At 46.9% G+C, this 64823-nt stretch overlaps 3 protein-coding genes across 4 annotated transcripts in view; 1 reads left to right on the top strand and 2 right to left on the bottom strand.

Moving 5' to 3' along the window:
• The window catches only part of LOC150062447 (regulatory solute carrier protein family 1 member 1-like), a 37404-nt gene extending 30489 nt beyond the window's left edge, over nt 1–6915 (bottom strand). The window contains exon 1 of the mRNA XM_090335759.1: nt 6627–6915. Coding sequence (XP_090191885.1) covers nt 6627–6764 — 138 coding nt within the window. The 5' untranslated portion in view covers nt 6765–6915. The remainder of the gene's footprint in view (nt 1–6626) is intronic.
• Nucleotides 6916–20229: 13314 nt separating this feature from the next.
• Nucleotides 20230–28227, top strand: Agmat (agmatinase (putative)). The gene is made up of 7 exons (XM_090335761.1): nt 20230–20516; nt 21973–22175; nt 22554–22602; nt 24331–24526; nt 25460–25639; nt 26548–26632; nt 27868–28227. Exons 1-7 carry the CDS (start codon nt 20245–20247, stop codon nt 27939–27941), a joined length of 1059 nt encoding a protein of 352 aa, XP_090191887.1. The 5' UTR covers nt 20230–20244; the 3' UTR covers nt 27942–28227.
• A 5016-nt stretch (nt 28228–33243) lies between these two features.
• On the bottom strand, nt 33244–60724 carry Dnajc16 (DnaJ heat shock protein family (Hsp40) member C16). Of its 2 annotated transcripts, none has more exons than XM_090335763.1 (15): nt 60611–60724; nt 59022–59206; nt 53756–53822; nt 52486–52822; nt 51686–51870; nt 50353–50457; nt 49134–49292; nt 44230–44360; nt 42894–43077; nt 40790–40972; nt 40591–40667; nt 37073–37153; nt 35989–36087; nt 35107–35277; nt 33244–34639 (listed from the first exon to the last, which is right to left on the bottom strand). In XM_090335763.1, exons 2-15 carry the CDS (start codon nt 59186–59188, stop codon nt 34243–34245), a joined length of 2343 nt encoding a protein of 780 aa, XP_090191889.1. In that variant the 5' UTR covers nt 59189–59206; nt 60611–60724; the 3' UTR covers nt 33244–34242. The 2 variants fall into 2 exon arrangements, with proteins under 2 accessions (XP_090191889.1, XP_090191888.1); XM_090335762.1 differs by lacking the exon at nt 60611–60724 and adding an exon at nt 59923–59978.
• Between the last annotated feature and the right edge of the window lie 4099 nt (nt 60725–64823).

Raw genomic sequence — 64823 nt, forward strand, 5'->3', positions numbered from 1 at the left:
GAAACTCCAAAACCTTTAATTTAGGGAGGAGGTTTCTGAGAGCCTTTGATTAACAGAACTTTTTGCCAGGGATGAATGCCGGGGATTGAACCCAAGGCTTTACACATGCTAGACAAACACCCTTACCACTGAGTTATATCCCAGCCCCAAAGAAACATTTCTAGCACTAAGGGCCATAAAACTCTTGGAATCCCATTTAAATAAAACTCATAATTAGTTGAGTGCTAACTATATGCCAACTTATCAGCCTATGTAACAGCCTCCTTAACTATGACCCCTCTAGACAATAATATGGCAAGTTACTCAAAGCCTTGTCAGAGACAATATGGGGATTTTCTTGGCCAGTCCTGGGGCTTGAATTCAGGGCCTGGACACTATCCTTCAGCATTCTCAAGGCTAACTTTCTGCCACTTGAGCCACATCATCACTTCCAGCTTTTTCTGTGTATCTGGTATGGAGGAATCAAACCCAGGGCTTCATGTATGCACTCTACCACTAGGCCATATTACCAGTCTAACAATATGCTTTTTACTGGACAATTCTGTAATTCTTAGGATCAGGAGGATCAAGACTTGTGGTTTAAGGCTAACATGATTAAAAAGTATATCAAAAAACTCCATCTCAGCAGACACTGGATATGCCAACATGTACCTGGAGCCCCAGGTCCTTAGGAGGCCTTTGATAGAGTGTTGTGGCCCAGGCCAGCCCAGACAAAAACTGGAGATTATCTTTAAAAAAATAGAAATAGGGGCTGGGAGTTTGGTCTAGTGGTAGAGTACTTGCCTAGCATGCACGAAGACCCAGGTTCAATTCCTCGGTACCACATACGTGGAAAAAAGCCAGAAGTGGTGCTGAGGCTCAAGTGGTAGAGCTCCAGCCTTGAGAAAGTCCAAGGACAGTGCTCAAGCCCAGGATTGGCAAAAAATATATCTATATCTATATATCTATAGATATATCTCCTCAATTAAAAAAGGACTGAAGGGCCAGGTATCATAGCTCACCCTTGTAATCCTAGCTACTCAAGAGGCTGAGATCTGAGGATTGTGGTTCAAAGCCAATCCAGATACTAAAGACACCAAGACACCTATCTCCAATTAATCTCTAGAAAACAGGAAGTGGGGCTGTGGCTTCAGGGGTAGGGCAGTATCCTTCAGCTGAAGAGCTTAGAGAGCGTCCAGCACAGAGTTGAAGCCCCATGACCCACCAAAAAAAAAAAAAAAAAAAAAAAAAGGAATGAAGGTGTGGCTCAAGGGTGCAGCACTTGCCTAGAAAGCACAAAGCCTTGGGTTCAAATCCTAGTGTCAAACACCTATCCTAAGAAATCAATCAGAAGGGGCCGGGAGTTTGGCCTAGTGGTCAAAGTGCTTGCCTAGCATGCATGAAGACCCGGGTTCGATTCCTCGGTACCCCACATACATAGCAAAAAGCCAGAAGTCGTGCTGAGGCTCAAGTGGTAGAGCTCTAGCCTTGAGAAAGTCCAAGGACAGTGCTCAAGCCCTGAGCTCAAGCCCAGGACTGGCAAAAAAAAAAAAAAAAAACAAAAAAAAAACATAAAACTCTACACACTCAGTATGGCAGTGCTAGCACACCAATAATCCCAGTGATGGGGCAGTGGAGACAGGACTGCCTGGGCTACATGGCAAGATGTGTCTCAGATAAAGTGCTGTCATCTCTGGGTTACGAGGTTAACACACAATTGTGTCCTTTATCCCTTTCTATTATTACAAGTTTCTGCAATTTATGGGAAAAACATACATGAAAACCACCTGAGAAAATAAACTTATGCCAGACATGGTGGCTCATGCCGGTAATCCTCGCTACTCAGATTGAGATCTAAGGACCGAGGTTCAAAGCCAGCCCGAGCACTAAAGTTCTTGAGACTCATCTCCAATTAACCACCAGAAAACTGTAAGTGGCCCTTTGGCTCAAGAGGCAGGGCAGTAGACTTGAGCTGAAGAGCTGAGGAACAGCGCCAGGCCCACAGTTCAAGCCCCACAACCAACCAAAAATTAAAAAAAAAGAAAAAAAAAAAAAGAAACTCACTCAAACTAACTACAGCAGTTTCAGTTTTAGCCAGGCCCAGTGGCTCATGTCTGCAATTCTACCTACTCACAAGGCTGAGATCTGAGGACTGAGGTTCAAAACCAGCCCAGGTACTAAAGTCCATGAGACTCATCTCCAATTAACCACCAGAAAACCGTAAGTGGCACTGTGGCTCAAGGGATAGGGAAGTAGCCTTGAGCTGAAGAGCTCAGGGACAGTGCCCAGGCCCAGATTCCAAGCCCCAGGATAAATAATAATTAATAATAATAATAATAAAGCTTCAGTTTCTACTGGTAGTGTTTTACAAACCACCACAGATAAGGACAGCTACTATTTGGCATTTAAATATGCCTTTGAGGGTCCTTCCATTCTGTTTGTACCATCTGATACCTATACAGGTAGCTAATAATAATGCTTCAGGAAGAAAAAAAAAGTTATTTTATTCAGGGGATGGGAGTTTGGCCTAGTGGTAGAGTGATTGCCTAGCATGCACAAAGACTGGGGTTGAATTCCTTAGTACCACATACATAGAAAAAAAAGCCAGAAGTGGTGCTGTGGCTCAAGTGGTAGAGCTCTAGCCCTGAGAAAACCCAAGGACAATGCTCAGGTTCTGAGCCCAAGCCCAGAACTGGGGGAAAAAAAACAAAAACAAAAAACAACGGTGCTTCAGTAGTACCAAGCTGTAGCCAGGCACTGGTGACTCATGCCTGTAAACCTAGCTATTCAGGAAGCTGAGATTTGAGAGTCACAGATGGAGGCCAGCGGGGCAATGAAGTCTAGAGACCATCTCCGAAAAACTACCAAAAAGCTGGAAGCAGAGCTGAGAGCAAAAAAGGCCCGAAGGCAACGCTCAGGCCCTACCACAAGCCCAGGACTACCACAAAAAAAAAGAATGAGAGAGGATGGGGGAGGGAAGGATTACTTGAAAGGAACCTCACCCTAACTTCAAAGTATCACACAGCCATGGCTGCTTCCAAGCCCATACTTGCATTGGGAGATGGATTATGTCTAGCTTAAATCATATGTACAAGTGGAGATGGTTTCTAGTCTAAATCTGTTACCACTGCACTAGAACTACTATAATCAAACAAGAACTCTTAAAAAAAATCTTTGTTGGGTGTAGGGGCTCATGCCTGTAATCCTAGTTACTCAGGAGGCTGAGACCTAAGGACAGCAGTTCAAAGCCAGCCTGGGCACGAAAGACATGAGACTTATATCCAGTTAACCACAAGAAAACTGGAAGTAGGACTGTGGCTCAAGGGATAGGGCCATAGACTTGAGCTGAAGAGCTAGGGGACAGTGCCCAGGCCCATAATCTAAGACACACCACTGGAAAAAGAAAGCCCCCCCCCAAAAAAAAACCTGATATGTTTCCATTTGTCTAAGGTATAAGTGATGCTGACAAGAAAGATGGATTACAAGCCAGTGATCCATCTCCAATGTGGGTACAGGAAAGAAACAATACTAGAACTTTCATTCTCATTTATTTTACCAGTCCTCAGTTTTTTTTTTGTGTACAAAATATATTACTCCATGTGTATAATGTAACTGATACACATAGCATAATATATGCACACTAAACATACACATATAGCACATAAAGGACCACTTATATATGACACAGTAATATATTTATATACACACACATACAGCACACAAAGGACCACTTACATATGACACAGTAATGTATTTATACACAGAGAACACAGAGCATGTCCTGATAAATCTCAGTGACAGGGATATATAAAAGAACATGTCTGGAGACCAGTATGATCTGAACACACAAAGAATATTCAGGAGCTGGGTGCTGATGGCTCACATCTGTAATCCTAGCTACTCAGGAGGCTAACGTCTGTTGATGATAGTTCCAAGCTAGGGGGTGTGGGGTATAAAGTTTGTGTGACTCTTATCTCCAATAAACTACTCAGAAAAAACTGGAAGTAGCACTATGGCTCAAGTGATAAAGCACTAGCCTAGAGCAAAAGAAGCTCAGGAACAGCTTTTAGGCCCTGAGTTCAAGCCCCAGGTCCAGCAGAAAAAAAAAAAAAAGATTATTCAGAAATAAAAATGCATTTGCCAGGCAAGGCTGACTCACACATGTGATCCAGTAACTCAGGAGACTAAGATCTGAGGATCATGGCTCAAAGCCAGACAGAACAGCAGAGTCCACGAGACTCACCTCAAATTAACAAGCAAAAAAGCAAAAGCAAAGCTATGGTTCAAGTAGTACAGTGTTAATCTCAGCAAAGGCCCAGGAACAGTGCCCAGGCCCTGAGTTCAAGCTCTAGGACTAGCATCACCTCTCCTCCACTCCCTCCCCCGAAAAGTACTTGGAGAACTATGTCAGGAATGGGAGGTAAAGCAATGAGAAGGCTGGTGATCCCAGAGTGACATAAACTTACTAGGAGAATGGAAGGGAAGGAGAGGAGAGTCCTGGGAGGTAAATGGGATAAAAACTATAATGTTTACTTTTATGATTTGATGGAAGGAAATGACTCAAGTGTCTGGGTGGATCCTGTTCCTGCCTGATGGACAAGTCAGTGAAAGAAAACCGACCACCAGACATCTTAAAATAGACGCAATGCTGTCAGGTTACAATGGAGCCAACAGAACAAACTTGAAAAACAGGCCGCTGTTTACAGATACCAAATCTGGGCTTAACACTAGTTAGAGCCCAGGTTCGTTTATGCTAATTTGGCTCGGGAAGAAAGTAAATGCCAGAACTTTGACATAATGAACAAAAAACAATCTGAAGCTAGCCTAACTGTTCAAGAAATGTACTCCTACACTTCCAACTGGCAGAGGGCAGAGCCTATCTGGATCCTTCCAATCCAACACTCCCTTTTATCCACTTAAACTTTTTGCTTAATCTGAGTAACCGAGAGGATAGCAGGATGGAGGGGCAGAGTGGTGTGCACCTGAGCAGTACTTTCACAAGGCCTGGGGTTCCACCTCTAGAACTAAAAAAAAAGGTGCAGAAACAACCTCATCTCTGTTCTTTCCCAAGTCCTTAAAAAAAAAAAAATTGCAATTTCTTATTTCTCTGACCAGCTAGTGATTACAATAGGGGTAAAATAGCAGCCAGAGGGAAAAGAACCATTAAGAAGTCACCCTGAAAAGTTTTGAAATGCCTTTTCCTGGTACCCCGGGTAAGTTTAGGGAAAAATTGGTTCCTGAATTTTTTTATGGATTAAAAAAAAAAAAAAAAAGCCTGGGAACATGACCTAGTGGTAGAGTGCTTGTCTAGCATACAAGAAGCCCAGGGTTTTACCCCTCGGTACAACATACATATAAAAAGCCAGAAGTGGTGCTATGGCTCAAGTAGCAGAGGAAACTCAACGACGGTGGTCAAGGTCTGAGTTCAAGCCCCAGGACTGGCCAAAAAAAAAATTTTTTTTTTCCAGAAGATGTTGCGAAAACAAAACCCTTTTACCAATTTCTGTGTAGCTTTTGCCACACTACATAACTGATATGTGTGCCTTTAAATAAGTGAATTCTTTTCCAACTGAGTTTATGCCAAGGTTCTAAAGTTCATATTGTGTACAGGAATCATACTTCTGAAAAAACATTGACACATTTGTTTACCATAAGCCAGGGAAGAACAAGCTGTAGTTGAGCAACAGTTTTGGGAGCTATTTCATAACCTGTAAAAATTTACAGATTTATTTACATTCTGAGTCTTCTTTTTCCAAATGTTTAGACCTTAACAAGTAGAAGGATCACTTTCTCAAGGTAGAATCTTTTAGTGTAAAGGTTACAGATATCTGTTCTATTTCATAATCATAGTGGGAGCCCAAAAGCACTTTTGAGAATTACGTTGATAAATTTAAAAAAAAAAAAAAGCAGGAAAGGGAAATGAAAACCTAGTCCCAGGAAGACCATTTTCTACTTAATATCCTTATATAAAGTACTGAGCTTTGAACTGTGAACTGAATTGTGACCTGAAAAGGAGGGACTTGGCTCGCTATCAGAAAAGGATCCAGAGAAATAAACAGCTTAGGTTAAACGTATTACTTTTTTTTTTTTCCTTCCCAAAAGAACCTCACCCCCAAAGCCAGCGGTGAGGACAAGAAGAGCACTCCCGAAGCCCTCAAAACGAGGCAGACTGCCTCAAAGTTTCCCACCCTCTCCCTAACGCGTCAATGCGCGCGTTTAAAAGGTAAACGGAGTCAGCAGGAACTATGCCCAAGAAGCAGATGGATGTCTCCCGACCAGGATCCAAACTGGTATTTCTGGTTGGAGAAGCAGGAGTTGAGAACTCTGCTGCTTGCAAAACCCATGGCTGTTGACTGGGGCCACGGCGACACCCCAAGCTCTGGATCCAGAGAGTCGGGGATGCGGGAAGGATGGAGCCCCGGGGGCCTCGCTGCAGAGCCGGGCGCCGGCGGCCGGGATCTCCGTCCCTCCCCACAGTCCCTCGCGCGCCCGGGACGTGCGGGGGCAGCCGCCGCCGCGGGCCTCCCCGAGCGGGCTGCGGGGCGTGCGTGAGAGCCGGCACGAGGACGCCTGCTCCCGCCACCCCGCCCAACTCCCCCCGGAGGCCCCGGGCCGGGAGGCCCCGGCTCGCTGCCCGGAGGGCGTACCTGGCTCTCGGCGGCGGGGATGCCGGACTCGAGCTCACACAGCGCGCGGAAGTTGTGCAGCTCGAAGTCGGCGTCGACCTGGAGGGAGAAGGTCACCTCGGAGAGGTCCCTCCGCACACAGTACACGGTGAGCAGCATGGCCCGGCCCGCCCGGCTCGGCCCGGCCTGGGCGCGGGGTGGAGGGGCGGAGAGGCGGGGGGTGGCGGCGGGGCCTGGCGGGTGCTGCGGCGCACGGCGCGGGCTGCTCGCTCCGGCCCTCCCTCACACTCGCTCGGCGGCGGCGCCCTCCCTTCCCTGCCCGTCCTGTCCCTCCCTCCCGCCAGTCGGCCCGCCCGCCCTCACGAGCGAGCGCCGCCGCAGCCGCCACCCGCCTGCGAGCCCGTCTGCCGGCCTGCCTCCCACGGCTGCCGTCAAGCACACCCGCCGCTCCGCCCCGCCCCGCCGCAACGCGGCTGCCGTAAAGCCCGCCCGGCTCAGGTTTTCGCGACAGCCAGTCGGGGGCGGGGCGGGGAAGGGCAGGCGGGAAGCGTGGAGGACCTCGAAGCTCGTGGAGCGGAAGACGGTTGGCCGGTTTAGGGGTAATCCGTCCAACTCGTTTTATTTACTTATTGGTCTGTTTATTTATGCACGCTGAAAGACAGACCTGGGTGCCGCCCCTCAGCTTGTTCCTCTCCCTTGAGCCTGGATTTTTGCTGGTTTTCTTGGAGCCCGGTGTCTCTGGGACCGCCCTGCCCTGGCTGGATTCCAATCGTGATCTTCAGATCGCAGCCTCTGTGCAGCTAGAATTACAGGTGTGAGCCACCCCGCCCCCACAGGCTCAGTTTTCACTGATCAAGCCCTTGCCGTGCATGAGCCAGGCGCTGCTGTGGATACACACGCGACCTTGCCCTTAGCTCTCGACCTAACTGCAGGCCAATAATCTAAGCAGATCCAAAATTTACTTCTTTCTAGGTAGAAATAGAGGCTTAAAGAGATACCGATTCACTTTGTCCTAATGGTGTACCATGAAATCAAAAACCGTGAGCCTGTCTGCAGAAACCAGCTGGCTCTGACCCTTGCCTACCAGCTCAGCCCTGTGTCTAGAACTTGTAGCGACACTGCTGGCTCACTTCCTCTACAGCTCCAACCCCGTACTTTGTAATAGTTTTCTCTCGCTTAGACTGCACCTGTTTCCCGGCCATGGTAGCCCCCAGTATCTCACACAGTGTCTTTACTAGGCACAGACTGCAACCTACTCAGTATTTGCTACTTTAGTGGCCTGTTTAAGACCACATAGAGCCTGGCACTGGGGGAGATCTGAGGATCGCAATTCAAAGCCAGTCCGGGGCACTAAAATCCGTGACACTTTTATCTCCAATTAACCACCAGAAAACCGGACTAGAAGTGGCCCTGTGGCTCAAGTGGTAGCGTGCTAAGCCTTGAGCTGAAGAGCTCAGGGTCAGGGGCCCAGGCCCAGAGTTCAAGCCCCACAACTGACCAAAAAAAAAAAATGTTGAATGGTAGGAACTCAAACAAGAGGATAAGAAAAGCCAAACTGAGACAACAATATAAAAATGGAGGTGAGAACAGCATCTTCTATTGACTCCCACTCCACTCCCCTGGCCCATGGAGCTGGAACCTCTCCTGTATCAGGAGGGAAAGAGGAAGAATGGCTGTGGATACAGGTAAGGAGGTAGGAGGTAGGGTGGGAGAAAAATGAAAATCTCCAACTGAAGATTGTGTGTGTGTATGCCAGTACTAAGGCTAGAATTAGAACTCAGGGCCTGGGCATACGGTCCTTGTGCTTTTTTTTTTTTGCTCAAGGTTGCCACTCTACCAAGTGAGCCATAAATCTACTTCTAGCAGTTTAGTAGTTAATTGGAGATAAGAGTCTTATGGACTTTACTACCCAGGCTGACTTCAAACTGTGATCCTCAGAGCTCAGCCTCTGAAGTATTATAGGATCATAATGAACTATAATATTGGTAATCAGCTTTAGAGCACTTTATCACACCCTAAAAGACTTAAGTCCAATCCTATGGACTATCTCCATTTTACAGGTAAATGGAAATTGAGGCACAGAAAAAGTCTTTTGCCCCAGGATATGAAAATAAGTGGAAACTCCATGATTCAAATCAAGCTATCTGACTGAAGCCGGAGTTTTAATTACTGTTACACTGCTATGGGTAGGACCCCATTTTATTTTATTTTTTATTTTTGTGGGAGTCATGGGACTTGAACTCTGGGCCTGGGAGCTGTCTTTGAGCTCTTCAGCTCAATGAGCCACCGTGCCTGCCTGGCTAGATGAGATTTCTATTTCACCAGATAGGCATAAAGGATCAAGAAAGGGCAAAAAGAAGAGAAGCCAAGAGGCCCTTTCTTTTCCTTTTTCCTTTCTTTTTCTTTTTTTTTTTGTGGGTCATGGGCATTGAACTCTGGCCTGGGTGCTGTCCCTGAGCTCTTCAGCTCAAGGGTACTGCCCTACCCTTGAGCCACTTCCCATTTTCTATAGGTTACCTAGAGATTAGAGTCGCTGGTCCTTTTGTACCCAGGCTGAATTTGAACCTTGATCCTTAGATCTCAGCCTCCTGAGTAGTTAGGATTACAGGCATGAGCCCCTTTCTTGGCTCTGGTGTTCAAAGCCGCCTCTCTCACCACTTCCCTGATTCTAGCATATCAACAACAAGCAGTAGACAGCTACTATATTTTGCTCTTTCTTTTTTTTTTAATTTTTAAAAATTTTTTTTATTGTAATTAGTAAAAGGGTTACATGATATTTGCCAGATAGAAGGTGCATTAATTCGCATACATTGATACCCTTTCACATGTCTTGGTATCCATTTCCCTCCCCCCCCCCCCACACCCCCTTGCTCTTTCTTTTGTGTGTCTGTGCGTGTGTGTGTGTGTGTGTGTGTGTGTGTGTGTGTGTGTGTGCACGCGTGCACGCGCGTGTGTGCCTAAAACCTGGGGCTTAAACTCAGGGCTTGAGTGCTGTCTCTGAGATTTTTTGCTCAAAGCTAGCACTCTACCACTTAAGCTACAGCTCCACTTCCAGCTTTTGGGTGGTTAGCTGGAGAAGAGAGTCTCCCATATTTTCCTATCTAGATTGGCTTTGAACCATGATCCTCAAATCTTAGCCTCCTCAGTAGCTAGGATTAGAGAAGTGAGCCACTGCTCCCTTTACATTTTACTCTTTTCAACACAAAAACTTTCTGTTTTGTTGGTCAGCATCTGGTGCTTTGTGTAATTCAACACCAGCTCCCTTTCTTGCTTATCTTTCTTAAGATCTTGCAACAGCTTAGAAGCTGCTTTTTCTCTGCCTCCATTTGCCATCTGTCTTTTTCACTCTGAACCACTGTTTCCCAAAGTCACCTTACATTCCTGAGTGACAGGACTAAAGGATAAATGTGACAAGAATCTAATCCATCCCGAGGCAACAGTGACTCTTATAGTGATCCCCCACTTCTATTTAAATCTAAAGTTCCTGGCAGAATCAGGAAGATGAGTTGAACTGCTTACTATCCTTTCTGCAGCAAAGTTCGAATAAATCCCCTTTCCCTGCCCTTTACAACTAATTTTTTGACTTTGCACTTTGGGGTGAGTGGGTAGCTCTGAGCCCCCTGGAGTGATCCTCTGGCCTGGATACCAGATTCAGTCCTACAGGCAAGATGGGTTCCTTTATACCATTATACTCTGAGTTAACTCCTTCCTTTCTCTTCTCTCTCTCTCTCTCTCTCTCTCTCTCTCTCTCTCTCTCTCTCTCTCTCTCTCTCTCTCTCTCTCTCTCTCTCATTTTTGGTGGGTCATGGGGCTTGAACCTGTCCTGGGCACTGTCCCTAAGCTCTTCAGCTTAAGGGTAATGCCCTATCCTTGAGCCAAGCCCTACTTCCTGTTTTTCTAGAGGTTAATTGGAGATAAGAGTCTCAGGTCCTGGGTCGGGAGTTTGGCCTAGTGGTTAAAGTGCTTGCCTAGCATGCATGAAGACCTGGGTTCGATTCCTCGGTACCACATACATAGAAAAAAGCCGGAAGTGGTGCTCAGGCTCAAGTGGTAGAGCTCTAGCCTTGAGAAAGTCCAAGGACAGTGCTCAGGCCGTGAGCTCAAGCCCAGGACTGGCAAAAAAAAAAGAGTCTCAGGTCCTATTGCGCCCCAGCTGGCTTTGAACCTTGATCTTCAGATCTCAGCTTCCTGAGTAGCTAAGATTATAGGCGTGAGCCACCATGCCTGGCTGAGTTAACACTTTCTAATGAACTTAAACTCATTGGATATTTAAAACAGGTCAACTTCTGGGTGCTGTTGACTCACACCTGTATTTCAAGTAATTCTGGACTTTGTTCATCTCTGATTTCAGGTGCCATGATTTGCTGACTCACAAATTTGAGGCTAAAGATCAATAAGTATTTTGAATGCTTAGAACCAGCCTGGACAGAAGTGCAAAATAGGACAAAGTTTGTCCTCAGCAAGTTCAATGTTGTGCCTTCCCTCTGCTCCTAGGTTTTCTCTTCACCTGTCTCTCTGAGTTGTCTAGTGCTCCTTTTTAGAACTGCTGTTAGGAAAATGGAGTAGAAAGGAAAACAGGCTGGACTTTATCTTCCACAGGCAAAGACTGTTTATTGAGATATAACAGCAAGAGGCATAGCCTTGCCTCAGGCTTGGAGTTGGTTTTTATGAGGTCTGAATCAGGAGCCAGATGTTAATGAAAAAGCTACTCAGGAGGCCAACATTTGAGGCTGGCAGTTCAGAGTTAGCCCCGGGGACAGGAAAGTCCAATAAACTACTTATCTCCAATAAACTACTCAGGAAAAATAACTAGATGTGGCTCAAGTAGTAGAGTGGTAGCCTTGAGCAAAAAGAAGCTCAAGGACAGTGCCCAAGCCAACTTCAAGCCCCATGACCAGAAAGAAAAGAAAATGAGAAAGAAGACTGTTCCTATATCCTCTTCGGGCTAGACTCTCCCTCCTAGGCCTGGCATGTATCTCTCTAGCCTGAGCTGCATCAGTGGAATGCTCTCTACCCAGCCCTGAACTCCGCCCTGTCTATGGGCTATCTTCAGTGACAAGCTGCACAGTGAAGTACCTCCTGCCTCTAGTCCCCTGACTGTATAAAGATGCCTCTGAACAAAGACAGGAGCCTTTTCTCCCTCCCCCATCAGAAAGGTGGACTTGTCAGCGCTAGCTGACAGTGAATCCCTTTGCTGTACGAGACTGTGCCCTGTGGTCTTCTGGGATGGGATGAGGGATTATCTGTGTGAAAATGAAGCAATGAAGCTGGGTACTGTCGGCTCACATCTGTAATGCTAGCTACTAAGGAAGCTGTGAGCATTCAGGTTTGAGAAGCTAGCTCAGGTAGACAAATCTGAGACTGACTGCAACAAATTGGAACAAAGCAGAAGTGGTATGGTTTAAGCAATAAAACTCAGCAATACCATGAGGCCCTGAATTTAAGCTCCAATAAAGAACACACACACACACATTATTTTTGCCAGTCCTGGAGCTTGAACTCAGGGCCTGGGCACTGTCCTTGGACATTGCTCTAGGCTTCATTCTGCTACTTGAGCCACAGCACCACTACTAGCTTTTTCTGTGGATGTGGTACTGAAGAATCAAACCCAGGGTTTTGTGCATGCTGGACAAGCACTCTCCCACTAGGCTGTGTTCCTGGGCCCACAATTTTTTTTTTTTTTTAAAGAAAAAGTAGAACAATGAAGCTTGTTGAGATTGGTATGGGAAGGGGGAAAAGGATGAGACAATAATGGGGTAAGACTGATTAAGGTACATTATATCCATATATGAACAGGTCAGAATGAACGCCTCTACTATAATTAGTTGATGGTAATAAACAAGTGGAGGAGCCGGGAGCGTGGCCTGCTGGTAGAATGCTTGCCGACCATGCACAAAGCCTTGGGTTTGATTCCTTGTTACCACATACACAGAAAAAGGTGGAAGTGGTGCTGTGGCTCAAGTAGCAGAGTGCTAGCCTGAGCAAAGTGTCCAAGGACAGTGCCCAAGCCCTAAGTTCAAGTCCCAGGACTGGCAAAATAATAACTTTCAAAAAAAAGTGGAGAATGACAAGGGCAACATTTAAGGAACTTACTAAATAATGGACATATAAAACATGTGAGGCAGTAAGTGCTGTGTGTATGTCTGCATGAATGTGTGGCAAGCAATGGGAAGGGAGTGTGGGGTTGTCAGGCCTGGGCTATCAAGAAGTGGGTGCTACTTTGTACACAGTGATCAGGGAAAGGCTTTTTTTGTTTCTGTGGTGCTGAGAAATCAAGCTCAGGCCTTCATGCATGCTAGGCAAGCACTCTACCACTAAGCCACATTCCCAGCCCTATATACTCTATTTGTTGTTTCTTAGGTTCTGGGTTGTTTTTTGCCAGTTGTGGGGCTTGAACTCAGGGCTTGAGCACTATCCCTTGGACTTTTCTCAAGGCTAGAGCTTTACCCTTGAGCCACAGCACCACTTCCAGCTTTTTTTTTTTTTTTTTTTTTTTTTGGCCAGGCCTGGGCTTGAGCTCAGAGCCTGAGTACTGTCCTTGGACTTTCTCAAGGGAAGAGCTCTACCACTTGAGCCTCAGCATTCTGACTTTTTTCTATGTATGTGGTACCAAGGAATCAAACCTGGGAATTTGTGCATTCTAGGTAAGCACTCTACCACTAGGCCAAACTCCCAACCCCGGAAAGGCTCTTTTCTAAGTAGTATTTTTTGGGGGGGTGATCAGTTATGGGTTTGAACTCAAGAGCTTAGATATGGTCTGTGAGCTTTTGTGCTTATGGCTAGTACTTTACCACATTGAACATAGCAGTGTGCCACTCCCAGTTTTCTGGTTAATTGGTGATAAGAGTCTCATTGACTTGTGTGCCTGGGCTTCAAACCATTATCATTAGATTCCAGCCTCCTGAGTAGCTAGAGTTGTAGAAATGAGCCTCTAGAACCTGGCTTGAACTAGCATTTTTGCAGGTAAATGTAGAGTAAATCACGTGGACATTGGTACAGTGAGTGCAAAGATCTAAATGTACTTGAATACTTGTCTGTTTTTAAAAAGTTTGAAGGAAAGCATTCTGAGGGGAAAAAATGAATTGAAATAAGTGTAAGGCTGAGTGTGGTACAGTGGTACTGTTAACACTAGCAGGTAGAACGCTGAGGCAGGAGGAAGAGTGAGCCATTTAGGCTACATAGCAAGTCTCTTGTCTTTAAATAAGCAGTGGATGGAAACCGGGCAATGGTGGCTCAAGCCAGTAATCCTAGCTACTCAGGAGGTTGAGAGCTGGGATCTGCCAGCCAGAGTAGGAAAGTCCATGAGACTCATCAATTAACTACCAGAAGTGGCAATGTTGCTCAAAGTGGTAAAGCATGGACCTTGAACATTTCGAAAGCTCAGGAAAGGGCCCAGGCCCTAAATTCAAGCCCCACCACTGGCCAACAACAATAAACTAAAACAAAAACAACAGTGGATGTCTCTTGTGACCCTGGGATCAGATCAGATGGTATTTATAAGTACTTGGTTCTTTACTAACGGAAATAGGCGGCTACTACCCCTTCTCCCTTCCCTGACCCCCCAGTGTAGAAACAAGCTCAGGACCTTAAGCCACCGAGCTACACCCGCAGCCCATAATGGAGAGTTTAGAGCAGAGACCTGACCAGTGACTATCTAAAAGGTCGTTTTAGGGCTGAAAGTGTGTACCCTTAGGGACTGGAAATGTGGCTTAGTGGTAACAGTGCTCGCCTAGCATGCATGAGGCCCTGGGTACCATTTTTCAGTACCACATAAACACAGTACCACGTAAAACCAGAAGTGGAGCTGTGCCTTAAGTGGTAGAGGGCTAGCCTGAGCAAAAGCAGCTCGAGGAATTTATTAACGTTGATTTTTACATCCTATTTTAAATGACAAGTTTAACAAACAAGTGTTCAAGGAGGGAATCTCTAGTTACAATCACTGGGACTTAGTATTTAGAACTTAATCACAATTAGGCTAAGGGTTTGTATGTTTTTTTTTTTTTCTTGCCAGTCCTGGTCCTTGGGCTTTCTCAAGGCTAGAGCTCTACCGCTTGGGCCTCAGCACCACTTCTGGCTTTTTTCTATGTATGCGGTACCGAGGAATCGAACCCGGGTCTTCGTGCATGCTAGGCAAGCACTTTAACCCCTAGGCCAGACTCGCGGCCGCTGTGCCCCGGTCTTGAATACCGGAAGCGTCTCCTCTTCCATTCGTTACGTCCCAGGATGCTCCTGTGGCCTCCTCAAACTCTTTCGGACTGTGTTGAGTAAACAATGTCCGACGCAACTCGACCTCCTCCAGTTCCCCACTCTCCCAGCCTCAGCTCACAACGGCCACACAGCGTCAGGAAAGGGAAGGAACCGCAGGCGGCAGTCCTCGGGCTACGTCTTCACCAGCGGGTGCCACGACGTTGCGGGAACGCGCATGCGCGCGCGTCACGTGTGCTCAGGCGCGCTCCCGGCGGCCCCCGCGGCACGGGCTCACGTGGTGCGAGCGGCCAAGGCGCGGTTTCCTCGAGCGTGGCTCTGGTTGCTAGGCGACCTCGTCCGCGGCGAGCTTGGACTGCTGGGCAGGCGGCGCGGCGAGCTGACGCCCGGCGCACGTGCCCCGGGGTTTCCGAGCCTTGTAGCGGCTTTTCCGGCCGCCCCTTCTCCTGCACCCCGTCAGCCTCCGGCGCGGCCTGAGCCCTCCGGCGCGTGCGGCGTCCGCCCGGGGGTGAGACGCTAACGGTGGGCCGAGAACCCCGGGCTGGGGCGGGCTGGGGCGGGCTCGGGGCCGGGCCCGGGAGAGGCGCCCCTGGAGCCGGGTGGCGCTCCGGGCTCCCCTCCGGGTCTGCTTGTTAACGGTGTGTTTGTTTTTTCCCTTTCTTTTCCGGTGCTGGGGATCGAACCCTGGACGTCGCACTTGCCCGGCAAGCAAGCGCTTTGCCGCTGAGCTGCCTCCCCGCCCCCGTTCCGCCCCGTCTTCTGCACTGGGAATTGAAGTCGGCCTTGTGCTTACCAGGCACGGTCTCTGTCCCCTTCTACCCCATCCGGAATACTTCCCCACGCCTCACCATTGAGAACGGAAGCGTGTGGGGTGTGTGTGTGTGTGTGTGTGTGTGTCTGTCTGTCTGTCTGTCTGTCCTCCACCCCTGGGCCTGGGCACTGTGCCGAAGGCTACCACCCTACCCTTGAGCCAAGCCCCACTTCCCATTTTCTAGAGGTTAATTGGAGATGAGACTCTCAGGACCTTTTTTGCCCAGGCTGGCTTTGAACCTTGATCCTCAGATCTCAGCCTCCTGAGTAGCCAGGATGACAGGCGTGAGCCACCATTGCCCTGCTCAGGAATCGAAGCTCTTTTAAGTTGGATACTGTTAACCAATTCCTTGCAAGAGAAGGCACCTATTATCCTGCTTTATATCCTTGACAGACTTACCCAAAGCTTGGCACTTAGCTGATGCTAGGAAGCTATGGATGAATAAACACCTGTTGATCAGCATATGATATTCAGTGTTTGCAGTTTTCTTGCCTGTCAGCAATAAATGTAAGCCAAGAAAATAGAGATTTCTGAGTCTTGTTATGTATGGTTGTAATTATAAAAAAAATAATAAAGTAAGGGTGAGGAGTTTGGCCTAGCATGCATGAAGACCTGGGTTCGATTACCCAGTACCATACATAAAAGAGGAGCTTTGACCCAAGTGGTAGAGTGCTTGCCTTGAGCCCTCCCCCCCCCCAAAAAAAGCTGGAAATCGTGCTATGGCTCAAGTGATAGAGCTCTAACCTTAAGAACGCTCAAGGACAGCACCAGGCCCTGAGTTCAAGGCCCAGGATTGGCAAAAAGAAAGAAAAAATGACAACAAGCTGGATCTTTACTAACAATATGTCAGACAATGCCTGATATCCAATATATATACAAGTAGCCCAAGAAACTAACCCCTTCCAAACCTAATAAACCAATCACTTAGATGGGCAAGGGAGTTAAGGAGAAACTTCTTAGAAGAGGTGAGATTGGCAAACATGTGAGGAAATGCTCGGCATTCCTAGCCATAAAGAAAATTCAAATGAAAACAACTCTTAGGGCCAGGAGTTTGGGCTAGTGGTAGCTGGTTTAGCATCCATGAAATCCCAGGTTCAATTCCTTGGTACCACATACATAGAAGGACAATGCTCAGACCCTGATTTCAAGCCCCAGGACTGCCAAAAACAAAAACAACTCTGAGATTCCATCCCACCCCAGAAAGATTGCCCAACATTGTGAATTCAAACAACAAATATTGGCAGGGATGAGGGAAAAAGAAACTACTGCACTGTTGGTGGGATGTAAAGTAGTGTAACCACCTGGGACAGCAGACTGGAGATTCCTCAGAAAACTAAACATAAGCCGGGCGCAGTGGCTCACACCTGTAATCCTAGCTACTCAAAAGGCTGAGATCAAGCATCTCAATTCAAAGCCAGCCTGGGCACTGAAGTCCCTGAGACTCTTATCTCCAATTAACCACAGCAAACTGGAAATGGCTCTCTGGCTCAAGAGGTAGGGCAGTATCCTTGAACTCAGGGACAGTACCCAAGCCCAGAGTTCAAATCCCATGACCGACTATAAAGAGAAAAAAGAACTTAAACATAGACCTTCCCTACCACCCAGCAGTACCACTCTTGGGCATCTACCCTGAGTATCATGAGCGAGGATATGATAAGGAGTTATTTTTGCTGTATACCATGACCTTAACAGATCACTTGGGTATTAGTGGCTCACCACGTATAATCCTAGCTCTCAGGAGGCCAAGATTTGAGGGTTAAAGTTCAAAGCCATCCTGAACAGGAAAGTCTGAGATTTTAGCTCCAATTAGCCAGCAAATTCCAGAAGTAGAGCTATGCATCAAGTGATGAAAAAGATAAGAGAGAGTTGCCTGGCACTCATTTCCAGCCCTGATACCAGCACCAAAAATACATTGAGCTGGGCCAGGAGTTTGGTCCACTGATAGAGTGCTTGCCTAGCATGCATAAAGACCCAGATTCGATTCCTTGGTACCACATACCTAGAAAAAGCCGGAAGTAGTGCTGTGGCTCAAGTGGTAGAGCTCTAGCCTTGAGAAAACTCAAGGACAGTGAGTTGAAGCCCCGAGACTGGCAAAAAAAAAAAAAATAAATTAAGCTGGGCATCCGTGGTTCATGTCTGTAATCCTAGCTACCACAGGAGGTTGAAATCTGAGAATCATGGCTCAAAGCCAGCAAGAGGTGGTGCTGTGGTGGAGCATTAGCCTTGTTTGTTTATTTTGCCAGTCCTGGGACTTGAACTCAGGGCTTGAGCACCTTTTTTGCTCAAGGCAGCATTCTGTCACTGGAATCACAACACCACTTCCAGCTTTTTCTGTTTATGTGGTACTGAGGAATGAAACCCAGGGCTTCATGCATGTTAGGCTAGCACTCTACCACTAAGCCACATTCCCAGCCCATGGGGAACCCTTATTGACAGTAAACCATGAAAAAGCTGGAAATGGTGCTGTGGCTCAACTGGTAGAGTGATAGCTCTTGTGGGAAAAAAAAATGCTAAGGGACAGCACTTGGCCCTGAATCCAAGCCCTGGACCAGCTCACACACACAAAATCTAAGATGAATGAAAGAGTAAAAATGTCAAATTCAGGGCAAATGAAAGGAAAAGCTCAGTGTCTGAATTTGATGTTGAGAAGACTACAGAGAGTTGCATTTGCTCTGGAAGATGGCCGAGACCCTTGGCTATCTCTCACACCAACACCCATAGTTGACTATCAGAGAACTTTGCCCCATCCTACCCTGTGGACCCTGGGTGTTCTAGAATGTGATATGTGACCTTTGTGCGGAGATTATGATTTAATGCAAACTTGGGCTCTGGGTTAATAAAAAAAAATGCTGCCAAATGGCTCTCCCAATTCCATTACAAATTATTTCTTTTCTCTCCCCTCCCTGCCCCACCCCTGGTATAGACTCTTTATAGTCATATAGTCATAACTCTAGCTATTCAGGAGGTTGATGTCTGATGATCTGAGTTGGAAGCCAGTTCAGGCAGACAAATCTGGGAGAATTTTCTCCAGGTATCCAGCAAAAGTCCAAAAGTTCCAGCCTGGCTCAAGTGGTAGAGTGCGAGAGCAGGAGTCCTGCATTTCAAGACTTGGTATTGGCAACAAATAATAGTTTCTGCTTCCTTAGAATCCTCCAGAATTTTTTTTTGCCTGAGACTGGTGAGACTGGGACTTGAACTTGGTACGTGATACTTTCAATCATTGGCTAGTGCTCTAGCAACTGAATCACGTCTTCAACACCCAGACATTTCTTTATTATTATTATTATTATTATTTGCCAGTCCTAGGGCTTGAACTCAGCCTGAACATTGTCCTTGGTCTTTCTTCAAGGGTAGAGCTCTACCACTTGAGCCACAGCACCACTTCCAGCCTTTTCTACGTATGTGGTACTGAGGAATCCAACCCTGGTCTTTGTGTATGCTAGGCAAGCACTCTACCACTAGGCCAAACTCCTGCCCCCCTTTTTTGTTTATTATTTATTTTTATTTTTTTGTTGGTACTGGGGCTTGAACTCTGGGCCTGAGTCTTTTGCTCAAGGCTAATGTTCTATCACTCTGAGCCACCAAGTCACTTCCATTGTTTTGTTTTGTTTTGTTTTCAGTAGTTTATTGGAGATAAGAGTCTCATGGACTTTCCTACTGGGACTGACTTTGAAACCATGATCCTCATTTCTCAGCCTCCTGAGTAGTGAGGATCACAGGCAAGAGCTATCAGTGTCTGACTATTATTATTATTATTATTATTATTATTATTATTATTACTACTACTACTACTATTAGGCTTGATGGACAGATACTCCACTTAAGCAACACTCCTAGCTCCAAACATTTATTTGTATATATATTTTTTTGCCAGTCCTGGGCCTTAAACTCAGGGCTTAGGCACTGTCCTTGGACTTTCTCAAGGCTAGAGTTCTGCCACTTGAGCCACAGCACCATTTCTGGCTTTTTTCTATGTATGTGGTACTGGGGAATTGAATGAACCTGGCTCTTTGTGCGTTCCAGGCAAACACTCTACCACTAGGCCAGACTCCCAGCCCATTTATTACTACTATTTTGTAAGAACACATTTTCCACTTTCCAGGCTTAGAGCAAGGTCTAGTGTCATGAAATCTTTTTTGTTGTTTTTGCTTTTGTCAGTTGTGGGCCTTGAACTCGGTGGCTAGACGCTTTCTCTGAGCTCTTTTGCTCAAGGCTACTGCTCCATCACTTTGAGCCATAGCTCCACTAGTAGTTTTTGAGTAGTTAACTGGAGGTGGGAGTCTGCCGGAGACTCTTCTGCCCTAGCTGACTTGGAACCATGATCCTCAGATCTCAGCCTCCAGAGTTAGCCAGGATTGCAGGCGTGAGCCACTAGTGCCTGTCCATGAATTCTTTGGAGTGAGAGTAGAGGCGCCCCAGGCCCCGGTACCCAGAGCTGGAAACGCCGGGCTGAGACCCCGGGGCAGGGCGTGTGGACGTGGGTGAGCAAATCCTGGCTGTTTACTGAGGGTGGGGAGGCTGAAGTCCTGAGGGGCGGGCGGAGAGCAGCCCGGCCCTCAGCGGCCACCGGGACACCCTGTCTGGCCCGGCCATTTTCCTCGGGACAGCTCCCGGAGCGGTGGCATGCTGCGGCTGCTGGCGTCCAGCTGCGCCCTGGGCGCACAGGCCCTGGTGGGCACGCGTCCCGCCACGAGGCTCTGCCACCTCCGAAGAGGCCTGGGGCACCGGGCCTCCGACGCCCCCCGGAACCAGCCTCCCAGCTCTGAGTTCGTGGCCCGGCCGGTGGGCGTCTGCTCCATGATGCGCCTGCCCATGCAGGCCTCCCCGGAGGGGCTGGACGCCGCCTTTGTCGGAGTCCCCTTGGACATTGGTACCTCCAACAGGCCTGGGGCCAGGTAAGGCGGAGGCAGCAGGGCAGAGCTTGAGACCCAAGGGGCGTTGAAGGATCTTGGTCAGGCGCTGTGTTCTCCCAGGTCAGGATGAAAGCTGGGCCAAAGGAGGCTGAGACAGGAGGATTGGGAGTTGGAGGCCAAGTTGAGTTATAGAAGGGAATCCTGTTTCTAAAGTAATCATCAGTAGATAAAGTGTTTCTGGAAGCCCCAGCTGCCTTCTCCATGTCTTCAGCCCAGGCCTTGCCGGGATGATAGCTGTGGGAACCCTACTCCCCCTCCCCCCACCTCCATCCTGAGTTTTGGAGAAAGGAAGCTGGCTGCTCTTTCTCCATATCTCTTGTTATCACCTGACCCTAAAGCTGTTCACCTTAAGGAATTTTTTCCAAGATCAAGTCAGAGGAAGTAAGAATCCATTTTCCTAACGATTGGACCTTAGCTATTTCTGATTCAGTTCATTATATCTAAATGAAGGCATCAGTTACTGTAAGACATGTGGCAAAGATTACTGCATTTAAGTTTTACAATTGTGAAATAATGATCATTTTCATTTTAAAGATTAGGACTTGGGCTTTCCAAATTCAGGAGCTAGGGGACCAGGAGCATGGCCTAGTGGTAGAGTGCTTGCCTAGCATGCACAAAGACCGGGTTCAATTCCTTGGTCCCACATACATAGAAAAAAGCCAGAAGTGGTGCTGTGGCTCAAGTGGTAGAGCTCTTGGCTACAGGCCTGTAATCCCAGCAACTCTGAGGTGGAAGGAACACACGTTCAATGCCTGCCTGAGCTACTCAGTGAGTTTGAGGCCAGCTTGGGCAACTTAGTGTGAAACCAATCCTGTATCAAAAAATTAAAAAGGACTAGGACTATGGCTCTATGGTAGAGTGCTTGCCTAGTGTGCACAAACCCTGCATTAAATCCTCAGTACCACATACACATGCTGGATTTGTGGTTCTTGGAGATGGCTTTGTACCCTGGGGACAACTGGTGATGTGTAGACCCATTTTTACTTGCTTTGACTTTGGGTACAGGGAGGGCAGGAATAGGCTACTAACAGCGGGTCCAAGCCAGGGATGTTGCTAAATGTCCTGCAGAGGTGTGCTGGTACATGTCTATAATGGCAGCACTGGGGGAGGCTGAGGCAGGAGGTTCAAGAGCTCAAAGCCAGTCTGGACTGCACGGACACCCTTCTGTCTTTAAAATCAAAAGTACTGGGGCTGGGGGTTAAAGTGCTTGCCTACCATGCACGAAGACCCGGGTTCGATTCCTCGGTACCACATACATAGAAAAAAGTCAGAAGTGGTGCTGAGGCTCAAGTGGTAGAGCTCTAGTCTTGAGAAAGTCTAAGGACAGTGCTCAGGCCCTGATCTCAAGCCCAGGACTGGCAAAAATAAATAAATAAAAATAAAATCAAAACTACTAACAGAACCCCTCTGCAGTGGCTGACAGATGATTCTTCTCTAGATTTGGACCTCGACGTATCCGGGAGGAGTCTGTGTTGCTGCGGGCTGTCAATCCTAGCACCGGGGCCCTCCCCTTCCAGTCCCTCATGGTGGCAGACCTTGGTGATGTGCCTGTCAATCTTTATAACCTACAGGACAGCTGCCGGCTAATTCAAGAGGCCTATCAGAAAATTGTAGCAGCTGGCTGCATTCCTCTGACATTGGGTAATGGCCACTGACAAGCGCAAGTGTGGTTCTGTGCGCCATGTGGTGGGTTTTGTTTATCAGGGGCAAACCATTGCGAAGATGGAGACCTTAATGAAAGAACATTTTAATAGAGGGGGAGATGATATTTACCCTTTTGGGTCTAGTGTGGTGATGCATGCCTGTAATACCAGTGTTTGGGAAGCCAACCTGAGTTATGCACAAAGACCCTGTATAAAACAAAACAAAACAAAAAAAAACTGTCACATAACTGAACAAGGTGGCAGTTTGGCTCTAGTGTAATTGAACGGGTGGCAGAATTTGGCAAAAGTAAGGACTACTCATGGAATAATTTGACCTACATTTCTGATGCTTTTTCCTTTTCCTTTTTCTTTGCAGGTGGGGATCATACCATCACTTATCCCATATTGCAAGCAATAGCAAAAAAGTAAGTTCTAGGCAGCTTGGCCCAAGTGGCTTTCCAAATTCAGGAGCTATGGGACCAGGAGTGTGGCATAGTGGTACAGCGCTTCCCTAGCATACACGAAGACCCAGGTTCAATTCCTATGTACCACATACATAGAAAAAGCCGGAAGTGGTGCTGTGGCTCAAGTGGTAGGGCTGTAGACTTGAGAAGGCCCAAGGACAGTGCTCAGGTACTGAGTTCAAGCCCCAGGACTAGCAAAAAAATTCAGGAGCTAAGGATGGTTGTGTGTAGCTAGGTGGTCTTGAGGGACTACTGTAGGTGTGGATTATGTGGCAGGGTGATGGGAAATTGACCCCCTGAGCTGCTTCTCATATGTCACAGCTGAGATCCAGAATTTATCACCCTGTGGAGCCCCTCCCTTGCTCTGGATCTGCACAGCCCAGCTCACATCAGTTTGTTTTGTTTCAGCGACTGAATAATAATGGATAGGAATGGTCACAGGAGCAGCTTTGGTGCTTCTTGCCAGATGCTGTTTTCCAACCAGTGGACAATGAAGCTGAATTTTTTCCCCCCATAGGGCTTGAACTCAGGGCTTGGGTACTATCCCGCTCAAAGTGGTAGAGTACTGGCCCTGAGCACCAAAGCTCAGGCCACAGGTCCACGTCTGGTTTTGGGGTTGTTAGTAGGAGATCAGTCTCACAGACTTTCCTTCCCCAGGCTGCCTTAGAATCACCATCCTCAGATTACAGCCTCCTGGCCAGCTAGGATGACAGGCATGAGCCACCTGCACCCAGCCTGGATTTCCCACAGTGGAAATCTGAACGGAGTGACCAATGATGGCTAAATGTTCAAGGGAAAAATAATCAAATGATAATGAGAAAGAGATAGGAGGGCTGGGGTGGCGGATGGCAGCTCCTAAATTCTTCTGGGAGTGGGCTGCCCTTCCTAATTGGAGCCGCCCAGAAGCTGGGAGGTGATGTAGAATGGGGGAGGGCCAGAGCTTCCTGCTGGTGCCACAGGTGAACAATGGAGGGCTGGGACTGCTTCAGTCTCCATGGAGCTTTGGTCAGCCCACACCATCATTTTCATCTCCCCTCTAATGGTGGGCAGGAAGTAATGGTGGCAGGCCCAGTAAAGTTGGTTTCTGACAGGTTTTTTTGTTTGTTTTTCTTTTGGGGGGGGGTGGTCGTACGGCTTGGATTAGGCCTGGGCACTGTCCCTGAGCTCTTCAGCTCAAGACTATCTTCCTATCCTTGAGCTACAGCATCACTTCTGGGTTTTCTAGAGATTAATTAGAGATAAGACTCTCAGGGTCTTTAATGTCCTGGCTGGCTTTGAACCAAGATCCTCAGATCTCAACCTCCTGAGTAGCTAGGATTACAGGTGTGAGCCACTGTGCCTGGCCTGACAGATTTTCTTGAAGTCTGCTGCTCTTCCTAGATGCTGAGTTTATTAGAGATAAAAGTCTCATGGTATTCCTGGGTATTCCTGCCCAAGCTGGCTTGAACTGCGATCCTCAGATCCCAGCCTCCTGAGTAGCTAGGATGATGGGCCATCCTAATAGATAGGATGATAGGATGTGCTTGGCATAAAAATACTTCAACAAATGTAGAGAGAAGCGTTTGGGAAGGCAGGCAGGTCTTTGACACCGGGTTGTAAACGGCCCTCAAGGTTTGGTAGTCTGAAAGGTGGCTTATCCTGGGCCCCTCCTGGGGATCCTTGGCTTCTGAGCTGCCCTGTTGTCACCAGGCATGGCCCTGTGGGGCTGCTGCATGTGGATGCTCACACGGACACGGCTGACATGGCCCTGGGGGAGAAGCTGTACCATGGGACACCCTTCCGCCGCTGCGTGGACGAGGGACTTCTGGACTGTCAGCGGGTGGTTCAGATTGGCATCCGGGGCCCTTCCATGACCTTGGACCCCTACAGATACAACCGGAGCCAGGTGACATACCAGTTATCCCCTCCCCCCATCCCTCCTCCCCAAAGTGCTACCTACCTTCTCTGTTGTTTCCCCACTGGCAGTGGACTCCAGAGGCATGACTGGTCAAGTGCAGAAAGCAGAGATTGGGAGTGCTTAGTGGTAGGGCGCTTGCCCAGCTTCAGGCCAACCCTGGGCTCCAACCTGTGAGTGGAAATGCCCATGCTAATGCACAGACAGATGCTAATGAGGCAGAGACCTGGGCTGGCCTGGAGAGACAAGGAGAAAGTAGCCCCTACTAAAGATGCTGGCTGGGAAGAAAGGAAGGGTCTGAACAGGTCCAGAATGGTTAGGGTGTATTCTCACACAACCACCAGGCAGAAGCCTTCAGGAACATAGCACAAGACCCCCACAAGAAAACCCTAGTTCCTTTATTTTATTTGTGCCAATATTGGTGCTTGAACTCAGGGCCTCATATCCTTGCTTATCTTTTTCCCTCAAGGTTGGTACTCTACCATTTGAGCCTTTTCTCTACTTCTAGCTTTTTGCTGGTTCACTAGAGATAAGAGTCTCTTAGATTTGTCTACTCAGGCTGGACTCAAACCATGATCCTCAAATCTCAGCCTCCTGAGTAGCTAGGATTACAGGTGTGAGCCTTGAGAACCTGGCTCTCTGTGGCTTGATTTTAGAATGCACCAAGGCCTGTGTTGTGAGCAGAAGTATCCAGAAGATGCTAGCATGAGCCAGATTTCTCACTCATGGCTTTAGCAAAGCCTCTCTCTAATCTTGACCACCCCGCCCCCCTCAGGGATAAGAGGTACAGCTTTGACCCTTTTTCCTTACCTCACTTAAATGGGGATCCTAATTCCCCCTCTTGGAAACCAAGGGCCAGACATCATGTAGAACCAAGGTATGGGCTGGCTTTGATCATTTGGCTCTGCACTTCTTCCTCCCCAGGGCTTCCGGGTCGTCCTGGCTGAGGACTGCTGGATGAAGTCCCTTGTCCCTCTGATGGCCGAGGTCAGACAGCAGATGGGAGGCAAACCTCTCTATATCAGCTTTGACATAGACGCCCTGGACCCCGCCTATGCACCAGGAACTGGGACTCCTGAAATTGCTGGTCTCACCCCTAGTCAGGTAAGGGGGCTCTCCTGGCGGAGGTTCCTGGGGGCCATACCTCACACTCCACCTTGCAAGAAGGTGCAGCGAGTCTGCAGGAGTCATAGTAGTGTCTCATCCCCAATTAACCACCAGAAAACTGCAAGTGGCGCAGTAGCTCAAAGTGGTAGAGCACTAGACTTGAGCTAAAGAGCTCAGGGACAATGCCTAGACCCAGAGTCCAAGCCCCATGACCAGCCACCCCCCCCAAAAAAAAATACAATCAGTGGGATTAATTGTCTACACCCAAGGTAGTGCAAGGATTTTAGCTGCCCTGGAATCTAGCTCCAACTGCATGCTGGGCTCCAGGAAGGCAGATTTTGATTGATTACTACCCTGTCCTTGACACGTAAATGATAGATCCTCGGAGATGCCTGCGAGGGAATGTAGACTACTTACACCTTTCAGGTCAACTATCTCCTAAGAATGTTCTACCTGCCCCCTCATAGTCCAGGCACTGTCAGTTCCACCATGACTCTGCTTCTTGGTCTGCAGGATAGAAACCCTTGTAAACAAGGGGAATGCCTTCCTCTCCTGCTTCCATCCTGACCTCAGACGACACCTAACCGGGTGCCTCTCCCATTATGGTGCCTTAGCCTTGGCTAGTGCCCTTCTCCCCTTTCCAGGCTGGTACCTGTGCTTACACTGCTCTGAGTTTGCGTTTCTTGAAGCCCATAACCCACAGCACCAAGCTGCTGGCTCATCTCCACCACTGCACTTGGCACCCTCAAGAGTTGCTTGCGTCTCTGGGAGACTCGCCCACATGGCCACACACTTGAGGGCAGTCAGAGGGTGGGCACAGGCTGGGAGCTGCCCACAGCATCCTATCCTGGTCACTCACTGGAAGTGATGGCTAACGTGGACAACTCACTTTCCCTCTTGGCTAGGCTCTGGAGATCATCCGTGGTTGTCAAGGCCTGAATGTGGTGGGCTGTGACCTCGTGGAAGTGTCACCCATGTATGATCTGTCTGGTAAGTAAGCAGGAGGAATTGTGATCTGTGGGCATCCATTATATGAACCTAATGAGTGGGAGAAGATCAGGCCCCTCCGAGAGCTTGTGGGACCTGCAGAATATGTCTTTCTGACAGCAAAGAAAAATAAACTTGTTAGTGCATACCTTCCAAGCATGTGCTAAATAATTAGCCCTGACATTCCCCAGGAACATCTGAGGTACTAAGAGTCAGTAGAAGAGAAAGAAATCAGCCTATAGATTAGATTTGGGATGATACCATTCCATGCATCCCCTTTTGCTGAAAAGTGAAACTTCACAGCATGTTTATAGAAAGCAGAGAGTTGATTGGTTGAGCTTCAAAGAAGATGTCACAGTAACATTAATTTAGAAAAGCTTACCTTCAGAGACTAGATACAGTGTATATCACTATAGGTTTTCTTTTCTTTTCTTTTTTTTTGAGGAGGTACTGCTAGAAAAGGTAACATGGATGGGAAAAGTAAGGAGTCAAGAGACTTCAACTAAACCACGCATTGGTAGCTCACACCAGTAATCCTAGCTACTCAGAGGCTGAGATCTGAGGTTCAAAGCCACCCTGGGCAGGAAAAGTCCATTAGACTCCAATTTACCACCAGCAAATTGGAAGTGGTACAATGGCTTAAAGTGGTAGAGCACTGGTCTTGAGCAAAAGAGCTCAGGGATAGCGCCCAGGCCCTGAGTTCAAGCCCCACAAGTGACAAAAAAAAAAAACCCAAAAATGATCCGAACAGGTTTTAACCACCATTGCAGAGGGACTCTATGTAACACAAAGTAGAGACAAGGAATGGAGAATGTGGGGGTTCTAAGTATAATCCAGAATGAGTTTCTTGGGCTATGGTTACTGCAGATAGCCATTTGGGATTAAGGATGGTTTCATACTTTCAGATGAGGCTTGAATGTGATTAGCTGATAAGATTCTGGGGAGAATTCAGGGAAGGGCTGTTCGTGTGTGCGTGTGCGTGTGTGATGTCAATGGGCCATGCCCTGGGAACAATATTGAGTTAGGAGAACAAAGCAGATCTCACCATAAACAACCCTCGACTTTTCAAATAGGATCTCCAAATGGTGCTTGGTGCTGGCAAGAATGCTGTGTCGAGGTGAGGGATCTCAGGATAGACACCCAGTCAGTGTTGGGAGGCCCAGAGCAGAGGCTGAGGAGTCTGGAGGGCCTGGGCCCGAGTGTGAGGTTCTCCCATCATGATTTGCTCTCTTTGCTAGGAAATACGGCACTGCTGGCAGCCAATCTGCTCTTTGAGGTGCTGTGTATTCTTCCCAAAGTGACCACGGCCTGAGTCTGTGCCCTTCAAGACAAAGCTGATTGTGCTGCTGACAGTCCAAGAAATGATAAGCAAGCAGTCTGTGTACTAAAGACTTGATGTCAATAAAGCTTCCTATTAATGGTGTCATTGATGGCGATAAAACAAGGACACTCAAAAATCTAACTCAAGCAACCAACATTTCTAGGAGTCTGAGTTGCTTAAAATAATGAAGCGAATGTTAAAACGTGTATGTGACCTTAGCAAAGTATAACTATGCCACAGTACTGTGAAATATATGTAATTACTTAAACTCAATAAATCTCTGAAGAAAAAAAATAGTGAAGCCCTTTCATGGCTTTGACTTTTTTTCCTTCCTTTGATGGAAAATGGCAGAAGATAAAGGAGGAAGGGAAGGAGGATGCCATTCAAGGGTCTCTCCAAGTCAGAGGAATTTGAAAATCATCTATGGAATAATACTGTGCAAATATTCCAAAATTGTACAGTATCTTCAACATGCAGCTCCTCAGCTGGGTGCTGGAGGCTCCACCTGTAATCCTAGCTGCTTAGGAAGCTGACATCTGAGGACTGCAGTTTAAAGCCAATCTGCACAGGAAAGTCCAAGAGACTTTAATTATTTGTTTATTTTGCCAGTCTTGGGGCTTGAACTCAGGGTCTGGGGGCTGTCCTTAAGTTTTTCAGTTTATGAATAGTGTTCTACCACTTCGAGTCACTTCCAGTTTTCTGGTGGTTAAAGTCTCACAGACTTTTGTGCTTGGGCTGGCTTTGAACCTTGATACTCAGATCTCAGCCTCTTGAGTAGCTAGGATTACAGGCGTGAGCCACTGGCACCAGTCCCTGCATTTTCTTTGTTCAAGGCACTCTACTACGTGAGCCATAGTGCTACTTCCGGCTTTTTCTGTTTATGTGTTACTGAGGAATTGAACCCAGAGCTTCACGCATGTTATGCAAGCACTCTACCACTAAGCCAATTCCTAGCCCTGGAGCTTTTATCTCCAATAAACCACCAAAAAGCTGGAAGTAGAAATGTGATTCAAGTGGTAAAGTACCAGCAGAAAAGTTCAGGGACAGTACCCAGGCCCTGAGATCAAGTCCTAGGTCCAGCAAACACACACAAATGAAAAATGAAATAAAATAGAGGTCCTCTTAGGAATCTATGGCTGTGTCTTGGTCTTAGAAACATGGTGAGCAGCTGGGCACGGTGGCTCACGCCTGCAATCCTAGATACTTAAGAGGCTGAGATTTGAGGATTGAGATTCAAAGCCAGCCCGGGCACTGAAGTCCCTGAGACTCGTATCTCCAGTTAACCACCAGAAAACCAGACACTTCTGGTTTTCAAGGCTGTGGTAGCCTTAAGCTGAAGTGCTCAGGGATAGCACCCAGGCCCAGAGTTCAAGTCCCACAACTGACAAAAGAAGCAGTGTGAGCAGTAGTCAATGTAAAAGAAAACACATGCAGATCTCTGTAAGAAATTTTCTGCTCAGCCCAGAACAGTGCACTGAGCACCCACGGTGACTTAAGCAGAGCCTTAACAAGACATCTAACCCAGCCCTGTAAGATTCAGTTTTCCATCATCTATTCTTCAAGCCACCATCTTCCCTTTGTGGACAACCCTTCCTGAGCTGTTGTGCTGTTAAACATGTTAATGTGTAGTATTACACATTAGTTCAATTTTATTATTATTATTATTATTATTATTATTATTATTATTATTATTATTTGTGGGTCATGGGGCTTGAACTCTGGGCCTGGGCACTGTCCTTGAGCTCTTCAGCTCAAGGTTACTACCCTTGCGCCAAGCTCCACTTCCCATTTTCTAGTGGTTAATTGGAGATAAGAGTTTCAAGTTCTTTAGAGTTGGCTTTGAACCTCAATCCTCAGATCTCAGCCTCCTGAGTAGCTTGGATTACAGGTGTGAGCCACCTCAAATGGCATTAGTTCAATTTTATAGATGCTGTATCTTTTCAAATCATCTTTATGAAACAGAAGAGCTAGCCTGTTAGTCATCACACATTAAAATAGTTTATTTGTTTCCAGACTGTAGTATTCTTAAAACAAAATAACATCAGCTTCAGTGCTTGTGCACAACACACACACACACCCATATACATACACACACACACACACACACACCTCAAAACAAAAAAACTGAAAAAAAACCCTCAAACATTAAAAAAAAAAAAAGAATTTGCCAAATTAAGTTACTCCTGAGAGTATCAAAAGTGCAAAGTATATTCACCTTCTCAGACGTGTGTTCCAAGTGAAGTCATCTCTCCTAATCATCTGAGGCGGCCGCCATGACACTTGTGTGTCCTCTAGAGTCTTAGGCAGATATGTGGATGTGAACTACATTTCTTCTACATCAGCTTTTACTTTCGTTATGGTGCTGAGGTTTCAAGAATGCTAGGAAAGTGTGCTTCCACTGAGTTACATCTCCAGCCCCTGGATCCAATTTGAAGGAATCCTACTTTATTATTAATTTTCCATTAATTTTCTAATGGAGCCCAGGGCCTCACACCTGCTAGATAAACACTCTGCCACTGAGCTATACCCTCCAACCTGGGATTTTACTTTGGGAAAACAAACTTAAAAAGGCTCCATGTCTTGCTTTTTTTTTTTTTTTGGTGGGACATGCGAATTGAACTTGGGCCTGGGCACCGTTCCTGGGCCTCTCTGTGCTCAAGACTAGCACTCTACCACTTGAGCCACAGCAGCACTTTTAGTTTTAATTGGAGATAGGAGTCTCATGGACTTTCATGCCCGAACTGGCTTTGAACCACGATTCTCAGATCTTAACTTCCTTAACAGCTAGGATTACAGGTGTGAGCCACCGCGCCCAGCTTTTAGTGTTTACTTCTGATACCTATTTCCAGACAAAGCAAGTCACTTAAAAGCACAGTCCAGACCTGTTGTTTTTTTTCTTTTTCTGTGTCTGTGCTGGTCCTCGGGCTTGAACTAGGGGCGTAATCTCTTTACTCACTCAAGGCTGGCACTCTTACCACTTGAACCACAGCTCCACTTCTGGCCTTTTTGTGGTTAACTGAAGATAAGCCAGCCTTGGCTGGCTTCAACCTTGCTCCTCAGATCTCAGCCTCCTGAGTAGCTAGGAGTATAAGCATAAGCCACAGGTGCCTGGCTCCCTATTTCTTATTATGTAAGAAAAACACTGATGAAAAAAATGATGTATGGAGGACAGCTGCAAATTAGGATGGCAGTAAATAGGAGGCCATGAGGCTGGGAAGGCTGAGGTGGCTCAGTGGTACAGTGCATGCCTCGTATGCGTGAAGCCCTGGGTTCAATTCCCTAGTACCACATACATAGAAAAAGCCAGAAATGGCACTGTGGCTCAAGTTGTAGAGTGCTAGCCATGAGCACAAAGAGGCACAGGGACAGTGCCCAGGACCTAAGTTCAAGTCCTAGGACTGGCAAAAAAAAAAAAAAAAAGAGGCCATGAGCTAAAGAAGCTGCAGACAGATGATGACAACTATGACCACATTGTCCAAGACAGCCATGGCAAGAGGGGAGAGAGCAGGGTACCTTCTGGAAAGCTCACTGTTACGATGCTTAGTGCCCCCTGCCTTGGAGTGACACAAACCATGCAACAACACCTGGGCAATAACAAAAAGATCTTTGACATGGGTGCATATTCTACAAGACTTGCATTGCCTCAGTGTTTACTTAGCTACTAAATACAATGTGTCAATAAAGACTAAGCTGTTAAAACCAAAGCTGGGTCCTCTATGATTACAGACCTCAGGAGGAGAAATGCTGGCATTGGCTGAGCAGAGATTGGCTCATAGTTGACACATAAAAGTAAACAGATACCCCAAAATAACATTCAGGAGAAAAGGCTGAGGTGGCAGTGCATGTAATTCTAGCACTGGAGAGGCTGAGGCAGAAGGATGGTGAGCTTGAGGCCAGCCAGTGCTATACAGAAAGGCTCTCTCACAAACCCCAAAACCAAAACACCAAAACTTCCACGTGTCCCCTAGGGGCATAACTCGACTAGTCGCCAAATAGTAGCACAGTTTCTGCACTGACACACTTTCCAGGAGTACATTAATTCCATCACCACCATCTTCTCTAGGGCAAACAAATTACAAGTTATCTGGGAAAGGGCTGGGAATGTGGCTTTATGGTAGACAGTATCATGAAGCCCTGGGTTCCATTCCTCAGTACTACATGCACAGAAAAAGCCTGAAGTGGTTCAAGGATAGGGTTTTAGCCCTGAGCAAAAGAACTCAAGGACAGAGTTCAGGCCCTGAATTCAAGCTCCAGGACTGGCAAAAACAAACAAACCTTGGTTGGGAATGTGGCTTAGTGGTACAGTGCTAGCCTAGCAGAAAAACAGAAAAAGCCAAAAGTGGTGCTGTGGCTCAAGTGGTAGAGCCCTAGCATTGAACAACAACAACAACAAAAAGCTCAAGGACAGAACCCAGGCTCTGAGTTCAAGCCCAGAACTGGTAAAACAAAACAAGTAACAAAAACCTACCACTGAACCAAAACTACTCAAGAGCAGCTGGATCATTAAAACCCCATGATATATATCTACCTCAACTATTACTTTTGTGTGTTGTTGTTGGGGCTGGGACTGCAACTCAAGGCTGCATGTGCTCTACCACTAAACTGTATCTGCAGCTTTCAGGAAACAGTTTTTAAGACTGGCATGTGGAGGGACGGGTGACTTTGCTGTTTCTACCTGAGCTAGGGACCCTGACTTGCAGCGCCAGAGTCAGTGTCCACATTCAAAGGGACAATGAAGGAAGCCTGGCAGTGAGTTTTGTTTTTGAAATTATTTTTTAATAAAGCTATAGACTCAATGAAAACTACAGGAATTCTTGGGTTCAAATAATTTACCAATTAATCACTGTAGCTTGATGTTTCAATAATTAAGATCTGAGTGGCTTTGTTGAGAAAGCAGTTATGATTAAAGAAATACTAACTTAGTCACTGCCCTATCCCTCACTTGTGTGAAAGGGCATTTGCTGTGATGGCAGAATAAGACCAGTCCTGGAAGCTGTCCAAACTCCACTGGTGGTCTGCCCACTCGTGGGGCTGGCATGGCTGCTTGGAGCCCAGGGTCCCGAGGGCACAGCAGGCCAGAGCTGAGGGAGCAGATGGTGGGTGTGGCCTGACCCAGGGAAAAGAGTGCGAGGGAGAGGTGACCAGTGAAGCCAGACACCAGAACATGGGCCACAAGTGGAAAGTGAGTACTGTTCAACGTGGAGTCTAGAATGAGTTTTGGCTCATTTGTCACAAAAAAAAGCCCCCAAAGCAAAAACCCTCAAAATGACTTGAAGATACAGCACTTTGGGGGTGACGTTCAAAATGCAGCTATTGAGAGAGTTTAAGTTCCTTGGTACAAAGATGCATCTGGCATTTTACTAGAGAGATGCCAGGGAACCTGGAGGCTCCTCCACCCGGCTCCAGGCAGGAAGAACTTGTCTTCAGTTTAACATCTACTGGCTTTATAGCAGCTTATTTATCTACGTTCAGAGAACAAGATTACAAGTTATGGCTCCTAAATATCCATACCCTAAAATCAACAGAGGCAGAAAGGCATCTGAAACATACAGGTCAGCGGCTCAGTCTTACAGTGCATCTGGTGGGGAGACCCCATGCCCTGGAGGGGGGGGCGAGGCGTGGGGAGGCCACTCGTGATCCCAGGAAGCCTCCTGGCAGTCTCTTTCCTCTGCCTGGGAGAAAAGTTAGCTCATCTGCAGAGCCCCCACTCACCCCTTTCCTTGCCAAACCGTGCCTGGCAAGCTGCTGTGGGGGATACCCCCAAATACATTTCTCAGCTGCTCACTCCCAGAACAACTATCCCATGGGAGATTGGAACTAGGCCGATTTCAGGACGCAGGGCCCTGTAGTTGCAGTGGGCCATTCCCTGGTAGGAGCATGCGCTGTGGGATAGAGAGGTACAGCGGGGGCCAGGCCTGGGCCTGAGGCTGGATGAGGGGAAGGCCAATGATCCCACCTGACCTGCACGACAGGTCTTCTTCAGGGTCAGGGTTGGGGCCACGTGGGGCAGGATGAGAAAGGAGGAGAGTAGGAGCCTGGGACAGGCTCGGCAGGGTGGAAGGAAGGAGCGGTCTACTTTAAATAGTGCAGAGGCATTCGGATGAGGACATCCAAAGGCAAGTGTTCGTATCTAGGGAATTCAAACCTGCCCTAGGTGAAGGCAGGGCAGAGGAAGAATCTTCTAGGCATTGTTCTGAAGAGTAATTCTAATCTCTACTCTGAGTCCTGAAAATACCTGTTTCCTGGGGCATGTTAAAAATCAGAAGAGTTCACATCTCTTTTGGAAATCGACTCAGTCTAGCTCAGGCCATGATGGGATATAAAACCTCTGTAAGGATCCTTCTAGCAGCCGCTCCATCCACAAGGACAACTTGTTCAACTTGCCTTTGATGGGCTTGGACCCCACGCAGGAAGACTTCCCCCGAGACTCGCTCAGGTGGAGGGAGGGGTCCAGATCGCCACACGCCCCCAAGGCCTCCTCCTCTTCCAGTGTTTTTTGGGGCTTGAAAAGGCAGAAGTATTTCTTGTGGCCGTTCAGAGCCAGTACATAACCTGTGTAGTCCCGCTCCATGAAATGCTTATCGTACTGGTTTGGGATGGGGGCTGCATCTTGGGCAAATTCCAGCAAGTACTCCAGCCACTCCCGGTGCTTGTCCAGGCTCAGGAAGGAGAAGTGTAGGCAGCTGCTCCTGCAGGGAGAACTGCTGGTGAGGGGCAAGGAAGGGTCAGGGCCTGAGGCTGCACATGCGCCAGGCGCTCTCAAAACAACAAAACATGAACGCAAAAGGGGAGAAGAAGTCTTGCCCCGGGAGCTGGGTGCTGGAGGCTCTTTCTGGTAATCCTATCTCCTCAGAAGTCTGAGCTCCGATGTCTAAGGACCACCTGTTCAAAGCCAATCTGGACAGGTAAGTCCCCGAGGCTCTAATCTCCGATTAACTACACAAAAGTCAGAATCAGAGCTGTGGCTCAAGTGGTAGAACACCAGCCTTGAGCTAAAATGTTAAAGGACAGCACCCAGACCCTGAGTTCAAGCCCTAGACACAACTAAAAACTCCCATTATGGCTTAGGTATGGACACAGAAGGAGGGGCGTGGCCAGGAAGGGCCCCTCCCGCCCCCTCATGTTCTCACACGCCGGCCTACACACGCGTGCCTACCCAGTGAACGAATAGACCTCGAAAGCAAATTTCTGCAGCAGGCTGTTCTTGGTGGAGGCCGACAGGATGAGGACCACGTTCATGTGGCCGGGCCGCAGGCGCACCAGGTTGCTGGTGTACGTCACGTCCGTGAGCTCCGTCACCTCCACAAAGCCTTTCTTAGGAACCTTGCTGCGGAGAAATGGGGGGGGGGGGTGTGAGGGTTACCACATGGGGAGGGGCGGGGAGGGCAGAGGAGGTAGGAGGGGGGAGGGAGGGTAATGACATCACTACTACTTTGAAGACGGCTGACCAGACTGGGAATGCTACTTAAGTATCGCACTGGTAGAATGGGGTGCAAGATCAGAGGGGGGCCCCTGACTTGCAACAGTCTTTCTGAGGTAGCTTCTGGCGGTGCAGAGGCTGCTTTAGGACAAGATGAAGGGGGTATGGCCACTCAGCCTGAGTCTCTGTCTAGGGACTGAGCCCCTCTCTGGGGCTGTGTGCTCTGCCTCCAGAGCCATCCAGGCATGGGTCAGGACTTGCTTCTGGCTCATCCACCACCTTCCTTATGGTGCCTTCACTATCCATTATGAGATCGAGAAACACATCATGGACGTGAGACATAGTCCTAGGTCTGCTCACAGCCTGACCCATGAGGTCCAGGTCCAGAACTTTCCATTTGTGACCACACATTGGCACTTTTCACTGTGGCCACAAGTTTTGCATAGTGCCTCATTTCAGATTCTGGGCTTTCAAAGTAGGGGTGCTCAACCTGTATCTAGCTCTCACACATGGTGGGGGACAGTCTTCTGTGCTGCCCATAGGCCCGACTGTCAGGCTGTGGGCTGGGCGCTGCAGCAGGGGCTGAGGGCAGCAGAGGGTTCTGTGTGTCAGGAAAACCTGCTGATGTCTTTGATGAAGCTCGGCTCTGTCTTCCCGGTCTTCTCAGGGACTTCCTCTTTTTCTGGGGGCTGGGACTCTTGCTCCTCACTGGAGTCACTGAGGATGCAAACACAAATATTATATTTTATTTATTTATTTATTATGCCAGTGCTGGGGCTTAAACTCAGGGCCCGAGTATTGTCCTTGAGCTTTCTCAAGGATAGTGCTCTACTACTTCAGCCATCACACCAGTTCTGCCTTTCTCTGTGTATCTGGTACCAAAGAATTGAACCTAGGGCTTTGTGCAGGCTGTGCACACTCCCGGCTCAAGAGGAATACTCTAAAGAAAGAGTGTAGAGCTGGTGCCAGTGACTCCCCTGTCAATCATAGAGACCCAGGAGGCTGAGATCTGTTTGAAGTCAGCCTGGGTAGAAAAGTCCAAAAGAGGCTAGGAGCGATGGCTCACCCCTGCCATCCTAGCTACTCAGGAGGCTGAGATCTGAGGTTCAAGGTTCAAAGCCAGGGGGCACAAAAGAACCTGAGACTCTTATCTCCAATTAACCTCTAGAAAACGGGAAGTGGGGCTTGGCTCAAGGGTAGGGCAGTAGCCTTGAGCTGAAGAGCTCAGAGACAGCCCCCAGGCCAAGTTTAAGCCAACCACCCCCCCCCCCCAAAAAAAAAAAAAAAGAAAGAAAAGTCCAAAACACTCTATCTTTGGTGAGCAAAAAGCTGGACTTGAGGGATTGCTCAAGTAACGGACTACCAGCTATGAGCAAAAAATCCAAGTGAGGGCCGGGAGTTTAACCTAGTGGTTCAAGTGCTTGCCTAGCATGCATGAAGACCTGGGTTCGATTCCTCGGTACCACATACATAGAAAAAAGCCAGAAGTGGTGCTGAGGCTCAAGTGGTAGAGCTCTAGCCTTGAGAAAGTCCAAGGACAGTGCTCAGGCCCTGAGCTCAAGCCCAGGACTGGCAAAAAACAAAAAAAAAAAAATCCAAATGAGAATGCAAAGTCTTAAATTCAAACCATGGTACTGGGGGGAAGGAAAAATATGACTGACTGTGGAGGTTTGAGGCTCTCTCTGAGCAGCCGGGCACTTACCTGAAAGCCTGGACAATGACGGTGCCAAAGAGGATAAAGAGGGCCGAAAAGATGAGAGATAGCAGGGGCATCATCTCCCGCCTGGAACCAAGCACACAGCTGTATTAGCATCATGGGGGCTGGGAGACAAGGAGCTTATGCATCAATAAGCACTGTTCCCCAAACAGGCTGTTCTGCATTGGCTGAGGGAAGGCACACTGTTTCCTTAGGGTTCTAACCAGTCCTGATCCCGGAAATCTGGGTCTGCATGTTGGCATTATCAGAGTGCACTGCCCACCTGGTAAGAGGAGTCACGGTTGTCACAAGGCAGTTACATGCTACTCATGGAACAACTTTTTTTTTTTTATTTTTTTTTTCCCAGTCCTGGGCCTTGAGCTCAGGGCCTGGGCCCTGTCCTTGGACTTTCTCAAGGCCAGAGCTCTACCACTTGAGCCACAGCACCATTTCCAGCTTTTTCTATGTATGTGGTACTGAGGGATCGAACCTGGGTCTTTGTGCATGCTAGGCAAGCACTCTGCCACTAGGCCAAACTCTTGACCCCTCATGGAACAATTTTCTGATGCTTGGACAGTGCTGAATAAAAATAAAATTTTAGGGAATGCTGGGTGTGGTGGCTCACGCCTGTAATCCTAGCTACTCAGGAGGCTGAGATCTGAGGATCATGGTTCAAAACCATCCCAGGCACTAAGGTCCATGAGACTCTTATCTCCAATTAACCGGTAGAAAACTGGAAGTGGCACTGTGGCTCAAGGGGTAGGGTGGCAGCCTTGAGCTGAAGAGCCTAGGGATAATGTCCACGCCCAGAGTTCAAGTTCTATGACCGACAAAGAAAAAAAACAAGTTTGGGTAATGACTTCAGTTTTATTGATTTTCTTGTTTTGGCAGTATGTGAGATTGAACTAGAGGCCTCATACCTTTCTAGGCAAGTGTTGTTCCACTTGAGCCAATCCTCCAGCCCCTTTTTAGCCAGTATAATCCAGAAATGGCTAAGAGTGGTGGAACAGGGCACATAGGGGTGAATATCAAGCTTTCAAGATTTCCTGTATAATCGTTTGATTTTATTTTATTCATTTTGTTTTGTGCCAGGCTTGAATTCTGGGCCTGGAATTCTCACTTGACTTTTTTTACTCAAGGCTAGTGCTCTACCACTTGAACCACAGTTTCATTTTTTTTGCCAGCCCGGGGGCTTGAATTCAGGGCCTGGGCAGTGTCCTTGGACACTTTTTTGCTCAAAATTAGTGCTCTGTTAGTTGAGCCATAGCACCACTTCTGTTTTTTTTCTTTGTATGCAGTACTAGGGAATCAAACCTAGGGCTTCACGCATGCTAGGCAAGCATTCTACCAGTAGGCTAAGCTCCTGGCCCTATTTCTGGCTTTTTGCTAGTTGACTGGAGATGGGAATCTCACGGACTTTCCTTCCTGAGCTGGCTTCAAACCATGATTCTTCAGGTTGCAGCCTCTTGAGTAACCAGGCTTACAAACATGAACCACTGGTGCCTGGCTTTTTCTTTCCCTTCCTTTCCTTCTTCCATCCTTCCTTCCTTCTTTTCCTGTCCTAGGGCTTGAACCCTGGTCTGTCCCAGAACTTATTTTTGCTCAAGGCTTGCATTCTACCACTTGAGTCACAGGTGTTACTTCAGGCTTTTTCTCTACTTTTGGTGCTGAAGAATGGAACCCAGGGCTTTGTGAATGCTAGTCAAGTGCTCTACCATTAAGCCACATTCCTAGCCCTACCTTGCTGTTTGTTGAGACAGTCTGGCTCTATAATTCAATCTGGCCTTAAACTGTCAATACTCCTGTCTTGGACTACAAGTGACCAGCACACCTTGCTGGGAAGTGGTATTCTAAATCTTTGTTTATGCGCAGCCACACATGAGGGGCCTGTCAGTTTTCAGGCATTGTGTTAAGTGCCAGGAGTCACAGCACAAATGTGCAGCAAGCAGCCTTGTTGGGACTTGGAATGGACACCACCACCAAGATTAATTCAGACACTCATATGTGCATGCTGGTGCCTGGATGAAGAGGGGAGTCCCAGTTCTGTATTCCTCAAGGTCAACAAGGGTATAACTGGGGTACCCTTCCCCAACTTGCAGAAAGCAGTAGTCTCTGACTACTGCTACATGGGCGACACATGAAGCCAACTGTGGGCCAATGCTGGCCCTGGGCAAAAAAGTACTGGACTGAAGCCAAGTGCTGGTGGTTTATGTCTGTCATCCTAGCCACTGAACAGGCTGAGATCTGAGGATTATGGTTCAAAACCAGCCTGGTCAGGAATGTCTATGAGATTCTTTTCTCTTTTGTTGGTTGTGGAGCTTGAACTCAGGGCCTGGACATCGTCTTTGAGCTTTTTTTAAAAAATATATATTTTTTTATTTTTGGTCATGGGACTTGAACTCTGGGTCTGGGAGCTCTCCCTGAGCTCTGTAGTTCAAGGCTAGCGCTCTACCACTCGAGCCACAGTGCCACTTCTGTTTTTTTGGTGGTTAAAGTCTCACAGGCTTTAGTGCCTGGGTTGGCTTTGAACTGCAATCCTCGGATCTCAGCTAGGATTACAGGCTTGAGCCATCACGACCTAGCTCCCTGAGCCTTTTTACTCAAGGCTACCACTTTGAGCCACAGCTTCACTTCCAGTTTTCTGGTGGTTAATTGGAGATAAGAGTCTCATGGACTTTCCTGCCTGAGCTGGTTTTGATCCACAAGTCTCCTATAAGGTTCTTTTTGTGCTAGTCTGGGTAATGTCCCTGAGCTTCTTTTGCTCAAGGCTAGCATTCTGCCACTTGTATCACAGCACCACTTCTGGGTTTTTCTGTTTATGTGGTATCAAGGAATTGAACTTAGGATTTCATATATGCTAGGCAAGCACTCAACCACTAAGCCACATTCCTAGCCCTCTTACGGGATTCTTATCTCCAATTAACCACCAGAAACCCAGAAGTGGAGCTGTGGCTCAAGCAGTAGCCTATTACCCTTTAGAGAAAAAGCTAAGGGACAGCATCTAGGACCTGAGTATAAGAACTAGCACACAATAAATAAATAAAAGGAAAAAAATTGCCAGGTGTGGTGGCTTACACCTGTAATCCTAGCTACTCAGGAGGCTGAGATCTGAGGATCTTGGTTCAAAGCCAGCCCAGGCACTGAAGTCCATGAACCTTTTATCTCCAATTAACTAACTAACCACCAGAATACCGGAAGTGATACTATGTCTCAAGGGGTAGGGCAGTAGCCTTGAGCTGAAGAGCTCAGGGACAGTGCCCAGGCCCAGAGTTCAAGCCCTGTGATCAACAGAAATAAATACATAAGGGGCTGGGATGTAGTTCAGTGGCAAAGTGATTGCCTAGCAAGTGCAACATCCTGGGTCCGATCCCCAGTACCAAATAAATAAAGAAATTATTGAAGCAGAGCATCTGTTGGCAATGAGCCATCGTTTTCCCACTGACACGAGGATGGGTTATTCCCAAAAAAGAAACCAGGAAGCTGGAATTAACTTAGAAAGAATCCTTTTCCAGCCATTCTCCTACCAGTTGTTGTGAAACACGCTATCCCAGATGTCTGCGAGGTAGTCGGAGGTGGAGTAGAGCCACCGCAGGAGGAACATCTGTGGGGAGAGAAAGCAAGACGGTGGTTGAGGAGGGGGAGCTCTGCCCTGGCACAGTGTGCTCAGCAGAGCCCGGCTCTCTATCCCCTCCCCCCCATGCTCTACTGGGCCAGGTTGCTTACAGGGGCAAGTTCATCCGCCAGCTCTGGAAGCACAGCCTCCGAGGACAGAAGAGCTGGATCTTTCCGCAGCTGGTCAAGGTAGCCCAGGAGGACAAATCTGTCACTCTCACTGCCTGTCCAGGGGTCTTCCAGGGTTTTATACACCACCCTTCCAGCTGTGTTGCGTCTTTCCAAGATGGACACCTGGGAGAAGGGAAGAAAACCACCACACATCTCAAAAGCAGCCATGTGTGTGGCACATGCCTGTAACCCCAGCAACTAGAGGTTGGGAAAATCACGGGCTGAAGGCCGCCTGGACTGCAGGGGTAGACTGTGTTTCACAAAAATAAAAGCCCTCCACGGAGGAGGGAAAGGCACAGAAACAAGAGAGGAGGTATCAAGGTACCCATTACCTGACGAATGTAACCGTAACCCCTATACATTATCCCAAAAATAAAATACAATAAAACAAACAAATAAACAAAAGCCCTCCAGGCTGGTGCTGGCTCACCCCTGTCATCCTAGCTACTCAGGAGGCTAAGATCTGAGGATCAGGGTTCAAAGCCAGCCCAGGTACAAAAGGACCTGAGACCCTTAACTCCACTTAACCTCTAGAAAACGGGAAGTGGGGCTTGGCTTGAGGGTAGGGTGCTCGCTAGGTAGTGCTCCATCAACTGAGCCACAGCCCCTAGCACTGAGTGAAAATTTTCTGACAGAAGAAATTAATGTTATTGTTTACTGAAATGGGGTGTCCTTACGTTGCTCAACGTAGTATTGAACTCCTAGGGTCAAGATATTCTTTGGTTCCAACCTCCTAAAAGCAATTACTTTTATGGTAACTTTCACAGTTTTGTTTTCTTTTTAAAGAAAAGGGCTTTTTTTTTTTTTTTGGTGGGTCTTGGCGCTTGAACTCTGGGCCTGGGCGCTCTCCAGCTTAAGGCTACCACCCTACCCCTGGGCTTGGGCATTGTCCCTGAGCTCTTCAGCTCAAGGCTACCACCCTACCCCTGGGCTTGGGCACTGTCCCTGAGCTCTTCAGCTCAAGGCTACCACCCTACCCCTGGGCTTGGGCACTGTCCCTGAGCTCTTCAGCAAAAGGCCACTGCCCTATCCTTAAGCCAAGCCCCACTTCCCATTTTCTACAGGTTAACTGAGGATAAGAGCCTCAAGTCTTTTTGGGCCCGGGCTGGCTTTGAACCTTGATCCTCAGATCTCAGCTTCCTGAGTAGCTAGGGTTACAGGCATGAGCCACCGTGCCATGCCATGCCATGCTGGCTTAATGTTGATTTTTCAAGAAAGGCAGAGAGGTTTTCCATGATACCAATGGCAATGGAGCTCAGGGCCTTGCTCCACATCCTGACCCAAGAGAAGACGCATAACCCTGAAGATGTGATGACAAAGCAGGGGAAGGAAGGAGATCCAGTAAGATGACAGGGAACAGGCAGAGGAGGCGATTCCAAAGAGCATTCTGAAGATTTGGAAAAATGTAGCATCCACTTGGGGTCTGGCAGGGACTGACCTGCTTGGGGTGAGGCTGGTGAGAAGGTCCACCAGGTGCTGGTCCCTCATGCCTGTAAAGCCAGCTAATCATGAGGCTGGGAACTGAAGGCTGGTTCAAAGCCAGCCCAGGCAGACATATCTGAGAGACCTTCATCTTGAACTAACCAGCAAAAAGCTAAAAGGGAGGTGTGGCTCAAGTGGTACAAGGCCAGCTTCAAGCTACAAAGGGAAAGCACCAGGTGCTGAGTTCAAGCCCTGATCTCCGAGGAGACCCAGCCCATCTCTGGATGTGAAAGGCTGCCTCCTACCAGGCTTCCAAAACACCTCTCAGAGCTTTCTAGGTTAAACAGAACCAAGGGCCAAGGTCTTGAAAAGAACATAGGGTCTGGGGCCGGGAGTTTGGCCTAGTGGTTAAAGTGCTTGCCTAGCATGCACGAAGACCCGGGTTCGATTCCTCGGTACCACATGCCTAGAAAAAAGCCAGAAGTGGTGCTGAGGCTCAAGTGGTAGAGCTCTAGCCTTGAGAAAGTCCAAGGACAGTGCTCAGGCCCTGAGCTCAAGCCCAGGACTGGCAAAAAAAAAAAAAAAAAAAGAACATAGGGTCAGGAGGAGAAGTGGGGCTCACCGCGGACTTCCCCTGAAATGCCTCGCTGTTGGGGAGCAGGGTGCTGGCAAACTCTGGCTGTCGGCCGCTGTACACGTGCACAAATCTCACTGTGTCTTGTGTGTTTGCCAAGGCGAAGGACAGGAAGGCTTCAAAGGCTTTGCTCATCTTGGAGGCCTCTGTAGTCAGCAAAACCACACAGTATCTGCACGAGCAAGAGAGAGCATGCTACCACCAACCTGGGGACAGGCCCAGGATGCAGAAGGCCAGTGGGTGTGGGGGAGATGGGAGACCCACCCCATCTTACAGACTGAAGACACTGCTCAGTGTCTTCAGTATTGAGTGGAGAGGAGACCCCCAACTCACTAGTGACTTGCTCCTTCTGCAGTCTACTAGTGTTCCCCCAAGCCCAATTCCGGCCTGGCCCTTAGGACTTTCTTTTAAGAGACTTTGTATTACTGAAGGTACACTTCTTTTGCAAGTCATATTGGAAGCTGAGCCATCCACCCATCCATCCATCCATCCATCCATCCAACCAATTACTAAAATATCTTACTACATGCTGGTACTTACTCTATGCACTTACTCGAGAAGACAGAAGGCATTGCTGCCCTTATGAACTCAGACCAGAGAAGAAGCTGGATGTTAAATAAATGAATAGCCATCTCCTCATGGCTAAGCACAGAACTATGACAAAAAGAAGAGGAGGAAGGGCCAGAGAGAGGCCAGCATGGGGTGGAAATCGTATTTTGGCAGACAGGTTGGTCGGGGGAATGTTGAGCTGAGATCTTAATTAAATGAGCCATGAGAGTATAGACTGGCCTCAAACACAGTCCTCCAGGGATCACAGATGTGTGCCACTGGCGACTGGCTTGTCCAGACATCTTTTACATATGACACAGCCGAAAGTTGAAAGCCACTGATCCATCAGTCTGAGAAGGTACAATAAATATTTCCCTGTAGTTCAAACTTTTCAGAGACTGTGTAGTAATACTTTGCATACATATTTTATTAAATATGTATGGCTTGGCCTTTCCAATTCCCCACTGTAATTTATCATTTCCTCGGTGATCGCCCTTTCCTGTCTCCTCTGCTATAGGAGGGAGTAGCTGTCACTCTAGGCTTCATTAAAGGGCCTCAGCTTTACTGACAAAGTCTTCTCACTCTGAAGTCTCTGCTAACATGCGCATCTCTAATTCCAGGCTAGATCATTCAACAGTGTGGACCTAGCTACCTGCCACCTCCCAGTCAGCCATTACTCAGGAGCTGAGGAATCAACTGGACCCCAGGGTGAGGCTGGAGTGCAGGAGCAGGCCCTGCACTGGGGTGGGAAGCCAAGCCGAGCGCGTGTCCTTACTTCCTCTGCCGGTGAGAGCGCTTCACGGGGCAGAGCTCATGGAAGAGCTTCTGGCTGGTGAGGCGGGCTGCCAACAGGTACTTGTTCTGGGTGATGAAGTCATCGATGACCTGCTTCTTCAGCCCACGCGCCTGCAGGGAAACCAACAAGTCAGGACACTCTGCCCCTCCAACATGCAGACACAGCACGTGGGAATGCATTTTGCTCACATTCTTACTAAAAATGATCATAAAAATGGAGGGGAGGGAAATGGGGACCAAGACATGTTGAAAGGGTATCAATGTATGGGAATTAATGCACCATCTATCTGGCAACTATCATGTAACCCTTCTATTAATTACAATAAAAAATGATAATAACCCGGGTTTGATTCCTAGGTACCATATACATAGAAGAAAGCCGGAAGTGGTGTTGAGGCTCAAGTGGCAGAGCTGTAGCCTTGAGAAAACCCAATACAGTGCTCAGGCCCTAAGTTCAAGTCCCAGGACCAGCCAAAAAAAAAAGTGATAATAACATACCAACCACATAGCCAGGTAAGAGAATGCTTATTTATAGAGAATGAAAAACACAACAGAAGCCAGAAATGAAAGCATTTACCTTTATTTGGAAATTAAGGAAAGTATTTTGAATAAGCCATTGATCTAAGAAGTAAGTTTTCTAACATCTAATAGATTTTTTTGGTTTGTTTTTATTGTTAGTCCTGGGACTTGAACTCTGGAATTGAGTGTTGTTCCTGAGCTCTTCAGCTCAAGGCTAGTTCTCTACCATTTGAGCCACAGCGCCACTTCTGGTTTTCTAGTGGTTAATTGGAGAGAAGAGTCTCATGGACTTTTGTGTCTGGGCTGGCTTTGAACTATGATCCTCAGATCTCAGCCTCCTGAGTAGCTAGGATTATAGGCATGAGCCATTGGCATTTTTTGATACATTCATTTATCCAAAACTTACTAAATATATAAATACTATTTATCAAAGCTTTGAGATACGGAGGCAATATTATTTTGGAGGGCAATTTAAAATGATATTAACCTGCATGAAGTTGTAGTCTCAGTTACTTGGGGGCTGAGACAGGAGGACAGATAGAGTTCAGGAATTCAATGTCAGATTGGGTAACATAGTGACACTTTGTCTCCCAAAACAGCCACAATTAAAAATTATTAGTGTCGGCATGGTGGCTCATGCCTGTAATCCTCCCTACTCAGGAGGCTGAGATCTGAGGATCGAGGTTCAAAGCCAGCTGGGATACTACAAAGCCTGACTTTTATCTTCAATGTATCTCTAGAAAACAGGAAGTGGGACTGTGGCACAAAGGTAGGGCAGTGACCTTGAGCTCTTCTAAAGAGCTCAGGGACAGCACCCAGGCCCAGAGTTCCAGTGCCATGACCACCCCTCCTCCTCCCCCCCCCCACACACAAAAAAAAAGAAGAGAGAAAGAAAGAAAGAAAGGAAATGACTTAAGCATCCATGTCAAGAGTTACAACAACAACAAAACCCCAAAAATATAAAGGTAAAAAGAAGAAAATCCACAAATCCAAATTTAGTGGTTTGAAAAAGCCAATAGAAAAGGTACAAGAAACTGTTATCAAGGAATGCCCCACATATACTGCTGAAGTTGGAAGAAAAAAAGTTTCTTCAAGCTGAGTGACAGTAGTTCACACCTGTAATTCTAGCTACTCAGGAGACAGATCTGAGGATCATGGTTCAAAGCCAGCCCAGGCACAAAAGTCTGGGAGATTCTTATCTCCAATTAATCACCAGAAAACCTGAAGTGGTGCTGTAGCTCAAAGTGATAGATTTTGTTAGCCTTGAGCTGAAGAGCTTAGGGATAGCACCCAAGCCCAGAGTTCAAGTCCCATGACCAACAACAGAAAAGTTACTTCAATTTAAGAAATCCAATAGAAGTGAGTTCTAAAAATATATATAAATCTACAGTTCTGTAATGATAAAAGGAATCACAAGGGGCTGGGAGTTTGGCCTAGTGGTTAAAGTGCTTGCCTAGCATGCATGAAGACCCGGGTTCAATTCCTCGGTACCACATACATAGAAAAAAAAAAAAAAGCCAGCCAGGAGTCTGGCCTAGTGGTTAAAGTGCTTGCCTAGCATGCATGAAGACCCGGGTTCGATTCCTTGGTACCACATATATAGAAAAAAGCCAGAAGTGGTGCTGAGGCTCAAGGTCTGTCCAAGGACAGTGCTCAGGCCCTGAGCTCAAGCCCAGGACTGGCAAAAAAAAAAAAAAAAAAAAAAAAGGAATCACAAAATCTTTCCTAAAGACTCCGTTTTTGCCCAGGCTGGCCTGATTGTGGTTCTCATATGTATAGTCCCTTGCAACTAGAGTGACACATGTACTGTCATGACTGGTTGGGGTAAGGTCTCATGAACCTTCTGCCTGAGCTGCCTTGAACTTCACCCATCTTGATCTCTACTTCTCACATAGCTGGGGTGATAAGTCAAAGTCAATATTTACAAATCAATTACAGGGCTAGGGCTTTTTTTTTTTTATTTTTAAAGATCTTGTCCAAAGGCCAAATCACACTGAAGAGATTTTTTTCCCTATCAGATACCAAAACTATTTCCAAATGATTATATCCCCAGAAACACAAGGAAGCAAATTAAAGACCATAGTCCAGTCTGACCTGGGTTTCAAGTGAAACTCTAATTTGAATATAACCAATGCAAAAAAGGGCTCAAGTGGTAGAGTCCCTGCCTAACAAAAGCAAGGTGCTCAGTTCAATGCCAAGTATCACACACACACACACACTCACACATAACCAAATAGGCAAAGAAAAGAAAAAAACAACAATAAAAAAATCCCTAAACATTAAAGCCATAGCTATAAATGTTTGAAAAATTCTTTTGGTCCAAGGTCAGAAGTCAAACTCAGTTACTGACTTGATTCACTGGCTAGTGCTCTACCAACTGGGTCATGCCTCCAGCTCTAAGGCTGGTTATTCCTTTCTTTCTTTTTTTTTTTTTTTTTGCTTTTAGATTTATTTATTTTGCCAGTCCTAGGGCTTTAACTCAGGGCCTGAGTAATGACCTTTCTCAAAACTAGTGCTCTACCACTTGAGCGACAGCACCATTTCTGGCTTTTTCTGTGTATGTGGTACCAGGGGATCAAACCCAGGGCTTTGTGCATCCTAGGCAAGCACTCTACCACTAGGCCACACTCCTGGCCCCAGCCCTTAGGATTTGTCTGACAATAATATCTTCATGATCTTGGTGTAGAAGTAGGACTCAACTAGAAACAAAAAAAGAACCAATAATAAAGAGGAATACTGATAAGTGCATGTAATAAAGGAACTTATATTCATCAAAAATACACTAGAGCTAAGTGTTGGTGGCTTAAGCCTGTAAATCCTAGCTACTCAGGAGGCTGAAATTGAGAATCATGGTTTGACTTCTGGTAGGTAAATCATGAGATTCTTACCTTCAATTAAAGACTAAAAAAGCTGGAAGTAAAGCTGTAGCTCAAGTGGCAGAGCATTATCCTTGAGCAATAAAGCTCAGGGACAGTGCCCAAGCCCTGTTTCAAGCCCCAGGACTGGCACACCACATACATATAGATGACACTAGATAACGAGAATACAATCAGCATCATTATCAAATAGTCAGGAAATGGAAAGTCCACATCTGTCAATAGTAGGATGGACAATGTACTGTGATCTATTCTTATGAAGTCTTCAACAATAAGAATGGATAAGCATGCCAGGTGCCGTGGCTCACGCCTGTAATCCTAGCTACTCAGGAGGCTGAGATCTGAGGATCATGGTTCAAAGCCAGTCCAAACACAAAAGTCCATGAGACTCTTATCTCCAATTAACCACCAGAAAACCAGAAGTGGCACTGTAGCTCAAATAGCAGAGCACCAGCCTTGAGTTGAAGAGCTCGGGGACAGCGCCCAATCCCAGAATTCAAGCCCCATCACTGACCAAAAGAAAAAAAAAAAAGAGGGTAAGGAGTTTGGCCTAGTGGTAGAGTGCTTGCCTACCATGCAGGAAGCCCTGGGTTAGATTCCTTTGTACCACATACATAGAAAAAGCTGATAGTGGTGCTGTGGTTCAAGTGGTAGAGCTCTAGCCTTGAGAAAGCCCAAGGACAGTGCTCAGACCCTGAATTCAAGCCCCAGGACTGGCCAAAAAATAATGCCTAAGCTCCACATAATGATATCTACAAATCATGAAAACTTAAGTTGGAAGAAGCCAGACACAAGATAGGGACACTTCATGATCATTTTGTGAACACGTGTGAACTATGATGCTAACTGTGGCAGTGTGGGGAGGGAGGGTAAAGGAAAAAGGAACTTTTGGAGATGATATTTTGCTGTTGCTCCAGTTAAGCACCAGAAAACTAGAAGTGGAGTTGTGGCTCAAAACACTAGAGCACTAATCTTCAGCACAATAGTTCAGAGATGTTACCCAAGCCCTGAGTTTAAGTCCCATGACCAATTAACAACAACAACGACAACAAGAATAAAAACAGAAGAGCTAACGGAACAAATTCTGGTTTCATATGCAACATTAAAAATGCCAAAAATGTCTAAGTCCTGGACTATGATCCACCTATTTTAGGCTTCCTATCCTAGCTGGATCGGCAGGTGCACAATACTATACCCAGCTTCTTCTACTGAGATGGAGTCTTGAGCACTTAGCTGCCTAGCTTGACCTGGAACTCCCTTCCACTGATCTCAGCCTGCTAAGCAGTGGCGATGACAGACATGTACGACAGCACCCAGATACTGGTTAAGAAGGGGTCTCGTATATACCTGGGATGAATCCTCCCGAACTCAAGTCTCCTGAATAGCTAAGATTGGAGGAGTGGGTCACTGGCACTTTATTTTCCTGCTTCCTGACGTAGAGGCTGCAGGTAAAGTGTGAAGGGGATCTCCAAATGGGATGCTCACGTACCTGGATCATGTCAGCTGGCTTGTTGATATGCTCTTTGAAGATGAGGATGGCAGGGGCATGGGCATTGACATTGAACTGCCTTGCCATCTCCTCAGCCGCTCGGAAGCCGACATACACATATCCGAATGATAAGTAATCTTTGTATGCAAAAGCAGTCAACTGTGAGGAAGAAAGTGAAGTCGTCAGCAGGGCAGCTCACTTACAAGGAAAGTAGGTCCATTCACATCCGTGCTGGGGTGAAAATCCACCAGAACACCTTCCTACCCACCCAGGAGGTCTGCAGCTCCAACACTTACACAATGAAATCAAATAATCACGTACTGAACTTGGCTGGGAGGCGTGGAGTGTTCGGGACATCAGTGTGGGCATCCTCTCCCACCCATGTCACAGAATGACAGGGCATGCTGGAGCTGTGATGGAGGGCACCACGGAGAAGGCAGGATGTGGGGGCATCACATACTCCCCACATGGCAGTGCAGCAAGACCCTGGGTATGTCGTACGGCCACTATACACCTACGTCTGTAAGCATGAGTACCTGTCTTGGTCTAAGACCCTGTGGCTAGGTGTTGCTGAGGATTTGATGACACCAAGTGTGCTGAAGGTAGTGAGTGGCAGCACAATGGGATGTCTGACCTTTGAGCCGTTCTCATGTTTGAAACTATTGGATGCTGAGCATCTCCTATCCTGGTCCTCAAGATGGAAGTGTTTCAGATTCTGGAACCTTAGTATACTCACAATCAGACGTCGTGGGGATGAAACCAAGTCCAGACACAAAATTCATTTGCTTCACACACGACCTGTACACATTATTTTCAGGGTGTCTGCATTCTGACTGTGACATGAGGTCAGTCAGCTGTGTGATTTGCTACTTATGGTACCATGGTACCATGTTAACACTCAAAAAGCTTCCGAGGGCCGGAAGTTTGGCCTAGTGGTAGAGTGCTTGCCTAGCATGCACGAAGGCCTGGGTTCTATTCTTCAGTATCACGTACATAGAAAAAAAAGACGGAAGTGGTACTGAGGCGCAACTGCTAAAGCTCTAGCTTTGAGAAAGTCCAAAGACAGTGCTCAGGCCCTGAGCTCAAGTCCAGGACTGGCAAAAAAAAAACCTTCCAATTTGGGGGGTTTTGTATTAGGGATGTTCAACTTGTACTTATAAAAAACAGATTCCAACTTTCCACTAAAAGACCCCGCCCATTCTCTCAGCATATTCAATACCTTATAGAGCAGTGGTATCGAGGACCCCTGGTCGAACAGAAGGACATGAGGCTTATTTTCTTGCTGCCAGCCAGTGAGGAATCTGACATAATTTTTGCTTGTGACCTTAAATTAGAAATAAGATGTTAATCTCAGTATTTAATTCTTCTTTTTGTCCTTTGCTGTATTGGGGCTTGAACTCAGGGCCTAGGCTCTGATCTTCCGCTTTTTGCCCAAGGCTAATACTCTACTATGTGAGCTGATATGCAACTCCTGGCTTTTTGGAGGTTAAATGGTTAAAGTCTCACAGACTTTACTGTGTGGGCTGGCTTTGAACTCAGATCTCAGTCTCCTAAGAAGTTACAGGAGTGAACCACCAATGTTTGGCCTGATCTAATTTATTGTCTGGGAAAATAGTCATTTTTTTTTTTTTTGGAGGTGGGGTCAGGGGGCTTGAACTCAACCTAGGCGTTGTCCCCAAGCTCTTCAGCTCAAGGTTACAGCCCTACCCTTGAGCCACAGCAACATTTCCCATTTTCTAGTGGTTAACTGGAGGTAAGAGTCTCAAAATCTTTAGTGCTAGGGCTGGCTTTGAACCACGATCCTCAGATCTCAGCTTTCTGAGTAGCTGGGATTATAGGCATGAGCCACTATGCCGGGCTCATTCACTGTTTTTGTTGTTGTTGTTTTTGTTGTTTGTTTGGGGCTTGAGCTCAGGGCCTAGGTGCTATATCAAAGCAATTTTGAGCTCAAGGCTAGCACTATACCACTTTGAGCCACAGCTCCACTTTTAGAGGTAAGAGTCTCATGAACTTTCCTGCCCAGGCTGGTTGGCTTTGAACCATGATCCTTAGATCTCAGCCTACTGAATATTTAGGATTACAGCTGTGAGCCACTGGCACCTGGCTAGTCATTGCTGTTTTCAATTCAGAGTCCAATGATGGCCATTTCCAGCAAATGAATTTTTTTTTTTTTTTTTTTTTTTGTGCCAGTCCTGGGCTTGAGCTCAGGGCCTGAGCACTGTCCTTGGACTTTCTCAAGGCTAGAGCTCTACCACTTGAGCCTCAGCACCACTTCCGGCTTTTTTCTATATATGTGGTACCAAGGAATCGAACCCGGGTCTTCATGCATGCTAGGCAAGCACTTTAACCACTAGGCCAAACTCCCGGCCCCCAGCAAATGAATTCTTTTAGCTTCCACTTCACCCACCTCAGTTTTCAGTCTCCGACTGCCTCTGGCATAAATGTTTTAGTGTAATTAAAGCATTACTATGTGTTGTGCCGCTCACGGTAGAAGTCAGGTGTGAGAGGTCACAGCCACAGTTCTGCCTGTATTCTCCTCCATAGACACTTACTTTCTCTACCAAGTTCCCCGGAAGAAGGCTCTCCACAAACTGGCGGAGGTTATCCCGGACGACTGCATTGTGGAAGAAGGAGACTTTTCCGTTTATGATCCCCAGGATAGAGGGTGTGCTGTGGGCTCCCAGGTGATGGGCCAGGCGCCTCTCATAGCCTGCGTGGACGACACCAATTCCCACACCTGCAAAGTACAGAAGAGCTACCTGAAGCTGCTTGATGCCCCAGGGCAGTTGAAAGAAATGCCAATGAACAATTTTTTTCCAGCGACATTAAAGGCAAACACACAGAAGGAAATAATAGTGCTAAGTAGTCATTCCTTGCTGGAAGTCTACACTGCTGCTTTGTTTTTGATTTATTTTTTTTTTGGGGGGGGGGCTCATGGGGCTTGAACTCTGGGCCTAGGCACTGTCCCTGAGCTCTTTAGCTCAGGGACAATGCTCTACCACTTTGAGCCACAATGCCTATTCTCAGCCTCCTATTTAATTATAGGTATGAGCTACTGGCACCAGGCTCAACTAATAATTCTCAAGTTTGTGGACATGCAAGGATTCTAGCTAGATGCTTGAAATAAAGCTTCAAAGCAGAAACTCAACATTAAAATGGATTGCATATAGTTTCCCTCTTAAAAAATAGAGAGATGCTAGCCTTGAGAAAGCCCAAGGACAGTGCTCAGGTCCTGAGTCCATGCCCCAGGACTGGCAAAAAAAAAAAAAAAAAAAGAAGAAGAAGAAAAAGAAAACAGAATGATGAAAGTTATCTTCTACCAGTTCCTCCAGATTAAGTAAAATGACCTCACCCAGCCCCTCCAGTTCCTGAACAACTTCTTTCCAGACAGGCTCGATGTGGATGCAGCTGAAGCACCAGTCGGAGGTAATCTTAATGAGGTAGGGCTTCCGGAAACTGTCCGGCACCACTTCATTCACATAGTGGGAAAAGTGCAATAAATACTTCTCATCAATGGAGTCCTGTCGCTCCGAGTTGAAAGGGAAGTGGAAAAATGATTCATCAAAGTAAAAATTTTCATGGAAATGGTGGAAGCGATACTCGCGCTGCTGCTGCTTCTGGTAGCCCTGGTTCTCTCCAGCATGCCCGTAGTGATCATAGTTTGTCCTCTTTTCCTCATTGGAAAGAATCTAGCAAGAAGAAAGATAAGGAGTCCAAAGTAAATCAAGAAGGTCGCCCAAAAGGCTTCTGTTCTGTGGTGCTGGGGATTGAACCCAGGGCCCTGGGCATGCTAAGCAAGTGTTCCACTACTGAGCTACATCCCCAGTTTCAAGGGGCTTTTCTGTAAGCAGCTTGAATGATACAGTAATGTAAACAGCATAACACAATTAGATTTTCTTTTCTTTTCTTTTTCTGGTGCTGGTCCTGGGGCTTGAGCTCAGCACCTGGAGCATTTGTGCTCAACGCTATTGCTGTACCACTTGTGCCACAGTTCTACCTTTTATTGGTTCCTTGGAGATAAAGAGTCTCACAAAGGCTGGCTTTGAATTATGATTCTGAGATCTCAGCCTCCTGAGTAGTTAGGATATAGGGGTGAGCCACTAGCACCTGGCTGGCGTGTGACTCTTTAAATCTTTACCTGAGAAAGGTTAAGTGACATATATATGCTGGGTAATTTCATAATACTAATTAGAGCTTTTAAAATAGGCCAGATTTGGGCTGGGAGTTTGGCCTAGTGGTAGAGTGCTTGCCTAGCACCCACAAAGATCCAGGTTTAATTCCTCGGTACCATATACATAGAAAAAAGCCATAAGTGGTACTGAGGCTCAGGTGGTAGAGCTCTAGTCTTGAGAAAGTCCAAGGACAGTGCTCAGGCCCTGAGCTCAAGCCCAGGACTGGCAAAAAAAAAAAAAAAAAAAATAGGCCAGATTTTCCAATAGTGGAAGTCTTCACATACTTGTTTCAATATACTGGATAGGGCCAAATATGTTCTGTTCACTGTCATGTGGAAACTGGGTCACTGCCCAGGCAATCTGCTCTTCCAAAAAGAACATTCTAGAGTTGATCACCTATGGCACACTTTATAGGAGCTCATGGTAGTATCACAAAGTCTGACACAGTACCTCGTAAGCCTTGCTGATCTGAATGAACTTGTCTTCGGCCCCAGGATCTTTGTTTTTATCAGGATGCCTGAAATACAAATGCACAGCCAGTGAGCATGGACTCCATGTGTTTCTGGTCATGTAACAGCCTCAGACACATACACACCAACATCAGGGGCAATGAGGGACCACTTTCTTAGGAGAGTTTCCTAAAATAAATGCTAGAAGCCATCGTGCTTCACAGGACTCTGAAACAAGAAACTGCACCAGGCTACTTCTTCCCAAATCACTGGAGCTGGGCACATTCCCACAGCAGCAGAGAACTCTGCAGTGTTTTAAAGAAGACAAGCACAGACGTGTGAATCCAGCTGTGCTAGACGTGTGAATCCAGCTGTGCAGCTTCCCCATACCCCAGGCTGGGAGGTGGCCATCCCCTCCCACGTTAATGGTTTGGAGGCAGGCACTGCTTCTTTTCATTTGGTGCCAATACTAGGGCTTGAATTTGGCCTTTTCTATTCAAGTGTTGTGCTCTATCACTTGCTGGCTTTTTGGTGATTACTTGGAGACAAAGAGTCTCACAGACTTTCACACCAGAGCTGGTTTCAAACCGTGATCCTTATATCTCAGCCTCTTGAATAGCTAAATTACAGGCATGAGCCACTGGTGCTTGGCTTAAGGCACTGCTTCTGGTAACAGGCAGGTAGGCACAAGATGGCTTATAGGATGCACAGAGTGTCTTGTTGATGACATTCAAGTTAGAATGCTGCAAAGTCTCATCATCCTCTGCCTGGGACTGCCATGTAGCTACACAATGATTTCAAGCCCCATGTGTAAGCTGTGTCTATAGTTAACTCAAGGTTCTTTCTATTCATCTTAAAACCCTAAGCATTTGCTGTCATCAATAACTAACTGCCTCCATCTTAAGTTCATGCATCATTCTGCATTATTTTTGTGTTTATACCAATTTCTGTTTTTTGGGGGGGAGGACATTTCAAAGTCCTGGACACAGGGGCGAGGATCTATATCAGTATTTCATGTGCACTGATTTTCAAATATTCTCTTCATTAAAAGACAATATGACAAACTGGGTACTTGTAGCCTGTAATCCTAGCTGCTTGTGAGACTAAGATTTGAGAACTGAGGTGCAAAGCCAGTCAGGCAGGCAAAGAGGTTCTAGTGCCAATTAGCCAGAAAAAAGTGTGAAGTAAAACTGTGGCTCAAATGGTAGAGCATCAGCCTTAAAAAAGTGAAAGGAGGGCCGGGAGTTTGGCCTAGTGGTTAAAGTGCTTGCCTAGCATGCATGAAGACCTGGGTTCAATTCCTCGGTACCACATACATAGAAAAAAGCCGGAAGTGGTGCTGTAGCTCAAGTGGTAGAGCTCTAACCTTGAGAAAGTCCAAGGACAGTGCTCAGGCCCTGAGCTCAAGCCCAGGACTGGCAAAAAAAAAAAAAAAAAAAAAAAGTGAAAGGACAGTGCCAGGCCCTGAGTTCAAGCCCCAGTACTGGTGTGCTTGCTTGTGTGTTTATCTTTTGTCACAGAGTCTCACTTATAGCTGGGGCCAGCCTGGAATTTAAGAGTTGCTTGCCTCAGGCTCCTGATGGCTGAGATTATGGGCATGTGCCACGATACTTGGCCTTAAATTTATTATCTATGTAATTAATTTTGCTAACCTCTTCTAAATTTCCTATAGCAAAGGTTCTGGTAAAATAAAACAATCCACAGGGAAGTAAACAATGACTAAATTAGAATTTTTTTAAAAACCCACACTTTAGAATTTAATGAGGGGGAGGAAGAATTTAATGAGCTCATTCAATGTATTTGAATGACTTAGAGCACATGCTCTCATCCCTGACATCATTCTGCCCTTCAGGATTAAATCCTTGCTGTGGGAACGTCTTAGCTACATACAATAAAAACAGTGGAAGGAAATGAGATGGTGGGTCCAAAGAATGTTCTGAATGACAAAAAAAAGAAAAGTGTTTTCATTATTCAAACTTAGGCTAAAGACCAAATGGAGAAAATGATGCAATTCTATGCCAATGGAGATTTAACATAAAGGTCTTCCTAGGTGAAGAAGAGTAGGAAAGGCTTTTTTAGGAGACTGAAGCAGAGAAAGTCTTGCTGGCAGCGAGGCACACAGCACTAAGGAAACTGCCCGCAGTTTCCATGCACAGGAGTGAGTCCCTGAATATGAAGTGGAACACAGTCCAGAAGGGGAAGTCCTGCCCTCCCATACCAGAATTCCAGTGAATATGAAGTTCCTTTACCAACTATTACAAAATGAAGACACTCTGAACTCTTCTGCATGGCAAGTAACATGGTGTCTAATGACTTCTGAAGAAACAACAACAAAAAAGGAGAAACAGCAATACAGCAAGAAGGAAACTAATTTCCCATGCAGATGGTGGAACTATTCAGCCAATTGACTTTTCCTAGGGTAGAAAGGGTTGTTACTTGGCTAGCTTAGATGACAGACACAAAGTATCTATGAAACATAAAATAAACTTATTGAATGGGAAACACAGTTTTCCTGAGAGAGAGAGAAAAAAAGCAATTTTACAAGGTTTCACCAAGCAAGGGAAAATTCCTGAGAAGACTTAGCGAAGCACTGAGTAAAATACAATTTAATAGTCCACCAGTTTCCCTGTGATAGTTCTTTCTGAAATGTCAAGTTGAGAAATACTGTTCTCTTCAGTATAAATGAGCCCATTATGATGTAATATTGAAATGACTCTAAGCTAAAACATAGCCATAATCAGAAAAGCAGCAAGCAACAGTGGAAATGTACATGTGAAATAAAGTCGCACATGTCACTACATGACACTGTATTTCTATGGTGGTGAGATACTCTTAGAGAGAATCTAATTACGGAAGAGAATCATAGATTCATTTACTCAATATTATAACACCCCTTTTAGCTCCTCAAGACAGACAAGTCAAAAAGCTATGCATCCTTAAGCTGTTGATACTGTCTAAAAGGATGCTGTTACTTTATGAATTAACTGTAGATTGACATATTGTGCTACATAAAAGGACAAGAGTTTGAAATGTTACCAAAGCCAAGTTTGGTATACAGAGTCTCTGGAAAGAGGCCATGCAAAACTAGAGACTAGAGACTGTCTTTTTCTTTCTTTCTTTTTTGCTAGTCCTGGGGCTTGAATTCAGGTCCTGGGCACTGTCTTTGGACACTTTTTACTCAAGGCTAGCACACTGCCACATGAACTACAGCATTATTTCTGGCTTTTTTCTGTGTATATGGTACCAAGTAATCAAACTCAGGGCTTTGTGCATGCTAGGCAAGCACTCTACCACGAGGTTATACTCCCGGCCAAAGTCTCAGTGGCCAGTGATTCTAGATTCCTAATATAACCTAAGATATTTATTGACTGCATTATATTATACTTTATTTTCATTTTTCTTTTCTTTCTTTTTTTCCTCTTTCTTGTTTTTGCCAATCCTTGGGCTTGATTCAGAGCCTGGGCACTACCTCTGAGCTTCTTTTGTTCAAGAATAGCACTCTACCACTTGAGTTACACTGCCACTTCTGGCTTTTTCTATTCATGTGGTACTGAGGAATCAAACCCAGAGTTTATGCACGCTAGGTAAGCACTCTACCATTAAGCCACATTCCCAGCTCGTGCTCCTCTCTCTCTCTCTCTCTCTTTGGCTTTAATTCAGAGCCTAGGTGCTGTTCCTTAAGTTTTTTCTCCCAAGCCTAGCAGTTTATCATTTGAGCCACAGCTCTACTTCCAGCTTTTTGGTGGTTAATTAGAGATAAGAGGGTCATGGACTTTCCTGTTTGGGCCAGCTTCAAATCTCAATCCTCAGAGCTCAGCCTCCTGAGTAGGATTATAGGCATGAGCCACTGTGGTGGGCTTCTGCTTTCTTTTCTTTCTTTCTTTTTGTCAGTCCTGGGGCTTGAACTCAGGGCTGAGCACTGTCCTTGGACTTCCTCAAGGTTAGAATTCTAGCCCTTGAGTCACAGCACCACTTCCAGCTTTTTTCTATGGATGTGGTATTGAAAAATTGAACCTAGGTCTTCATGCATGTTAGGCAAGAACTCTACCACTAGGCCAAACTCCCAGCCCTGCCTCTTACCTTTCTTGCAACCAATTTAATAATAGCAGGGTCTATTTGCTTACTAAGAAGAATGGTGCCATGCAGACTCATGGATGGGTGCCACCCACATGTGGCATTGTCCTTCCTGCCCAACTTCCTGCTCTCATCACCTCTGTCCCCCTCTCAACCATAATGATTAAAAAAAAAAGTCACCCCACAAGCTGGGAGTTTGGCCTAGTGCCTAGCATGCACGAAGACCAGGGTTCGATTCTTTGGTACCACATTGATAGAAAAGGCCAGAAGTGGTGCTGCTGTGGCTCAAGGAGTAGAGCTCTAGCCGTGAGAAAGTCCAAGGACAGTGCTCAGGCCCTGAGTTCAAGCTACAGGACTGGCAAAACACATACACACATACACACACACACGCGTGCACGCACATGCGCACGCACGCACACACACACACACACACACACACACACACTAACAGTCAGTTGGTGCACAAGAACAGACTATGAAACCTAAGGTCTTACAGATTTGCCAACTCTGAGCCTCAGTTTTTCTCATCTGTATGACAGGTTCAACAATATTCTCCCTCACAGGCTAATTATAAGGTTCAGTGAGTTGAAACCTGGATGTGAGCATGGAGTCAGTGGTCTACTTTGGAGCCTATCAATCAATGTAAGTCTGCTCCTGGCTTTTGATTGGCTCAGCCAGCAGGAAGTTACCTATATCTTCCCCCAATCCACCCTCCTCCTATGGCTCCCTCTCCAGATCTATCTTTCAACATTTCTGGTTCTTGGTGGGAGAAACCCAATGACGATTGCCCCCAAATAAGCTTTAGATTTATTGCTACCCTGCTAATTAGCATCCTGGGAAACACTGGTTCAACCAGGATATATCCACAAGATTTATTTTAAACTAATATACTAACTTCCTGAACATCCTTTTAAAATTAAAGAGAAAAAGTGCCACCTCAACTTGCTTAAAGCATAAACATTTTTAGAGAACAGGAGTAAAGTGATTACTGTGTTCTTAAAACAAAATGAAAGCACTCCTTTCTGTAATTTCATACTAAATAAACACTCTAGACAGATAAATACCTATCTAGGGAGAGAGATAGATATACATGGAACACCGAACAGAGACAGAGAAAAGCCAATCCTAATTCTTCTTCACAGCTCTACTAACACTGCTTAGCTTACATTCAACTTTGGTTCTGTTTCACCTACCATTCCCGGGCGAGCTTCTTGTAAGCCTTTTTAATGTCAGCCTGACTGGCTGTTCGGCTGACCCCTAGGACTCTGTATGGGTCAAAATCCAGCGCAGACAGAATTTGCAGGATCAGAATCAGAACTAGCAAGAACTGCCAGGAAATGCTCAACTTCCTCACTTCCATCTCTCTTCCTTCCCAGAGCTGCAATGATGGAAGAAGTAGTAAGTTTCAATGCAGAATCTCCGACACTCTTGCTTTGCAGGGGAACGGACAATGATAGACAGATGAAAACCCATCACTATTTAAAATCAACAGTCTCGCTACTACTTCTGAGTATTACAAGACCCATTACAGAGAAAAAGATTAGCAGTAGGACTAATGACTCTCCAGAAGCTTTGGGTTAGAAAAGCATTTTTTAAATGACTGAAAAATGGATGAGATGGAGAAAAAAATAAGTGTACATATGAAAATATAAACAGGATAATCAGGGTGACAGTGTCTCAAATACAAGATTTCATCTATTCTGACAGCAAAGTTAAAAATAAAGCACTCAAAATATTTGGCAGGTAAGACGCCCCAATTCTGCTCTGTACCATGCATTTTGTCCATTCTAACATGAAAATGACTAGCTTTTCTTTCACTCCATTAGCAATAGAGTTGTAATAAAGGCTAAACTTCAGTGAGAAAGAAGGAAAATATTTAATTTTCCAGGTAAGGGAGAATTAAAGACAAAAAAAAAAGGGCTTTAAGCTCCATCTTTGGTGAGCATAGGGACTGAATTCACTGAGGGCTTTGGAAATAATCTTGGCTGGCAGTGAGATATGACAGACATTTACAATGCAGGATCATGATCTCGGTTCTATTACACATCGCCCTGCCCTCCCCTCCCACTGTGGGTCACATTGATCTTGACTTGCCATAAAGTGTTCAGGTTCAAATGTGGCGAGTTTTGGCAAGTGGAAGGCTAACGCTTGCCTGGTTCATCTGGTGACTGACGTTTCCATCTCCATGACCACTAGAATCCTAACCAGTCTCTTCCTTTAAAAGAAGCGGATCTGGCCTGTAAAAAACCGCGCAGGTGATGCAGCTACCGGGTTTGGGAACTCGGGCTTACGCTGGAATGGGTCCCGCACCTCCCTGGCTCTGAGTAAGTTAACTTCACGGCAAGGTGTACCAGGCGTGGGGCAACGGCCGCCGCGCGGTGGGATTGTGATTTCCACCCGGCAGTGTGTTCACCTGGGTCAGCCCGTCCAGTCGATGGGCCTGGGCCGGCCCTCAGCCAGGCAGGCTGCCCGCCCCGGGGGCCGGGGCCGGGGCCGGGGCCGACACCGGCCCGGTAACAGGCAGGCTGCTCGCCCCGGGGACCACGGCCCCAGGACCAGGCAGCGGCGCCCGGGCACCCGTTCTGGGTCAGCCCCTCCTCGAGCGCCCACAGGAGGTCGTGGCCTTCCAGGAGGGGCCCCCCCTACCCCGCCGCCCCGAGAACCCGGGGCCGGGCCCCGTCGCTCCCCGGTCGTCTCCACCCCCGGGCCCAGCGGGCGCCGGGAACGAGAAGGCACTGACGGGAGATCCCGGCCCCGCCGCGTCACGCCGGGAAGGAGTTACCGGGAAAGGGCACCGGCCTAACCAGCGGCAGCGTCCGTGCTCCAGTTAGTCCGCCAGGCCGGCGGCTTCCCGTCCACACCAGCGCTCGGCCGGCACTGGGGAGGGGAAGGGGCGGGGACCCGGCCGTGGGGAGGTGGGGTGGGTGGGAGGGAGTCACATGACTCTTAAAGGGCCCGCGGACTCGCCGAGCCTACGGTTTCTACTTTGCGAATGTCTCTTGACCCTTGCCGCCCACCGTCGGCGCGTGGACCCGGCGCGGTTGCTATAGGAACGAGGCGCGCTAAGGTGGCTGGGTCCAAAGGATTGGTGGTGACCAAAGAGGTCCAAACGTGCTTCCTAGCTAGGCGACGTCGCTGTGCATTGTGGGATGCCCGGAGGACTTCCGGGACTCCGGGCGGGGTTTCCGCTCCCGCCGGGAGGCGGCCCTCGTCTAGCAACAGTTGCCAGGACGGGGAAGCTATCGCTGGTCCCAGTTCTCCTTATCCCTATTCATAGCACCGGGGAGCGTCAGCGCTGCCAGGGGCCTTAGGGATCCGTCCTGGCCCAGCTCCTCCCGATCTTGAGGCTCACAGGGGGCAGGGGCTTTAAGGTCCAGAATCTAGGACCCCCAATTCTCGTTCACAGATCTCTTCCCCATCTTAGGCCAGATCCGGATTTAGTGAACACTAGGAACGGAGGTAGTGGTGGAGGGAGGGAGGCGAAGGGGCCTGGGGAGCCTGTGTCAATGAGGGATCCCTGGGGGATGGAAGGAAATGTTTCCTATCTTCTCTGTTTGTGTTGTTTGGTTTGCTTTTTTTTCCCCCTTTAAAAATCGTTTGCGGGTCTGGGAGTTTGGCCTAGTGGTTAAAGTGCTTGCCTAGCATGCATGAAGACCCGGGTTCGATTCCTCGGTACCACATACATACTAAAAAGCCAGAAGTGGTGCTGAGGCTCAAGTGGTAGAGAAAAGGCCTTGAGAAAGTCCAAGGACAGCGCTCAGGCCCTGAACTCAAATCCAGGACTGGCAAAAAAAGAAAAACTCGTTTGATTGATCATTAACCATTAATGTATGTTAACCTACTTTTTTCGGGGGTGCTGGTCCTGGAACTTGAACTCAGGGGCCTGTGTGCTGTCCTTGAGCTTTTGTGTTCATGGCTAGCATGCTACCATTTCAGCCATAGCTCCGATTCTAGCTCTTTGATGCTTACTAGGAGATAAGAATCACAGAATTTCCTGACAGGGATGTCTTTGAATTACCATCCTCAGATCTCAGCCTCCTTAAGTAGCTAGGATTACAGGTGTGAGCCACCAGTGCCTGGCTTCATACTGTTTTTTGTTATTGTTATTGTTTTTTGTTGTTTTATATTTTTTGCATGAATTGTCTGTTTCTTCTCCATGGACTGTAAGCTTCTAAGGACCAGGATTTCTTACCTATTTTTTTTTCATATCTACACAGATCTGCACAAATCTAGGGACATATGAGATGCCAATAAATATTTCAGGAAAAAAAAAGAGTCTTTGGTAGTGGTGGAGGTTAGATTGAGGACTCCATTGCTCTACTAGGCAAATGTTCTACCACTGAACTATACCTGAGTTCCCAAAACTAAAGTTTTGCTGCTCAAGTTGTTATAAACGATCAGTGCTGCATTTCTTTTTGATCAACTCAGATAGAAATCATGGGTAGGGGAGAGGCTGCTCCAGTTCTTCTATCTCTTATGGGTAATTGCAGGCTTCAGGATAGATGAATGTAGGCAAAATGGAAGTCAGCTCTGGTCTCTTCCTGTACTCCAGGGGACTTGAGGCCCTAGTGTTATGGTTCTCCATTGGCTATAGATGCACTGCTGTCAGCTGAGTTGTTACTTTCCTCCAATTGCTCCTGTCAGTTTTGCTTTGGTTTACTCAGCTTGATCTGCTGTCAGAACAGCTCCCACTTGGCCATGACTGCTTTTCTTATTTTTTTCATGTCATCTCTGATGAGGAAGACCATTGGAGCCTTCACTGGAACCTGATATAACATGTGGGGAAGGCAGATGGCTAGGGAGAAATAGTGGAGTTGAACTTCCACTTACATAGGGAGAATGAGCGGCTAGGAGGCCTGCACTAATCACCTACCCCCTCTCCCATGTTTGTACTATTTATTATGCAAGTGAAGGACTGTGTTTAGGCCAATCAGAGTTCTTTTGTTGGGCAGAAGTGCCACAGAAGCACCAATGGCAGTTTATGGCTGATGGTTTTCTGCTGAGCCAAAGCACCTTTCCAAAGTTGTAGCTTGGGAGGCTGAGATCCCAGAATGGCAGTTCTAAGTTATTCCAGAAAGAAAAGTACCGACGAGACTCTTCTCTGCAATTAGTCACCAAAAAACCAGAAGTGGAGTTATGGCTCCAAGTGGTAGAGTGCTAGCCTTGAGCAAAAGCGCTCAGGGACAGCTTCTAGACTGAGTTAAAGCCTCAACACACACACACACACACACACACACACACACACCAACACACAAAGTGTTAATAATGTTTGACTTCTGTCCCAGTGTCCCTGGAAGAGGTGAATTTCTACCATCTGTTTCAAAATAATTACATTTATGAAGATATGAGTGTTTGGACCCCCTAACAGACCAAACTAAGTCACTCATGCTAAAGATTCTGTTACCCAACCATCACTAAATTGAAATTTGGTTGTATATCTGAGGTTCTAATAAATTTAGCAAGATAACAGCCAAGTCCCAATACAGACCATTTTAACCAACATAAGTCTCTTCAATTTTAATTACCCTTTCCAGGAAAGTTAACTTTGAAATAATTCGCTTTTGGTTTCCTACCTTGCCTTTCTCAGTCCTGTGTCTGTGAAAATTAACCTGTCTGCAAGCTCATGGGACTTTCATTCTACTTTATGGAATAAAGGGTTGCTTGATTCTTAGAATCATGAGACAAATTAAGATTTTTTTTGCCAGTCATGGGTCTTGAACTCAGGGCCTGGACACTATCCTTGAGCTTTCTCAAGGCTAGTGCTCTACCCTTGAGCCACAGCACCACCCTAACTTTTCTCTGTATGTAGTACCAAGGAATTGAACCCAGGGTTTCATACATGCTAGTGGAGCACTCTACCACTAGGCCAAACTCCTGGCCCATAATTAAGATTTTTTTTTGCCAGTCCTGGGCTTAAGCTCAGGGCCTGAGTACTGTCCTTGGATTTTCTCAAGGCTAGAACTCTTACCGCTTAAGCCTCAGTACCACTTCTGGCTTTTTTCTATGTATGTGGTACTGAGGAATCGAACCCGGGTGTTTGTGCATGCTAGGCAAGCACTCTACCACTAGGCCAAACTCCTGGCCCCTAAGATCTTTTAATGTAGGTTTGCCCTTTGGCCTATTTTAAATTGGTTAGAGATAATATAATCAAGTTCTGATTTGAATCTGTTTCTGGCTGTTTTTACCCTGAGTCAGTTTCCATATCTGACAAATGAGAAAAGATGATTTCCCTGGTAGCAGGAATAACTGAAATGAAGAGCTGCTAACTACTATGCTGGGACTTCAAACTCAATACAGAAACACTTATTTTTGGAAGGTTGCTGAACAAAATTTGAGTTTAGAGGACTAGATTTTTGCCTATTCTTTTCCCTATGGGAGGTGCTAGGGTGAGAGAGGAGAAAGCAACTTTAGATTGAACCCTAGGTTAGGTTGGGGTTCATCTAGGAAACAGTCTCTAGATCATAGAACCGAGGAGGGGAGGAGACTCCTAAATGGGGCTAGGGGTGGTTGAAATGAGACGGGTACTCTAAGTCTCTAGGCATAACTTTCTCTCTCCCTTTTTTTTTTGCCAGTCCTGGGCTTGAACTCAGGGCCTGAGCCCTGTCCTTGGACTTTCTCAAGGCTAGAGCTCTACCACTTGAGCCTCAGCACCACTTCCAGCTTTTTTCTGTGAATGTGGTAACGAGGAATGGAACCGGGTCTTCGTGCAAGGTAGGCAAGCGCTCTACCACTAGGCCAAACTCCCGGCCCTAACTTTCTCTTTTGCTAGTAAAGTGAGCCCAGTAAAAGCAGAGGCGTCGAGAATCTTGGCCAGGAAGAGGTGACACAAATGCTAAAGTTGTGCATGCAAAAGAGGTGCGGCTTAAGGGCGTGACCAGGGGCCCGAAGATGACATAGAGGTGGGGTCTGGGGCAGAGGGGCAGGAAACTGACATGGGGCGTTCCACATGTTCCAGGGCGAGGGGCGGGGCCGTGGGGAGGGGGCGTGCCCTGAGG

The sequence above is a fragment of the Megascapheus bottae genome, chromosome 6 (assembly GCF_031878675.1).
Source record: "Megascapheus bottae isolate mThoBot1 chromosome 6, mThoBot2.hap1, whole genome shotgun sequence".
NCBI classification, from domain to species: Eukaryota; Metazoa; Chordata; class Mammalia; order Rodentia; family Geomyidae; genus Megascapheus; species Megascapheus bottae.

What these genes read in the sequence shown, in the direction of transcription:
- Agmat (XM_090335761.1), top strand. Translation starts at nt 20,245, where the DNA reads ATGCTGCGGCTGCTGGCGTCCAGCTGCGCCCTGGGCGCACAGGCCCTG. An exon ending in TCCAACAGGCCTGGGGCCAG is followed by an intron (nt 20,517 to 21,972) that starts GTAAGGCGGAGG and finishes ATTCTTCTCTAG; the next exon opens with ATTTGGACCTCGACGTATCC. An exon ending in ACCCATGTATGATCTGTCTG is followed by an intron (nt 26,633 to 27,867) that starts GTAAGTAAGCAG and finishes TCTCTTTGCTAG; the next exon opens with GAAATACGGCACTGCTGGCA.
- Dnajc16 (XM_090335762.1), bottom strand. An exon ending in TCAGGAACTGGAGGGGCTGG is followed by an intron (nt 51,871 to 52,485) that starts GTGAGGTCATTT and finishes TGTACTTTGCAG; the next exon opens with GTGTGGGAATTGGTGTCGTC. An exon ending in CGATACCACTGCTCTATAAG is followed by an intron (nt 49,293 to 50,352) that starts GTATTGAATATG and finishes TCTTCCTCACAG; the next exon opens with TTGACTGCTTTTGCATACAA.